Source organism: Oncorhynchus clarkii, chromosome 4, assembly GCF_045791955.1.
Source record: "Oncorhynchus clarkii lewisi isolate Uvic-CL-2024 chromosome 4, UVic_Ocla_1.0, whole genome shotgun sequence".
Lineage (NCBI taxonomy): Eukaryota > Metazoa > Chordata > Actinopteri > Salmoniformes > Salmonidae > Oncorhynchus > Oncorhynchus clarkii.
In genome coordinates, this window is record NC_092150.1 from 39,518,946 (window position 1) to 39,582,520 (window position 63,575).

A 63,575-nucleotide genomic window follows, 5' to 3' on the forward strand; every position below is an offset into this window, starting at 1 on the left:
TTCTGAAGGCACTGTATTCTATTAATCAAGTGGTGTGAATACTTTCTGAAGGCCCTGTATTCTATTAATCAAGTGGTGTGAATACTTTCTGAAGGCACTGTATTCTATTAATCAAGTGGTGTGAATACTTTCTGAAGGCACTGTATTATATTAATCAAGTGGTGTGAATACTTTCTGAAGGCACTGTATTCTATTAATCAAGTGGTGTGAATACTTTCTGAAGGCACTGTATTCTACTAATCAAGTGGTGTGAATACTTTCTGAAGGCACTGTATTATATTAATCAAGTGGTGTGAATACTTTCTGAAGGCACTGTATTCTATTAATCAAGTGGTGTGAATACTTTCTGAAGGCACTGTATTCTATTAATCACGTGGTGTGAATACTTTCTGAAGGCACTGTATTCTATTAATCAAGTGATGTGAACTAACACATTTCTGATTCCTGGTACTAAACTGATGGTCCAGTGGTTTTCACAGCGCAGGGCAGAATGTTTGAGGTGGGGGAGAGAACAGAACAGAAGCTGGATTTCGAAAGCTCAAACCGTCGCACATCCATTCCTTTCTGCCTTTTTCCTCTCACACAGAACACAGTGAGTAAACACACACAGCCATGCCAAGAACAGCATGCCAGTCAACTCAGATAACAGCAGCCAAGTGTGGATCCACAGCCAAACCGAACAGTACACCAGCCAGGTACAGTAGAGCTGCGACACCATGAGGGTGAGGGAGTGGGACAGAAATGGGAAGAAAACAGGAGAACAAGCTAGTAAGTGGGAGAAAGAGAAAGAAAAGAGAGAGACAGCAAGAGAGTGATCCTGGGATGAGTTTGGGAGACAAAAAATTGGAATAGGGAGAAAGAAAGAGGGAGAGAAGGGAAAAAAAGAAAAAGAAGGAGAGTGATCCTTGGGGTGAATTTAGTTTAAGAGCTAGGAGTGGCAGCAGCGGGTGCCTGCCAAGTGCCAAGGCATCCCCATCCAAAGCCCTGATGTCATGGGTGGCAGGGAGAAGGCAAGGAGGTTACCCTTCCTCAGACAGACTGTTTCTCAGATATACGAGCCAGCCAGCCAACATTAGCCCCATCACCAGTCACCACAACCTCTGCTACTCTAGCTCTGCTCTGCTCTGCTCTGGGGAAGCATATATGAGTGATCTGTTCCTAGATGGACATGATGCTGTGGGAAATTATGAATGCATAAAAGCCCTTCTTCATGGAGAGAAACCTGATGCTGCCTGTCACATCTTTGGGAGAATGTTTTTTTTTAACTTAAGGACAGAGCAAGGAAAAATGGAGGAATGCCTCTGTTGACTGATAAATTGCATGTATATTTTCATTTAAAAATAAATATTAATCTTTGGCTAAGAATCCTGTTCAGTATTTTTTTTAATCAGCTCTGAGAGAGTGTGGCAACGTACAACGGCCTAATTTTAGGCGACAAGAGATTTTACCAGTCTGCATGCAACGCGTTCCATAACTTCTTTGGGATAGGGGGCAGCATTTTCACTTTTGGATGAATAGCGTTCCCAGAGTGAACTGCCTCCTACTCAGTCCCAGATGCTAATATATTATTAGTATTGCATAGAAAACACTCTGACGTTTCTCAAACTGTTTGAATGATGTCTGTGAGTATAACATAACTCATATAGCAGGCAAAAACCTGAGAAAAAATCCAACCAGGAAGTGGGAAATCTGAGGTTTGTAGTTTTTCAACTCAGCCCCCATTGAAGATACATGGTGATATTAGTTATGTTTCACTTCCCAAGGCTTCCACTAGATGTCAACAGTATTTAGAAACTGTTTTGAGGATTCTACTCTAAAGGAATTGTTCGGTGGAAGATTAATGAAGTTTAAGTAAAAAACATCGTAAAGATTTATTCCATACTTAGTTTGGCATGTTTCTACAGGCTGTGACGCGCTTTTGGATTTGTTTACCAAACGCGCTAACAAAAGATTTGGACATAACTGATGGACATTATCGAACAAACCAAACATTTATGGTGGAACTGGGATTCCTGGGAAGGAATCAAAGAAGATCATCAAAGGTAAGTGAATATTATTTTATTTTTTTCTGAGTAATGTTGACTACCCAATATGGCGGGTATCTTTTTGGCTGCTTTGTTGCCTAAAGGCTGTACTCAGATTATTGCACGGTTTGCTTTTTTGAAATCTGACACAGTGGTTGCATTAAGGAGAAGATTATCTAAAGTTCCATGTACAATAGTCGTATCTTTATCAATGTTTATTATGAGTATTTCTGAAATTTGATGTTGCTCTCTGCACAATCACTGCATGTTTTAGAACTACTGAACGTAACGCGCCAATGTAAACTCAGATTTTTTTATATAAATATGAACTTTATCAAACAAAACATACATGTATTGTGTAACATGAAATCCTATGAGTGTCATCTGATGAAGATCATCAAAGGTTAGTGATTCATTTTATCTCTATTTGTGCTTTTTGTGACTCCTCTCTTTGGCAGATTTTTTTTCTTCTGTGGCTTGGTGGTGACCTAACATAATCGTTTGTGGTTCTTTCGCTGTAAATCCTTTTTGAAATCAGACACCTTGGCTGGATTAATGAGGATTTTATCTTTAAAATGGTAAAATACTTGTATGCTTGAGGAATTTTAATTATGAGATTTTTGTTGTTTTGAATTTGGCGCCCTACACTTTCATTGGCAGTTGCGGGGGGGTTCCCCAGTCCTAGACAGGTTAACCAGGTTAACCTGTCTGGGAACTCGGATATTCTAGCATATTCTAGCTTTTCTAGCATATTCTAGCTTTTACGGCTGAGTAGCAGGCAGCTTAATTTGGGCACGTTTTTCATCCAAGCTACCCAATACTGCCCCCTACCACAAATAAGTTAAGGGCTCAGACACACCAATAGTGTTTGCTGGGCAAGATTACTTAGCAGCTCTGAACGTAATTTGTGAACCGGGTGTGCACCGATTTTACATGTCGAACTGCTTGAAAAATGTTGGCAGTCAGATGTTGACAGCGGGTGATCCCTAAAACACAGCACACTGAATGATCGGCAGACGAACGCTAGATTTCCCGAATGATAGACCCACATTCGGTGCAGTGTTTGAGAGCCTTAAGTCCTTAATGCAATGCAAACAGGCTTAAGAAATGTACACTGACATATTTACAGTGGAATTTAAAAAAAATGTCATTTTATACCTTTCAGTGAAATGTACATATATTTTTACTACATTGGCATTATGCCTACATTATTGCATAGCCTAAACAACCCACGGGGTGCATTGATGCATGTCTAATAATGGCACCTTTTAAGTATCTTCTTAAATAATCAATGTCGTTCTTCTATCAAATAACTGATCATTTAGGCACATTTTTGACACTGAGTCAAGGGAACGAGGCCCTTAGCTACAATAGGAGTTTTAAAGAACAAGTCAGATCTACAGCAAAGAGCCAACCTCCCTTTTTCATATCTGTTAAACTCTTGAGCCCATGGATATGCAGAGGAGGTTTCTCTCTCCGCCATGCCCTCACCTCCACTGTGCAATGTAGAGTCAGTAATTACAGGAAGGGGTTTTCCATGCTTGGCTTCAGTTTGTAATGAAGAAACTTTATGAAACCCTCTCTCTAGCACAGAGAGGGCAGAGACAAAACGAGGATATGACATGAGAGTGGACAATGTTTAGCCTCGAATCATATTCCCAAGACTAAAAAACATTTTTTTTTTTTAACAAAGCTTTCTGGGGAGATGGTGTTTCTCAGAAGGATTTTAGATGACAAAGGAACGTGAATACGTATGCTTAAATAGCATGAGGTTGCAAGGGGAGAGTGACATACGCTGTAACGGAAAACTGTCATTTATACAGTCAGTTTAGGCATTGTCATCAGTGAAACACTTGGAAACCTTTTACTGCAGCATACTGTAAAAGATGGTGCATTGTGGGAGATTGCTGTAATTCCACCCCACACAATTCAGTACCGTACTATATCTTTAGAGCGGCAAAAAACAAGGACCTCTAGTGGGTGCATGGTATTGTTCTATCTGTCTCATTAACATATTTTAAGGCATGCCTGGTAAGAGGTTATATTTGTTATACCCGTGAGTAAGAATGCTGTACCAATTTAACTCTTATGTGGTCATAATGCCTTATCAATATATTATGTCTATGAGACAGATTGAAGTGGCAACAAATCTTAAACTTTAACTGGATGATAGTTCTGCTGTGTCCTTTTGGTCTAGTTACCCTGTAGACGCTGCCAGTTTTAAAGCCTCTAGAATTGCAAGTAATAAAAAATACCAACTATAGTGGTCAAAAGGTCTTTGGTGCTCCAAAAAGTAGTGATGGGAAACTAACCTTCCTTAAGATTTGAGGTTTTCCAGGCAATTCTGTTGAAAATAGGTTCATTAAACGAGGCTTTGCTCAACACAGCGTACACTAGTGGCACCTGCTGGTCAAAACAATTGAGAGCAGTGAGATTATTATAGACGACGTCCCACACGCTGTAGTGCGTGCACATAATAGCTTTTTTGTCTTCTACCAAAACCAATACCAAACCAAATCAGGTGGTTGTTCGACCAAACAAAGCTTCGGACACCATTAATCACGTGGTTCTAATAAAGGGATACAGGCATCAGCATATTGCTTCAAAGTAAACTGCTTAGCGATTTTGACACATGCCTCGGCGCGCCGGTATCAAACGTAACCTCCCTACCAAAAAAACTGTAATGTATTCTGTAGGGTGGAATTACAGTACCATTCGAAATGAAGCAATTCTTTCCCCGCCCACAACATTTTCCCACAATGCACTATAATTTACAGTATGAAACATTTCAGAGTATTTTATTGTAATACAAAATATTATATAATTTAAAGTTTTCTGTAACAGTGTAGCTCTGCTACTACTGCCAGTTGCTTCACTACAATCACTACAAGCCCAAACATACAACAATCATAACTTGAGGAAAGAGACTGAGGGTAAACAAATTAAATAAAAAAATGGATGTCTTATAGTGGTCGTATTAAATTTGTTCATCTAATCCACATCCATCAGTTTTATGTAACATTACACAATAATTCTATTACCATCAATTAAACAACAAGACAAGACATCTTCCAAACATTGTGTATGTTGAGCAATACTGCCATATAAACTTGGCAAACATCTGAGGTTATTAACAAAGGGGAAATAGGTAATTGCTATTGCATGACATACTTTACACACTGTTGTTTGAAAGTAACAAGGGGCGTGGAGTGTATGATTTATGACTTAGTGCTGATTAATAGGTGTGTGACTTTCTTTTCTTTCCAGATGCTTCAAACTGGACCCAAATTGTCCCAAAAACACACACAATGCACGCACACACACACACACACAATGCACGCACACACACACACACAATGCACACACACACACACACACACACACACACACACACACACAATGCACACACACACACACACACACAATGCACGCACACACACACACACACACACAATGCACACACACACACACACACACAACACACACACACACACACACACACACACACACACACACACACACACACACACACACACACACACACACAGTTAATCTTTCACATTCCTGGAAGTCTGAGAAGGCTTTTAAAGATGCACTAGTGGATGGCTGAGTTACTGTACCATGCATTAGGAGAAGAGATGAGAAAGGGGTATAAGAGCTCAGCTATCAGAGCTGAGGAGGGCGAGGACTTTTCAGAGTCTCCCTGAAAGAGACAGAGTCCACGGGGTGAGTTTTCTCAAAGGTAAAGTGCCTTTAATGTCAACATTCTGTCTCGTTCAAAATCTGCCGTCGAGGTAGTTCCACCCAAATGATTTATAGCCCACTGACTGTTATGAAAGAGTAAGAGAATGAGACTGTATCACGGCCGATTCCGAATAGCTGTTTCTTTCCACTCCTCTTTTCCAGTCTGCTGGTTGAGATGTGAAATGGTTACGAGGGGGTGAGTTTTCCTCCTCCTCTGTTCCTGTTCCATTATAAAACCCCATGTGAAGGGGTTATAACTCAGACAGTGAAGTATCTTGGATTAACATTCTGGGCTCCTGACTCTAGTCTGAGAGAGAGAGTGGCATTCCAGAATATGGCTTTAGAAAGCTCTGCCTCCTCCAACCATTGTAAATAATATCCAAAACCAATAGGGAGGACTGGTGTAATCCAAACAAACCCAGACACATCTTCTAGCTGGAGATTAATCACACATAGACAAACTGGGTAACAAATGAAAATCCTATTTGATTCACAAGAGGGCAAACCAAAATTGGAAATTAATATCCAATGTCCTCCGTTCCAAACTATCCAATACTTAACATAAGGCCACAGACACCAATCTGGGCATCTTCATCCTATAGACAGCAGTTATGAAGGTTATATAGAGCAGTTAAAAAGTTTATATAGAATCATGGGATGTTTATGCCCTTTCACAGGTTAAGTGTGGGGAGGAGAATGATTGTTTGGCTTAAGTCCTATTCGCCCCGGGACTAGTAGTACTACAGAACATTGGTTATGTAATTGTTACCCCAGCATGTCCGTCTTTCCGGTGGACAATTCGAACGGGATTAGTTTGGTCAAACTGCCCCTGTAATTATTTTTTTCCCTCATTCACAATTGACCGTTATGAAGGAAGCCTGGAAGCTCTTCTAGGCTTCCTTAGACCCACCTCAATTTGCATAACGTCCCAACAGATCCATAGATGACGCAATCTTAATTGCACTCCACACTGCCCTCATCCACCTAGATAAGAGGAATACCTATGTGAGAATGCTGTTCATTGACTACAGCTCAGCGTTCAACACCATTGTCCCCTCCAAGCTCGTACCCAGAACACCTCCATCTGCAACTGGATCCTGGACTTCCTGATAGGCCGACCCCAGATGGTGAGGGTAGGCGACATCACCTCCGCCCCGCTGATCCTAAACACAGAGGCCCCACAGGGGTGTGTGCTTAGTCCCCTACTGTACTCCCTGTTCACCCACGACTGCGTGGCCATGCACGACTCCAACACCATCATTAAGTTTGCTGACGACACGACGGTGGTAGACCTGATCACCGGCGACGATGAGTCAGTCTACAGGGAGGAGGTCAGTGACCTGGCAGTGTGGTGCCAGGACAACAACCTCAACGTCAGTAAGACCAAGGAGCTGATCGGGGACTACAGGAAACGGGAGGGTGAGCACACCCCCTTCCACAGGGCCGCAGTGGAGCAGGTCGAGAGCTTCAAGTTCCTCTGTGTCCAAATCCCTAAAGACTTAAAATGGTCCAAACACATGCGTCCAGTCGTGAAGAAGGCGTGACAGCACCTCTTCCCCTTCGGAAGTTTGAAAAGGTTTTACAGCTGTACCATTGAGAGCATTTTTACTGGCTGCATCACTGCCTGCTTTGGCAATATCACCGCCCTCGATTGCATGGAGCTACAGAGGGTGGTGTGGACAGCCCAGTACATCACTGGGGCCGAGCTCCCTGCAATCCAGAACATCTATAACAGGCGGCGAGGTAGGAAGGCGCGGAAAATCGTTAAAGACTCCAACCACCCAAGTAATAGACTTTTCTCTCTACTTCCGCACGGCAAGTGGTACCAGTGCATCAAGTCTGGAAACAACAGGCTCTTGAACAGCTTCTATCCCCAATCAATAAGACTGATAAATAGCTAACAAAATAGCTACACAGACTATTTCAGTTAACCTTGTATCTTTATTGACCTTTAAGTTTTGCACTGTCTATGCACACTCACTCCATCACCTGCTCACTCACATATAACATGCATGTACACTTATGCTGACTCTACACACACGCACACCCAGTCACATACAAGCTGCTGCTACTCTGTTTATTATATATCCTGTTACCTAGTCGCCTTACCCCTATACATATCCACCTCCATCACTCCACTGTGATGAACTGACCCTGTATGCTTACTTTCTTATTGTGTTCTTCATATTTCTTCTTATTTCTCGTGGATTTTTTTCCTTTCTAGTATTACATTGTTATTAATGAATTATTGCATTGTTGGGTTTTGAGTTAGGCAAGAAAGCATTTCACCATACTTTTGCATGTGACATTAAAACTTGAAATGCGTTAATACTGCCCTGCCGAAAATAAAAAGATGAAATGAGGTGGACTTTTTGTCTTAAAATAAACAATTGGAGTGCCGCCATTTCCCAATGTTCTTGAACTCGGCATTTCATTTGAAGTCATTACTCTCAGCATCAGTCAGTACTGTATCACTGAGTTTGCTTTAAAACCAATTTGATGTCCCCTATTTAGGGGACTAGTGGCGGTTCTAGAACAGTTCCAACAGTCTTTTTTTGTACGGCGCAACATCCATTTCTGTATACTCAGCTAAATAGCAGAGTCTCCCCTTTCAGCTGAACCTGCCTAAGAGGAGCTGAGATGGAGAATGTGAAATCTGACACCTCATTTGCATAGGGAGTGACATGTCAACTTTTCTAGCCTATCCAGACAAAGGCTAGATTTATTCTGATTGTGAAGCTCAGAGCCCTGCATGGGATATGGCATATCAAAAGGGAGGGCCTAGGGAATGCAGCACTGTAACAAATTGCTGTAAATTTACAGCAAACCTTTCCAAGTTAGCTACTGTAATTCTATATTAGAGAACTGTAAATAGCAATGCATTATGGGGGTTCAATGGCATTCTGCTACACTGTTGTAAAATTATACAGTAAAGTATTGTATAACCTGTTTTGCTGTATTTTTTTATTGTTTTTATCTGTCTCATTAACACATTTGGATGCATGCCTTGTAAGAAGCTATATTTGTTTCACCCATTAGTGAGAATGATGTACCCCACAGAATACAGTACCATACAATTTAAAAATATATTCTTCCTGTAAATCTACAGTAACTTACTGGCTACTGTGTTACCAGAAATTTACTGTAAGTCAATACCACCCCATAGAATACAGTACCATAATGTAGTGATGGGGGAATGAAGCTTCCTGAACCATTGAGCATTTCCAGATGATCGTGTTGAAAATAGATTCATTACATCGAGGCTTTGATCAACAAAGGGTATACTAGCGGCACCTGCTGGTCAAAATAATTTAGAACAGCCATATTATTATAGATGACGTCTCACACGCCGTAGTGTGTGCACAGTGTGGCCTTTATCTCTTCTACTAAAACTAATGCCAAACCAAATCAGGCGGTTGTTCGACAAAACAAATCTCATCATTGGACATCATTGATCACGTGCTTCTGATAAAGAGAACCAAGCATTGGCACACTGCTTCGAAATAAACTGCTTTAAGATGTATTTAGGATATCTGGTATCAAACGTAACATCACTACCATACTGTATTTTTGGAATCTAAAAACCTTTTCCTGTAAATTTACAGTAAATTACTGGCTACTGTGCTGCCAGTAATTTACTGTAAATCAGTACCACCCCCACAGAATACATTACCATACTGTAATTTTGGAACGCCAAAAACCTTTTGTGGCTGCATGGTATTGCTGTGGTCATTAACACATTTTGAGGCGTGGCTTGTGCGAGGCTATACTTGTTGCACCCATCAGTGAGAGTGCTGTACCAATTTAAGTGATATGTGGTAGTAGTTCCCTAACTATTATGTGTATATTGGGAACAGATCAGAAGGGTATCAAGTATCAAACCTTTAATGGTTGAGTGTTTGCCATGTCCTTTTGATTTATTTTGCCCTGTACTCACTGCCGGTTTAGAAGCCTTTGTTAAACCCTCTACAGGTGCAAGTGATATAAAATGCTAAATATTAATTGGTATGACATAATTACATATTCACTGCAAGCAATTGCTGTAATTTTACTACAATTTAACAATAAAGTGCTGTTTTGCTGTATATTTACTGCAGCATTCTGTAAATAAAAAATTATAGGCATTTTGTGGGAGGGGAAGAATTGATGGCTCATTTCGAGATGTGCCTTGTAATTGGCAAAATTTGTTGCACCCGTTCATGAGAATGCTGTACCCATTGAACTGATATGTGGTTGTAGTGCACTAAATGTTTTTATTATTTAGGGGACAGAACGTGATACCAGGTCTTAAACTGTTGATGATTGACTATTAAACTGTGTCCTTTTGATGTGTTTTGCCCTATAATCACAGCTGTTTGGGAGCCTTTGTTAATTCCTCTGCAAGTGATACGAAACACCAAATATTCATAAATACTGTATGAGGTAATATACAAATACTTAACAGCCAAACTGCTTGCACTAATTTCATGTATTTACAGTAAAACACTGTAAGATATCATAATTACAGTAGCATTTACTTTCTTACAGTATTGCACTGTGTCATTGCTCTGCTTTTTACAGTAACTTACAGGAAGCACGTTACCATCAATATTACTGTAAAGTACTTTGCACTAATGGATGAGGAAATAAAGCTTCCTGAAGCATTGAAGTTTTCCAGCCAATTGTGTAAAAAAAATAGGTTCACTACTTGAGGCTTTGATTCACATAGTGTACTCTCCCGCACCTGCCAGTCACAAACATTTAGAGCAACATCCTCATTATAGATGACGTCCCACACCAAAGCAATCAGGTGCTTGTTCAACAACACTTCTGATAAAGTCATACAGGCATCAGCATACTGCTTAGCGATTTTGACACATGCCTCGGAGATCCAGTATCAAACATAACATCACTATTTTGCACTAGCCAGACATGGGCAAAGAAATATCAAAAAGGTCTCTTGCAACAAATGAAGGATATTTTTGAAGACCAATGCATCCTTAATAACTACAACAACATTCCCAGTAATGGTTACGGCAACGTTTTACTTGCTATCTCAGTGATATGTGTGTTTCTTTTTTAACAACCTTAGATGAATGCACCGACTGTAAGTCGCTCTGGACAAGAGCGTCTGCTAAATGACCAAAATATGGATGTTGAAAATGTGCATTTGCAAAGCACCACTGCCAGGTATTATTCTAATGAGCTCCACCCTCAAACTATTTGTATTTGGATCAAATGTGGCCTTGTTTGGGGGCGGAGGTCAATCGAATAATATCCCGCAGTGTGCTTTGGAAGTGATCATTTTCACATTTACATTTTGGTCATTTAGCAGACGCTCACATCCAGAGCTACTTACAGTCAGTGTATTAAATTAAGGTAAACAAGAATAGGCCAGTCATAACAAGTAAAAAGATTATGCTACCAGAATGTTGTAGTTAAGCGGGCTACTTGCTAGTATATATTTGTATTAGAAAATACAAAATACATGTATTATAATTAAACTGTTACAAAATAGGCTACTTTAATTGTAGTTCGGGCCAGTGAAATACAAATGACAAAATAGGTATTGATAATATTGAAATACCTATATAAAATACATGTAACAGACGTCCTGCCTGTCATTGGCACTAGCTCCCTGCACTGTAAATCTAACAGTTTACTAACCACAGTGCTTCCAATAATGCAATGTCAATTCTAGAAATAGTGTATGTTCCTGTAGTCAGGAGTTCCAGTTAATATGCAGTTCAATTTGTGTTCGAATTAAAAGGTCCTGTAAATCTACCATCATTTACTGTCTTCTGTGCTGCCAGTAATTTACTGTAAATGTACAGTTACATACTGGCTACTGTGCTGCCAGTAAGTTACTGTAAAAATGACAGGCCATTTTTTACAGTGCAGCAAAAGTGGTCCCATCTCGCTGCAATATTATAAAATGTATGTATAGCTCTCAACATGAAAAAATACAAAATAATTGAGTAAAACTTTAACAAAACCACTTTCTCTGGGTCACAGAGAGACAACATCACATTATGCTTAAAACTGTAGTTGGAAAAAGGGTGCAGACATTTGAACGGCATCTCTGCATCACTCCGAGGATGCAGGACAGAACATTCTCTGTCATCAGTTATGTGAAATGGTGCCAATTTTGTAGTCACCATCTTTATTTTACAGAATAAAGAAAGGTGAAATCTTATAGTAATTTGTTTATAATTTGATTGTTAATATATTTAGAAAGCCCTATTGCCTATTTTTTGATTTTTTAAATATTTTCATAATATTTGTACATGTACTTGAGCTTGTGCCTCAAAAATGAGTACACCTCAGCAATTTATAACACTTTTTACCAGAAAGGTGAGTTCCAGACCTTTCTAGAACTATGCATAATTACTAATAGTACTAGTAGTTACTAGTAGGCACTCTCGTGATAAATAATTACTTTTGGGATTACATAGATTACATTTTAGATGACATTTAATTACAAATGGAGGGACACACACAATGGACCTCCAGCTGGGAGTGAGATGGTTATCCCCTCCATCATCACCTGAGAAGAGAAGTCCCTTTGTCTTTCAATACTGGAGATTATAAATCAATGTTTAAACTGGCTTTGTTTCAAATATAAAAGACTTGGCGGTGACCAATACTTGAACGCCTATTATGTAGCGCCTTCCACAGATAATTTAGCTATTGTTGTATACAGTAAGATATGTTATTATTAATATAGCCTAATAAATTATAACACGTTTGTTTAAACAAGTAGCCTATTTTAAAGCCAAAAAAAACGAATTTAAAGTCCATATAACAATTTGAAAATCACACCCCAAAAATACACGAAAAAATTACAATTAAAAAGAGGAAATTAAAATTGTTGCAGACACGTCAATCGAATAGATTGATATAGGCTAGCGACCAATAGACTAGATTTATATCACCGTATTAATGGCTTAAAATATTAACATTAATGCCATAAAACGTTTCGTGTTTTTCTGATGATGCGACATTACATTGTAGCACCGTAATAAAAAGTCACATTCTTACTGGTCGCAGTCATCTCTAGAACGGCCTGGAGTAGCATGATGGCCCGGAGAATGTTGAGTTGACATCTCGGAAGACGGTCGGTCACTGTTGCCCGAGCAGGATACATTCCCCCGATTCTATTCTAATCCCTTTACATCCACTACAACCGTAAACGCACGTGTAAACGTTGATTTACAAATTAAAAGGCACAAAATGTATATGACAACTGTCCACGCAGTCGTCCTTTATCCCGTGTCTGTGTGTAACGTAAAGCACGAAGTTCTTTCTCTCTCTTTCACTCGCTCCTTCTCTCTCTCCTCCGGAGTCCCACTACTTTCCTTCGAGCTCTCAGCGCACGCTTCCAAAACTTCTATGCCGAGTGCGGCTTGCCTTGCACGAGCCATCTGGCTCTGATTAGGGTTGGATGTGTCGCCACCGTGTGTTGAAAATACACATTTCTTTGTGCAAGACCTGCAAGACCGACAAGTCTTCAGATCGCGCATACTGTATTTTTCACATACCGTTTATGACTTATTCATTGAGCATACAGTTTATTACAACTTATTAATTCACATATGACTATATTTATTAAAACAATAAGGCCCGATGAGGTGTGGTATATGGCCAATACACCACGTCTAAGGTCTGTCCTTACGCAGGACCCTTCGCCTTGGTATATTGGCCAAATATCACAAACCCCCGAGGTGCTTATTTCTATTATAAACGGGTTACCAACGTAATTAGAGCAGTAAAAATAAATGTGAGGCTGTACTTCAGGTATTGCAAAAGTGTGTGTAAATCAATTAATCATACCACAAAATCGTATCAACAGTTCCAAATCGCCTACAAAAGACTACACTACTGCAACGTGATACCTTACCTCAAACATATTTTTAACACAAGACAGACACAAGTATGTTGATTTGGGTGAAATAAATTACTCCAGTACACTCAACAACAACAAAAAAATGCTGGGTGAAAAACAACCCAACTTGGGTAGATATTGGACATGTTGAGTTATTTTGACCCAGCCAGTTGGGTCACAAACACAAACAACCCATTGTTTTATTTAAGTTGGATTGTTGATGCTGAGTTATTGCACTACGATTCACCAGGTCAGATCAGAAGACTGGAGGTGACCCAACTGATAGTTGTTTTTGGTCACATGTGAGAGTACATGTCAATTCACTTAATCTGTTCTGTTGTATTGTTAACCATGTTAAGGTGGAGCACTGACACTTTTGTAGGTTTAATAAGGGCTTAAACGCCCAAGCCAGGGTTTCCCAAGCTCAGTCCTCGTGACCCCAAGGGGTGCATGTTTTAGGTTTTGCCCTTGCACAGCTGATTCATCTAATCATCAAGTGTTGATAATTTGAATCAGCTGTGTGGTATTAGGGCAAAAACCAGAACGTGTGTTCTGTCCACTATTTAGCCAGCGCTGGGTTGTTTTTAACCCAGCATATTTTGTTGTTGTGTATACACAATGTTGGAGCACAACTAAGAGGTTGAAATTTGTAACGCATGGAATGAGACATCACACACGAAATCCACCCAGGGCCAAATATTGTAGAGCTTACAGGCTAGACTAGAGGTTATTCATTTTTTTTTCTAAACAGGGGGAGGTAGATTAAGGGAAAGACAGGGGAAAAGAGGAATGAAGGGAGAGGAACAAGAATAATTTAAGTTATTTTACAACACACACCTACCCTGTACAATCCAGGCCTCCAACTCACTGAAAGTAATGTGGTTATAATCTATTCCAAACCTTTATCAAATCCCATCACCATCTCCCAACTATACACCCGGTTAAATTTGACCATACACACTTCACGCTTCAGACACACACTTTATCAGTGTCAAAGTTGCGTTTCTAGATACTGAGGGGGAGAGAAAAGTGAATGGTAGCAATTTAGCATCTCCGGGTCCCACATCCTGCCTGCTCCTGCTCGATAGGCCATCTGGCGGCAGAGTAGCGAGGCGGGAGCGGGTTGAGCACTCCAACGTTTGAAGTGACAGGGCTGGGATGACTCACGAGCCCACCGTTTCACGTCCCATTTCCCCACTACTTGTCAGCCCTGGCTTGCTGGCTGGGACCCATGTCAGCCTATAGAACCTGATCAAAACCTTCCCACTCCCCCAGACAGTGTTCTTTGGTAAGGTAGTTTGGTTCTGATATAACATAAGACAGATAGGGATTGTCAGTGGATCTTCTGGAGTGGTTTCAGCATTCCTATATAAACCCCAGTCCCTTGGCATGCCTCTAACAAAAGAAAGGATGGTTGTTTGATGAAAAGGGCGAGATGTTAGGATAATATGGTGAAATTCATAGTTACCATAATGACACACCATTGAAATGACACTCTCACACACACACACACACACACACACACACACACACACACACACACACACACACACACACACACACACACACACACACACACACACACACACACACACACACACACACACACACACACACACACACACACACACACACATTATGACCACTATTAACTGAAACTTAAGGTTACTTGGGTAACCCCGGTTCTCTGATATTATGAATGAAATATCTCACTGTGGGATTCATCATAGTCTTTAAGTAGCTCGAAGAATAAAATCAGACATCTGTTGAAGACAGACAGGTCGATTGGCGAATGAGGGAGCCCCTCCCTTCATACTAAAGAGCCATTCGCCCGCCCTCTGGATCATTCTCGAGCATGCCGGAACTTCCTCACTCTCTTACAGTAGGGCAGTGCTGTAAGAAGTAAACATTTTGTGCCCCCTAACTCTCCGCTGCGTCTGTAAATAGTATAATGTGTCTATAAAATTGTTATAAGTACACCTCTGCATAACATTGCATCCTTAACATTAAAGAAAACAAAAAAATAAAAAATAAATATAGATCAACTTACAACAAAGAATAACTTTATTAACATTGTTATTTAGTCTAACAGAAATGACTTAAAGTGCATCAATTTGCCTGAAATTTAAAAACAAACCTCAAGCCTTATTTAAACTGTAAACATTTTTTGACCATTTGATACTGAAAAATAAATAAAATATAATCAATAAATAATAATAAATTCAAATTGATCAGCAACATTAACTCAGGAGCACAATATATGAAACAAACCTATAAAACAAAAATGAATAAAACAATTTGTGCTGAATTTTTAAAATTAGAATGAGGAAGTCCGGATTAATGGCTACAATGAGCACGTTTTGCAGAGCACAGCTTTTCGAAGCGGGGTTTGAAGCATGATACTGCAACTCTTAGCTCCTGCTCAATGTTTAGCTGGGACCTGTACTTGGTCTACAGTGCAGCAACAACAGAGAAGCCAGTCTCACAAAGATAAGATGTTGCAAAAGGAAGAAGAATGCCCATGGCCCTCTGCCCTAAGAGTGGATACTGCTTCTCTACACTCAGCCAGAATTCACTCAGTGTCTGTGATCTGAACCTCAGTCTCAATGTGCAGTCAGACGTCATATCAATGAACTGGTCCTCCTCTGCAGAGCTGAAACCAGTTGCAGCTGGTGCATTGAAAGGATCTCTCACCCAGTCATATTGGGAACTGTTTTCAGGGAAGTACTTTTTAAAGAATCCCATCAGTGATGAAATATGTTCCTTAATATATGGAATCACTGAGGTGGCATCATAGTCAGTAGTGTCAACAAATTCATGCAGGTTCTCGAATGAATCAGTATTTCCTTCATCAAGTCGCCTGCCCTACATTGCAAGCTTTCGAGTGAAAGAGCTGATCTTGTCTGTGACCTGAGGGAGGTGTTTATCTTTCCCTTGAAGCTGTAGATTTAGTTCATTTAGCTTTCCAAATATGTCACTCAGGTAGGCCAGTTTTGCCAGGAAGTTCTCATCACTACATTTTTCTGCGAGGTCATACTTGTGCTCCTGCTCCGAAAACATTCTTATTTGCTCTCTGAGCTCAAAAACTCGGGACAAGACTTTTCCTCGTGACAGCCACCTTGCTTCACTGTGAATCATCACAGCTTGATGTTCAGCTCCCATCTCCTCACAGATAGCAGAGAAGACTTGTTTTTAGTGGTCTGGTCTTTATAAAATTGACTACACCTACAATGTCAGTCATAACCTCACTTAATTCAGAGGAAAGGTGCCTTGATGCCAGTGCTTCTCCGTGTATAACACAGTGTGTCCACTCAGCATTAGGTGAGGCCTTCTTGATGAGTGCCCAAAGTCCTTTTCTCATCCCTGCCATGGTCTGTGCACCATCACTGCAAACACCAATGTAGTGTTCCCACTTTAGCCCATTCTCAGTCAGGAAGCAGTCCATGATTTTGAATAGCTCTTCAGCTGTGGCTCTGTCTCTGACATATTTACAAAAAAGTAGATCCTCACACAGGGAGTTTGTCATGTTTAAACGTACATAATCGATAAACAAACATTCTTTGTTGCTGTCAGTTGCTTCATCGAACTGTAAGGCAAAGCGTTTGTCTTTGAGTTTATCTACCAGCTGTTCTTTAAGATCGTTAGTAATGTAATTTATACGTCTGGCGACAGTGTCATTGGACAGAGGGATAGTTTTTATTTTTGCAGCACTTGCGTCATCCAGCATGACAGAGACCAGGTCTAATGCTGCAGGCAGTATCAGCTCCTCTGCTATGGAGTGGGGTTTTTTGCACTGAGCAATTTGGTACGCCACCTTATATGATGCTAACAGTGCTGGTTTACTGAAGTAGCATTCACAAAGCGGGACGATTGTTGGCAATATTCGGCACGTTTTCGCTGAAGAAACTCAAGCGGCTTATCAGCGTGATTGGGGTGTAATGTCTTTAAGTGACGCCTTCATTTATTTGGCTTCATGCTGTCCGCTGCCAACATGACACAGTAAACATACCGGTCTTTCCTCGTCTCCCACCGTAGTCACAGTGAAGACAAGCGCTACATACGCTTCGTCATATTTCCTCGTCTTAGCTTTCGGGAGACTTACGTTTGTCTCATTATCTCCGTCTCTCTCCGCCTTTCTTTTCATCCCTGTTAAATATTTTTCCATGGTGTCTCTTAAGGGTTTGTTATCTGCACTTCATATCTCCTGCTCTGTGCTGTGTGCTCTTGTTCGGTGCAAAAAAAAACTACGCTGGCGGAGAAAATAAAGCATGTTCCCCAGGGGTCACACGCGCCCCGCCTGGCATCGCTCCGAGCCCCCCCAGGAGGGTGTGCCACACTATTTGAGGAGGACTGCAGTAGGGGAATGTGGGGATATATCAGAGAACCGGTCTTACTCAAGTTATCTTTCAATTATTTGTTTTGATAATATCTCACAGTGGAATATGCCCAACTGCCGAATTGCACATGCTCTCCGAAGCCAGGCAGTCTCACATATCAACCCTCAGAGGCCCTGACACTGAGTACAGTATGCACCAATGAAGGTGCAGTGACGTCATAAATCTCATAAAAGTATGAGGGGATGCCCAATACCACTTCTCAGAAAATGCACCACTAGTTTCCATACAGTGAGTGTAGGAAGACCCCTAGCACTCTGGATAGTCTCAATGACTCCAAGAGGCAGGCCCATTGCATCGAGATTTAACCTCTCACAGGCCATAGGGCCATGGCGTCCAGGAGAGGCTGGAAAATATCTCAGTTCGCTTGGGTCAGCAGGTCCCTGTATAATGGGAGTTGTCAAGGCTGATCGCTATCCAGAGCTTGCCCTGCCATCATGGGGCTACCAAGATGAGGGATAAGCCTTCTTCCCTCACTCTGGCTAGAGTGTGGAGAGTATGAGGCTGAGGTGAGGGAAAGCATAATGGAACCCGCTTGGCCAAGTGTGTGCCAGCACGGGTTTCCTGCTAGCGCAAAGAACAACGGGCAGTGCGTGGACAGATGCTTGACTGTATCTCAGATTTGTTTCACCAGTTGGGGATGAAGTCTCCCTCTGGACAAGTCTGCTCCCATGTTCAGTAGGCCCGGGACATGAGTCACACGTAGGGACAGTAGGTCTGCTCCACAGAATAATCCTGATGAATAGTCAGTGGTTGATTGTCCGTAATATCTTATTGTCCTTTCTGATCAAAACATGACAATTCCGAAGAGTTTCAGTAAAAAAAATATAAAAAATACACTGTGAACAATTCAAGTTAATTTACAGTATGTGAGCAATGTGAAGATGTGGGGTCCACACTACTCCTAGGGGAGTGCCAATAACAAAGACAGAAGGCCTCTTCCAGTGGCGGGGAGCTAAGGGACATGCGAGGTGACGCCGTGTACACAGACGTTGGGCAAACACCTAGCACTGGACGTCTTTCATCCTCAGTAGGCCAAGAGGTACTCCTACGATGGTGGACTTCATCAACCTCAGCACTCGGAGGCACGTGTTGAACGTGACCGAGGGCCCACTGTGGAACAGGGAGTGCCACTGTCGGGATGTGGTCGTGATGTGGTCGTCCAAGAGTGTTGCCTGGTAAAAAATAATCCAACATTACGCCTAAGTATTCTATTCTCTGTGTTGGCATCAAACAGCTATTTTTTAGAGGTGGGTTACAAGGGAAGTTGTGTCTCATACCGCTTTCTCCCGGGATTGGGAGCAAGTCGGTTGCCCCTTCTTCCCTGTAGGGGAATCAAATGGGCGGGACCTCGATGCGGCTGCACTGTCGGCCCCTGTTTGTGGGGTCGATGCCCGCTATGTTGCTGGAGTCTTGGCTCGTGGAGGGTTAGGCCGGGTAGCCACGATTTCCAGGTCTACGGGGCAGGCAGAATTCTTTTAAAGTTCACACTTCTGCCAAATGGCGGCGACAGCCGGCCCAAATAGTTCCTTCGGCTCAACAAGAGGGTCAAGGAAATCTTTCTCAATGTCTAACAGGCTGGACAAGTTGAGGCACAATGCTCTCTCCCCTACCACTGCAAGGCTCATGGCATGGCCACAGCCTTGAATGGCACACCTGGATGCTTGAAGGTGACGACACAGATCTCCTCCCAAGGGTCTGGGTTAGGCTTGCCCGATAGCTAGGAGATTATGCATCTAGCATCAAATCGGCCTGGTAAGCCAGCAGTAGGGACATAACGTTCAACACCGAACGTTTAGCAGACACGTAGACCCTTTGGTAGATAGACGCAGAGAAGCGCTCCGTCTTATCAAGGCAAAAAGTACCTGTACTGACAAGACACTGGGGTTGGGGTGGTTGTCCTTGACATTCATGCTGGCAAAAAGTCTAGTTTGTACCTTGCCAGTCAAGGTTTTGTCCCAAATGCATTTGGCTTCCGTCACGCAAGCTGGGATAGCTAGGAGAATTAATTGCCTGAGACGGTGAAAGAGAGGTGTTTCCTCCCATCGTACAGTCCCTCTCTGCGATTTCACCTCCCACAGGTTCAGGCCACTCAATATTGAGTGGTCGCTGCCCGTTTGCATACATAAATGAGTGAATATCTGTCATCCTTCATCGATGCCCTGCTAAGGACGGAAGAGCGCCTAGAGGTAACAGCTTGCGCCTCCTAGTCCTCTTCCTCCTCTACTGCTTGGAGGAGGTCGGTCTTGCCCTTGCCATCAACTTCGTCGGTGATGAGGTCCCCTTCCCCCTCCTCCAAGCCCTGGAAAAGTGGGTGAAGGTCCTCGGGATAGCCATACATGATGTCGGTCCATGAGGGATGGGTTTGTGAGCTAGTCTCCCTGCTTGAATGCAGTGTGGGAGACAAACCATGTTTGACTGCTCTGCGCAATCTTTGGTGTAGAGTGTTAGCAGCAAAATTACCACAATGGATGCATGACCGGGTGTCGTCGAACGCTGCTTCCACATGTTCAAGACCGAGGCAGATGACACACAAGGGGGTGCATGTCCTTGCCTGATATGGTTGCCCCTTGGGCTGAGCTAGCAGGCTCCATGACTAAAAAAACAGCTAATCCGAGAACAAAGTGAAACGTATTCAGGGGTCGCCACTTAGCTTAGTAGCCTAGCTAGTTAGCACAGTGCTAGCCGGAGAAGCAAATCCTTTAACAATGTGAAGTTAGCTATCATTCGCCTTGTGGGCTAGTAGCCTAGCTAGTTAGAACAAAGTTAGCCAAAGCGTGGCTCTTGACCCATAAGCAGTGAAGCTAGGACGGTCGGTCTAGACAACGTGACACTGTAGTGGATTGAGCTAAACGAGAGAGCGAGCTAGTAATTTTACCCTTCCAGGTAGAAAAAGCTAGTTGGTAGGATAGCTAGCCTTGGGTGAGCTAGCCAAGTTAGCTAAGCCTTGCAGCAGCTATCCGTCTGATGCTAGCTACCACAGGAGACAAAATGAAGAAAAAGAGGCAAAGCTAATTCTTACCTTAAGCTAAAACTATCCTCGCGGTAAAGTCACACAACACAAAGCTAAAAAACCTGCACTCAGTAGTGTAACCTCAACTGCACACCTTCGTGCAACGTAAAGTATCTGGTGAATATCAATATCATATGTGACATATCAAAACAAATAATTGAAAGAGAACAACAAACACTGAACAAACACTAAACAAAAATATAAATGCAACATGTAAAGTGTTGGTCACATGTTTCATGAGATTAAATAAAATATCCCAGAAATGTTCCATATGCACAATAAGCTTATTTTTCTCAAATTTTGTCCACACATTTGTTTACATCCATGTTAGTGAGCATGTATTATTTGCCAAGATATGCCACACCTGTCAGGTGGATGGTTTATCAAGAAGCTGATTAAATAGCATGATCATTATACAGGTGCACCTTGTGCTGGGAACAATAAAAGGCCACTCCAAAATGTGCAGTTTTGAGGGAGCGTGTAATTGGCATGCTGACTGCAGGAATGTCCATCAGGGCTGTTGGCACAGAATTTAATGTTAATTTCTCTACCATAAATCAACATTGTTTAAGATAATTTGGCAGTACTTTCAACCGGCCTCATAACCGCAGACCACGTGTGTGGCATTGTCTGGGGGATCAGTTTGCTGATGTCAACTTTGTGAACAGAGTGCCCCATGGTGGCGGTGGGGTTATGGTATGGGCACGAATAAGCTTCGGCAAATGAACGCAACTGCATTTTAGCGATGGCAATTTGAATGCACAGAGAAACTGTGACGAGATCCTGAGGCCCATTGTCGTGCCATTCATCCGCCGCCATCACCTCATGTTTCAGCATGATAATGCACGGCCTCATGTCACATGGATATGTACACAATTCCTGGAAGCTAAAAATGTCCCAGTTATTCCATGGCCTGCATACTCAGACATGTCACTAATTGAGCATGTTTGGGATGCTCTGGATTGACGAGTACGACAGCGTGTGCTAGTTCCCGCCAACATCCAGCAACTTCGACACAGCCTTTGAAGAGGAGTGGGACAGTATTCCATAGGCCACAATCAACAGCCTGATCAACTTTACATGAAGGATATGTGTCACACTGAATGAGGCAAATGGTGGTCACAACAGATAGATTGTAAACTGTCATGGTCAAATCTAGTCTCCTCAACTTGGTCAACAGCCACACCGTTCATTGAAATCTAACAGTACAGCTACCACAATCTTCTTATTATCAATTTATTTCAACCAATCATCAGTCATTTGTGCCAATGGAGTACATGTTGAGTGCCCTTCTCTATAAGCATGCTGAAAGTCTGTTGTTAATTTGTTTACAAAGAAGTAGCATTGTATTTGGTCAAAAACCATTTTTTTCCAATTGTTTGCTAAGAGTTGGCAGCAAGCTGATAGTTCTGCTGTTAGAACTAGTAAAGGCTGCTTTACCACTCTTGGGTAGCGGAATGACTTTGGCTTCCCTCCAGGACTGAGGACGAAGACGTTCCTCTAGGCTCAGATTAAAGATATGACAGATAGGAGTGGCTATAGAGTCAACTACCATCCCCAGTAGCTTTCTATCTAAGTTGTCAATGTCAGCAGGTTTGTCATTATTTATCGATAAGAATACTTTGTCCACCTCTCTCTCACACTTTAACTTTACAAAATTCAAACGTGCAATGCTTTTCTTTAATTATTAGCTTTTTTGTACATCAGTGCTATGGCTCACTGTTCGTTGTTGGCGTTTCCTGCCTAAGTTTGCCCACTTTGCCAATGAAGTAATAGTTAAAATAATAATTGGCAACATCAAATGGTTTTGTGATGAATAAGCCATCTGATTCGATGAAAGAGGGGAGTCGAATTTGTCTTTCTGCCAATAACATCATTTAAATTACTCCCAAGTTATATCATTGATCTTGGCTGCATGATACCGTTTGTTCTGCTTTTTGTTGAGTTCTGTTACATTATTTCTCAATTTGCAGTAAGTCAGCCAGGCAGAAATGCAAGCCAGATTTATTAGCGACTCTTTTTAGCCCATCTCTTTCTACCATACAGTTGTTCAATTCCTCATCAATCCATTGAGCCTTAACAGTTCTGACAGTCAGTTTCTTAACAAGTGCACGTTTATCAATAATTGGAAGAATTTGTATGAATTCATCAAGTGCAACATTTGGATGCTCCTTATTAATCACATCAGACCAATAAATATTTTCCACATAAGAGTCACAATAAGATCTTTTGTATTTTAGGGCCAGCTTTTTTTAATTTGGGCTTTTCTGGAAACACAATAGCCACTATATTGTGATCACTGCATCCAATGGGTACAGATATAGCTTTAGAACAAAGTTCTATTAGTAAAAACGTGATCAATACGTTTGGATGATCTTGTTCCTGTAGTGTTTGTAAACACCCTCCTGGTAGGTTGATTAATAACCTGAACCAGATTAAATCAAATCAAAGTTTGTCACGTGCGCCAAATACAACAGGTGTAGTAGACTTTACAGTGAAAGGCTTACTTACAGGCTCTAACCAATAGTGCAAAATAAGGTATTAGGTGAACAATAGGTAAGTAAAGAAATAAAACAACAGTAAAAAGACAGGCTATATACAGTAACGAGGCTATAAAAGTAGCGAGGCTACATACAGACACCGCTTAGTCAGCCCGATTGAGGTAGTATGTACTTGTAGATATGGTTAAAGTGACTATGCATATATGATGAACAGAGAGTAGCAGTAGCGTAAAAGAGGGGTTGGCGGGTGGTGGGTGGCAGGACACAATGCAGATAGCCAGGTTAGCCAATGTGCGGGAGCACTCTTTGGTCGGCCCAATTGAGGTAGTATGTACATGAATGTATGGTTAAAGTGACTATGCATATATCAACAGAGAGTAGCAGCAGCGTAAAAAATAGGGGTTGGGGAGGGCACACAATGCAAATAGTACGGGTAGCCATTTGATTACCTGTTCAGGAGTCTTATGGCTTGGGGGTAAAACTGTTGAGAAGCCTTTTTGTCCTAGACTCCGGTACCGCTTGCCATGCGGTACTAGAGAGAACAGTCTATGACTGGGGTCTTTGACAATTTTTAGGGCCTTCCTCTGACACCGCCTGGTGTAGAGGTCCTGAATGGCAGGCAGCTTAGCCCCAGTGATGTACTGGGCCGTACGCACTACCCACTGCAGTGCCTTGAGGTCAGAGGCCGAGAAATTGCCGTACCAGGCAGTGATGCAGCTGTAGAACCTTTTGAGGATCTCAGGACCAATGCCAAATCTTTTTAGTTTCCTGAGGGGGAATAGGCTTTGTCGTGCCCTCTTCACGACTGTCTTGGTGTGTTTGGACCATTCTAGTTTGTTATTGATGTGGACACAAAGGAACTTGAAGCTCTCAACCTGCTCCTCTACAGCCCTGTCGATGAGAATGGGGGCTTACAGGCACTGGTTACAGTGAGAAGCTTCCTCTTAAGAGGACAGCTTGATGAGAAGGTCTCCAGGTCCCCAAGAAAGTACACCTCGCTGTTTACATCACATACACTATCAATCATTTCATACATAGTATTAAAATAGTGACTGTTAGTACTTGGTGGCCTATAGCAACACCCTGAATGAAAAGGCTTTAGATGTCCCAGGTGAACCTGCAACCACAACACTAGTGGTTAGAGCATTGGGCCAGTAACCGAAAGGTCGCTGGTTCGAATACTTGAGCTGTCAAAAATCTGTCCATGTACCCTTGAGGAAGACACTTAACCCTAATTTGTTTCAGGGGCACCGTACTACCAATTGTGCTATTGTGTGTTTTCTTTCTCTCACGTTATTTGTAACACCGTCTCTTATCACTGAAAAGAGCTTCTAGAAATCAGGAAAGACTATTTTTTCTTTAACGAGTCGAATGAGAGGTATTTACTCCAGACACTCGACGAGGACCTCAGCCCCGTCATTCGCAGGAGAAGAGACGGAGATATCGAGGACGAAGGTCGGGGTGCCTTGTAAGGATCAGTTGACGAGTGGGTAATTTGCATTTACCATCGGTCCTATTAGCCAAAGTACAATCATTGGATAATAAAATAGACGAATGACAAGCACGTATATCCTACCAACGGGACATTAAAAACTGTAATATCTCGTTTCACTGAGTCGTAGCTGAACGGCGGCATGAATAATATACAGCTGGCATGTTATACACAGTAAAGGTAGGATAGAACAGTAGCCTCTGGTAAGACAAGGGGTGGCGGTCTATGTATATTTGTAAACAACAGCTGGTGCACAATGTCTAAGGAAGTCTCGAGGTTTTGCTCGCCAGGTGTAGAGTATCTCATGATAAGCTGTAGACCACATTATTTACCAAGAGAGTTTTCATCTATATTCTTCGTAGCTGTCTATTTACCACCACAAACCGATCGTGGCACTAAGCCCAATGAGCAGTACACGGCCATAAGCAAACAGGAAAACTCTCATTCAGAGGCAGCACTCCTAGTGGCCGGGGACTTTAATGCAGGGAAACTGACATCTGTTTTACCTCCTTTTTACCAGCATGTTAAATGTGCAACCAGAGGGAAGAAAACCTCAAGACCACCTTTATTCCACACATAGAGACGTATACAAAGTTCTCCCTCACCCTCCATTTGGCAAATCTGACCATACTTCTATCCTCCTGATTCTTGCTTACAAGCAAAAACTAAAGCAGGAAGCACCAGTGACTCGGTCAATGAAAAAGTGGTCAGATGAAGCAGATGCTAAACTACAGGACTGTTTTGCTATCACAGACTGGAATATGTTACGGGATTCTTCTGATGGCATTGAGGAATACACCACATCAGTCACTGGTTTCATCAATAAGTGTTTCGATGACCCGACTGTGACAGTACATACATACCCCAACCAGAAGTCATGGATTACAGGCAACATACGCACTCAGCTAAAGGGTAGAGCTGCCGCTTTCAAGGAGCGGGACTCTAACCCGGAAGCTCATTAGAAATCCTGCTATGCTCTCCGACAGTGACACGAGCCTACCAGACAAGCTAAATTACTTCTATGCTCAAATCAAAATCAAATTTTATTTGTCACATACACATGGTTGGCAGATGTTAATGCGAGTGTAGCGAAATGCTTGTGCTTCTAGTTCCGACAATGCAGTAATAACCAACGAGTAATCTAAACTAACAATTTCACAACAACTACCTTATACACACAAGTGTAAAGGGATGAAGAATATGTACATAAAAATATATGAATGAGTGATAGTACAGAGCGGCATAGGCAAGATGCAGTAGATGGTATTGAGTACATTATATACATATGAGATGAGTAATTTATTTTGAATACATTTGCTAAAATGTCTAAAAAAAGGTTATGTCGATATAGGACTCGTTTTACTGTGGATATAGATACTTTTGTACCTGTTTCCTCCAGCATCTTCACAAGGTCCTTTGCTGTTGTTCTGGGATTGATTTGCACTTTTCGCACCAAAGTACGTTCACCTCTAGGAGACAGAAGAGTTTGAAGGTAAGCCTTGAAATACATCCACTGGTACACCTCCAATTGACTCAAAGGATGTCAATTAGCCTATCAGAAGCTTCTAAAGCCATGACATCATTTTCTGGAATTTTCCAAGCTGTTTAAAGGCACAGTAAACGTAGTGTATGTAAACTTCTGACTCACTGGAATTGCGATACAGTGAATTATAAGTGAAATAATCTGTCTGTAAACAATAGTTGGAAAAATGACTTGTGTCATGCACAAAGTAGATGTCCTAACCGATTTGTTAACAAGAAATTTGTGGAGTGGTTGAAAAACAAGTTTTAATGACTCCAACCTAAGTGAATGTAAACTTCCGACTTCAACTGTACATACCCCAACCAGAAGCTATGGATTACAGGCAACATCCGCACTGAGCTAAAGGCTAGAACTGCCGCTTTCAAGGAGCAAGACTCTAACCCGGAATTTTATAAGAAATCCTGCTATGCCCCCGATGAACCATCAAACAGGCAAAGTGTCAATACAGGACTAAGATCGAATCGTACTACACTGGCTCCGATGCTTGTCGGATGTGGCAGGGCTTGCAAACCATTACAGACTACAAAGGGAAGCACAGCCGAAAGCTGTCCAGTGACACAAGCCTACCAGACCTACTTCTATGCTAACTTCGAGGCAAATAACACTGAAACATGAATGAGAGCACCAACTGTTCCAGACGATTGTGTTATCACGCTCTCCGCAGCCGATGTGAGTAAGACATTTAAACAGGTCAACATTCACAAGGCCGCAGGGCCAGATGGATTACCAGGACATGTACTGCGAACATGCACTGACCAACTGGCAGGTGTCTTCACTGACATTTTCAACCTGGGCGGCAGGTAGCCTTTTGGTTAGAGCGTTGGGCCAGTATCCGAAATGTTGCTAGATCGAATCCCGAGAATAATCTGTTGCTCTGCCCCTGAACAAGGCAGTTAACCCACTGTTGCTAGGCCCTCATTGTAAATAAGAATTTGTTCTTAACTGACTTGCCTAGTTAAATAAAGGTAAATAAAAAATAAAAAACTCTCCTTGTCCGAGTCTGTATTACCAACATGTTTTTAGCATACCACCATAGTCCCTGTGCCCAAGAACACTAAGGTAACCTGCCTAAATGACTACCGACCCGTAGCACTCATGTCTGTATCCATGAAGTGCTTTGAAAGGCTGCATGGCTCACATCAATATCATTATCCCAGAAACCCTAGGCCGACTCCAATTTACATACCGCCCTAACAGATCCACAGATGATGCAATCTCTATTGCACTCCACACTGCCCTTTCCCACCTGGACAAAATAAACACCTATGTGAGAATGCTGTTCATTGACTACAGCTCAGCGTTCAACACCATAGTGCCATCAAATCTCATCAATAAGCTAAGACAAAACCTATTTGGCATGGGTCCTCAGATCCTCAAAAGGTTCTACAGTTGCACCATTGAGAGCATCCTGATTGGTTGCATCATTGCCTATCACTGCCTGGTATGGCAACTGCTCGGCCTCCGACCGCAAGACACTAGAGAGGGTAGTGCGTACAGCCCAGTACATCAATGGCGCCAAGCTTCCTGCCATCCAGGACCTCTATACCAGGCGGTGTCAGGGGAAGGCCCTAAAAATGGTCAAAGACTCCAGCCACCCTAGTCATAGACTGTTCTCTCTGCTACCGCACGGCAAACGGTACCAGAGTGCCAAATCTAGGTCTAAGAGGCTTCTAAACAACTTCTACCCCCAAGCCATAAGACTCCTGAACATCTAATCAAATGGCTACCCAGAATATTTTCATTGCCCCCCTCTTTTACACTGCTGCTACTCTCTGTTATTATCTATGGATGATAACTTTAATAACTATACCTACATGTACATATTACCTCAATTACCTTGACTAACCGGTGCCCCCGCACATTGACTCTGTACCGATACCCCCTGTATATAGTCTCGCTATTGTTATTTTACTGCTGCTCTTTAACTAATTGTTACTTTTATTTCTTATTCTTATTCATTTTTAAACTGCATTGTTGATTAGGTGCTTGGAAGTAAGAATTTCGGCGCATGTGACTAATAAAATTTGATTTGAAGAGTCGCTAGAGCACGATGGGACAAGGACAACCCGGCCGGACAAACCCTCCTCCTAACCCGGACGACGTTGGGCCAATTGTACGTCGCCTCATGGGTCTTCCAGTCACGGCTGACTGCGACACAGCCTGGGATTAAACCTTGATCTGTAGTGATACCTCAAGCACTGCCGTGCCTGAGACTGCTGCACCACTCGGGAGGCCACAGTACAATAACTTTACAGTACAAATGGGCTTGAAATGATGTGAACAGATTTGAGTCAGATGTTATAAGATGTGAGATTATGTTTTTAGTTTAATTTTCTAATTACACATTATTATATCATAAAAGGACTATGATAAAAACAGGCTATATAAATACATTTGATTTGATTTGGTCTGCTGAGCGCAAACTTGCACAGTTGTGAAAATTCTGTCCAACTTCTAGCGAGCATTTACTGTGAACACTGAGGCTGTACCCGCTTTAAGTTACAGTTTTAACAGTGGCCAAGTAGGCTACTGTAGCTATTTGATCATAATGGAGGCCTACCAGAATGGCCTACCATCCAAAACAATGGAGTAAATGCACCCCATAACATTTTAACATGGAAATAGCTGTTCTATCATTCAGCCAACAGTAGCAGCCAATGTGCTGTGTTCAATGTAGGCCTAATTTCCATGAGAATTTAGAAAAAAAACATGCAGGGCTTAACATTAACCTGTTTATCCACTTTCCTTCAGACAAAGAGGTGACTGAAAATGTTGTTGTGTTGTTTGATGCAAGAAACTGCATTATTATTATAAAATGCATTATTATTCCCATACAATTATTACAGAGAATCAGACAAATTATGCTACCCTCGCAAAGGATATGAACAAAATGTACACACGTGGCTACATACAGCCATTGCTTTTTAAAAAATTGAACCTTTATTTAAACTAGGCAAATCAGTTAAGAACAAATTCTTATTTACAATGACGGCCTACCCCGGCCAAACCCAGACGACGCTGGGCCAATTGTGCACCGCACTATGGGACTCCCAAACGCGGCCGGATGTGATACAGCCTGGAATCGAACCAGGGACTGTAGTGACGCCTCTTGCACTGAGATGCAGTGCCTAGGCCACTGCGCCACTCGGGAGCTCACTTGATCTCAAAGCAAGTGCAAATCTCACAGTATGTACTTTGGTGTATCTTTATTTTATGGCTGCTACATTACTGCAGACACGGTAATCTGAGCCATCCGATTGGCCAGCAGTGCACTTGATTTGCTCTCCTGGCTAGCCGGGAAGGCAGAGTTGTACCTTCAGACACTTGAAATGGTTCAAAATGGCAACAGTTTCCTACCTGGCATGCAGGGCAGCTGTATCGGGTGTACCTACCACCAACAGCAAGAGACAACAACAACAACAAAATAGGAACACAATGCTTTGTTGGATTTTTCACAGAAATGCCCTGGAGATCGATCAGTTGGAAACCACTGCTCTAGAATGTTGATTGAAGTTCAATCTTGTGCTTCTCTCTGTGGGCTAATATTTATTATGCAAGGCAGGGGACTGCCGGGGAGCTACTGTGCATTGGTAGCAAAGCAAATCTGGGATCCCACTCTTTCTTTTTAACAAAGCCCAAAACTGCTTTCAAAACTGTTTTCCTGCAATTGCATTAAGAATTTTTGTGCATTGAGTGCTTGTCAGAATTCATGTTTTTGTTTTAGTGACATGACATGGCAAAAATAGTAGCCCTGGAAAGTTACATCCTGAGTGATGAAGTATAGGCTTTGAATGACTGTGCCATCAGCTACAGAAGGTCTGGGCTACACACCACTGTTTGAGTTGAGCGCCGCTGCTGTGGTGCTCATTACAGACTATTTCATTCCCTTCACCGGAACAGCCGAGTGTCATCAACACTCATTAACGTCAGATCAGTGCACGCAGAGAAAATAAAAACATTTGGGAATATATTTCATAGAACAGACATGCTTCTGTCACCTCCAAACACCTCCAGCTGGAAAATCAGGTGACCGTAAGCAGAGGAATCTGTCTCTCTCTCTGGACATGTGGGAATGGAAAATAAAAGGACTTTGCGGAGCACAGATTTGATTCCACCAATGCCTGTCCTGTCATGTACGTCTATATCAATGTCATTCACGTTGCAACAACTCAAATACAATAACCCCCGGCCCCTTATTTGTGGAGCATCTCTGTACCATCGAGGGGGTTAACCCTAAACTGAGCCACCACCCCATCAAAGGTACAGACTGTGACAGCGGGATGTGTAACAAACCTAAATGGTTCCTCTTTAGGGTCCATGGGGGGAATGAATAATAGGGTGGACCGTTTGTTCCTGAACCTACATTGTTGGGGCCAGGGCTGTGATTCCGACATGGTGAGACGCATAATGTGTTTCCCTGTTCGGCCGGTAATGGTTCCCAGGTTGGATTTTGATTGGCTGTCATTACGTCAGGTAATCACAATAAGGCTTGCATTAAGACGCTTTCGGTCTGGAGCTATTAGATGGCTAAATGACTTTCTCTGTGGTTGGTGGGGCATCTGTGTTTTTACAGTTGCCCCTAGAATACTCTGTAGGGGGAACTTGTCCCTTACGACAAAGAACAAGACCATCAGCTGACAAAGGCATAATTCTAAAAGGCCTTAAATATGGCCTGAAGCGGAGAAAACATACACTGCCGTTCAAAAGTTTGGGGTCACTTAGAAATGTCCTTGTTTTTGAAAGAAAAGCTAGTTTCTTGACCATTAAAATAACATTAAATTGATCAGAAATAAAGCGTAGACATTGTTAATGTTGTAAATGACTATTGTAGCTGGAAATGGCAGATTTTTAAAAAGGAATATCTACATAGGCATACAGAGCCCATTATCAGCAACCATCACTCCTGTGTTCCAATGGCACATTGTGTTAGCTAATCCAAGTTATAATTTTAAAAGGCTAATTGATCATTAGAAAACCCTTTTGCAATTATGTTAGCACAGGTGAAAACTGTTGTTCTGATTAAAGAAGCAATAAAACTGTCCTTCTTTAGACTAGTTGAGTATCTGGAGCATCAGCATTTGTGGGTTCGATTACAGGCTCAAAATGTCCAGAAACAAAGAACTTTCTCCTGAAACTCGTCAGTCTATTCTTGTTCTGAAAAATGATGGCTATTCCATGTGAGAAATTGCCAAGAAACTGTCCAGTGTCTGTGTTATTTTTCCCATCTTAATCTTTTATTTTATTGGGCAGTCTGAGATATGGCTTTTTCTTTGTAACTATGCATAGAAGGCCAGCATCCCAGAGTCGCCGATTCACTGTTGACTTTGAGACTGGTGTTTTGTGGCGCAGTGTTGTATTTTGAGACAGGCTTGAATGACCTAAGTAGCCAATAGGCAGAGGGTAGAATAATTTGTCTGATTCTCTGGTATGGGAATAATAATAATGCATTTTATTTTAGTTTCTTGCATCGAACGACACAACATTTTCAGTCACCTCCTTGTCTGAAGGACAAGTGGATGAACAGGTTATTGTCAAGCTCTGCATGTTTTTTTCTTCTTCAAAAGTCTCATGGAATGTAGGCCTAAATTGAACACCACACATTGGCTGCTACTGTAGACTGAATGATAGAACAGCTATTTCCAAGTTACATTTTATGGGTGCGTTTTCTCCATAGTTTTTTTTATGGTAGGGGGCCACTCTGGCAGGCTTACATTATGCTCAAATAGCCACAGTAGCCTTCTTAGCCACTGTTAAAATTGTATTTCATTTTTAAAATCGTAGTCCTTTTATGATATATAATGTAATTAGAAAATGAAACTAAAAACATAATCTCACATTTTATAATCTTATAACATCTGACTCAAATCTGTTCACATCATTTCAAGCTCATTTCCACTGTGAAACTGTTGAAACATTTAAATGGCTGTCTGATGACATTAACAGGTACTTCCCTAAAAAGCCAGTGTGTTTAAAACATTGTTGATATACAGTGGGGCAAAAAAGTATTTAGTCAGCCACCAATTGTGCAAGTTCTCCCACTTAAAAAGATGAGAGAGGCCTGTAATTTTCATCATAGGTACACTTTAACGATGACAGACAAAATGGAGAGAAAAAATCCAGAAAATCACATTGTAGGATTTTTAATGAATTTATTTGCAAATTGTGGTGGAAAATAAGTATTTGGTCACCTACAAACAAGCAAGATTTCTGGCTCTCACAGACCTGTAACTTCTTCTTTATGAGGCTCCTCTGTCCTCCACACGTTACCTGTATTAACGGCACCTGTTTGAACTTGTTATCAGTATAAAAGACACCTGTCCACAACCTCAAACAGTCACACTCCAAACTCCACTATGGCCAAGACCAAAGAGCTGTCAAAGGACACCAAAAACAAAATTGTAGACCTGCACCAGGCTGGGAAGACTGAATCTGCAATAGGTAAGCAGCTTGGTTTGAAGAAATCAACTGTGGGAGCAATTATTAGGAAATGGAAGACATACAAGACCACTGATAATCTCCCTCGATCTGGGGCTCCACGCAAGATCTCACCCCGTGGGGTCAAAATGATCACAAGAACGGTGAGCAAAAATCCCAGAACCACACGGGGGGACCTAGTGAATGACCTGCAGAGAGCTGGGACCAAAGTAACAAAGCCTACCACCAGTAACACACTATGCCGCCAGGGACTCAAATCCTGCAGTGCTAGACATGTCCCCCTGCTTAAGCCAGTACATGTCAAGGCCCGTCTGAAGTTTGCTAGAGAGCATTTGGATGATCCAGAAGAAGATTGGGAGAATGTCATATGGTCAGATGAAACCAAAATAGAACTTTTTGGTAAAAACTAAACTCGTCGTGTTTGGAGGACAAAGAATGCTGAGTTGCATCCAAAGAACACCATACCTACTGTGAAGCATGGGGGTGGAAACATCATGCTTTGGGGCTGTTTTTCTGCAAAGGGACCAGGACGACTGATCCGTGTAAAGGAAAGAATGAATGGGGCCATGTATGGTGAGATTTTGAGTGAAAACCTCCTTCCATCAGCAAGGGCATTGAAGATGAAACTTGGCTGGGTCTTTCAGCATGACAATGATCCCAAACACACTGCCCGGGCAACGAAGGAGTGGCTTCGTAAGAAGCATTTCAAGGTCCTGGAGTGGCCTAGCTAGTCTCCAGATCTCAACCCCTTAGAAAATCTTTGGAGGCAGTTGAAAGTCCGTGTTGCCCAGCAACAGCCCCAAACATCATTGCTCTAGAGGAGATCTGCATGGAGGAATGGGACAAAATACCAGCAACCGTGTGTGAAAACCTTGTGAAGACTTACAGAAAACATTTGACCTCTGTTATATACCCTTTGTTGGCAATGACAAAGTATTGAGATAAACTTTTGTTATTGACCAAATACTTATTTTCCACCATAATTTGCAAATAAATTCATTAAAAATCCTACAATGTGATTTTCTGGATTTTTTTGTAATCATTAAGGACTGGGGAGTTATTCTGGATAAAAAAGAAACAGAATGGAGATAAGCACAGGCAAAATCCTAGAGGAAAATCTGGTTCAGCCTGCTTTCCATCTGACACTGGGCGATGAATTCACCTTTCAGCATGACAATAACCTAAAACACAAGGCCAAATCGACATTGGAGTTTCTTACCAAGAAGACTCAAATCTACTTGAAAATCTATGGCAAGACCTGAAAATGGTTGTCTAACAATAATCAACAACCAATTTGACAGAGCTTCAAGAATTTTGAAAAGAATAATGGGCAAATGTTGCACAATCCAGGTGTGGAAAGCTCTTAGAGAATTACCCAGAAAGACTCACAGCTGTAATCACTGCCAAAGGTGCTTCTACAAAGTATTGACTCAGGGGTGTGAATACTTATAGTATGTAAATATGTTTTTTCAGTAATTCATTTTAAATAAATGTGCGAACATTTCAACAAAAAAAAAATCACTTTGTCATTATGGGATATTGAGTGTAGATGGGTCAGAAAGAACATAAATGCAATCAATTTTGAATTCAGCCTGTAACACAACAAAATGTGGAATAAGTCAAGGGTATGAATACATTCTGAAGGCACTGCATAGCCTAATAAGCAACTATTATTTTTTTCCTTCTTTTTTTAATAATTTTTTTTATTGGGTCACAAGAGCAATACAATCCTCAAGACACATTACACTTTCCCATGCACTTAAGGAAATAGTGAATGTCATGGATATAGTAGATATAACTTTAAATCAGCTTACAGTATATCCACTTACAGTTTTTCCGTAGCTGGATAATTCAGCGACGGTCAATTAGTAGTATTGCCCTTTCTTGGGAACTCAGTCAGGGTGTCAACTTACAGTTGTGAGTTAGAATAGTAGAAAACACTAGGTGCAACTTCAAAATGTGGTTGTACATCAGCAGCATTGTTTTACAACCGGAGTTTCAAGCAACAGAGCTCTTAAAAGGGCGAAAACATACAGTACTTTGTTATAGAAACTACACACATCTAAATTTGAGTGAAAAATTATTATTTATAATAAAATAATAAAAATTGAAACAGGTTTCCCTCAAGAGTTTCCCTGTATTTAGCACCATCCATCATTCCGGCAAATCTGACCAGTTTCCCAGTCCCTGCCGATGAAAAACAACCCCACATGATGCTGCCACCACCATGCTTCACTATGGGGATGGTGTTCTCGGGGTGATGAGAGGTGTTGGGTTTGCGCCAGACATAGTGAGTACCTCCTTCCATACGTTTGGGGAGTCTCCAAAATGCCTTTTGGTGAACACCAAACGTGTTTGCTTATTTTTTTACTGTAAGCAATGGCTTTTTTCTGGCCACTCTTCCGTAAAGCCCAGCTCTGCGGAGAGTACGGCTTAAAGTGGTCCTATGGACAGATACTCTAATCTCCGCTGTGGAACTTTGCAGCTCCTTCAGGGCTATCTTTGGTCTCTTTGTTGCCTCTCTGATTAATGCCCTCCTTGCCTGGTCCATGTGTTTTGGTGGGCGGCCCTCTCTTGGCAGGTTTGTTGTGATGCCACATTCTTTCCATGTTTTAATAATGGATTTAATGGTGCTCCGGGGGTTTTCAAAGTTTCTGATATTTTTTATAACCCAACCCTGATCTGTACTTCTCCCCAACTTTGTCCCTGCCCTGTTTGGAGAGCTCCTTGGTCTTCATGGTGCCGCTTGCTTGGTGGTGGCCTTTGCTAGTGGTGTTGCAGACTCTGGGGCCTTTCAGAACAGGTGTATATATACTGAGATCATGTGACAGATCATGTGACACTTAAAGTCCACCTGTATAGAATCTAACTAATTATGTGACTTCTAAAGGTAATTTGTTGTGCCAGATTTTATTTAGGGGCTTCTTAGCAAAGGGGGTGAATACATATGCACACACCAATTTTCAGTTTTTAATTTGTAAGACATTTTTTAAACAAGTAATTTTTTTCATTTCACTTCACCAATTTGGACTATTTTGTGTATGTCCATTACATGAAATCCAAATAAAACATCAATTTAAATTACAGGTTGTAATGCAACAAAATAGGAAAAATCAACAAGGGGGATGAATACTTTTGCAAGGCACTGTATATTGCTGATAACACATCTGATAATATAGACCATGCATGGTCCAATATGTGAAAATAATGTCAACCATTTTTACCAATATGTTATTGGGCCCATTTCTGGAGGGTAGGTTGTCTGTTAAAAAAGTCCCCAGAATTGAGCTCCTCAGTCCTTCTACATAACAATTCTGTATAAAATGATTATCATTCCCTAAAAGCATGATGGTCATGACTTTCTTACATGAAAGAGGAGGTTAACTTGGCCCCAGTCAATCGACCTGAGATCAACGTAAGTTTCAGTCTTGGGATTTTTGTTTCCTTTTATCCCCTGGACTCTAGAAGTCTGTTATACTCAGCTCTCTGCCATTTGGCTAGAAGATCATCTTAGGGTCTCTCACACGCACACACATATTACTCAAGATAATGGTGAGTACATTTCCCGGCAGAGAACAGGAAGAGTAGATTCATTGGGTCTAATAACCCTCCAGGCTGGCTTCAGGACAAGGACTGTGTCCCAAATGGCACCCTATGGGCCCATAGGGCTCTGGTCAAAAGTAGTACACTACATAAGGAATGGGATGCCATTTGGGACACAACCCAGGAATGTCTTTGGAGACATTACCTTTTGGAAACTCTCCCATTTCTCCTATATTGACTCTGGACAGAACCAGTCCTGATCCATCCTAAACTTCTTGGCTTGTTTGTTGATAGAGAATAACTCACAATTTTAATATCCAGAACATTGTCTCCTCTTAGAGGCCGTCACCATTAACATTATCACCCCACCCACTGATCTCCCCAGGCCCCGTTTAGGGCTGGCTAGTGGCTAGTTCTGTCTACCTCAGAGCTCTCTCTCACAGACTGTCTGCTAAGGGGGATTATGGTCTGGGTCTACCAGAGCTAATTCTCATCAGTTCAAATAGACAGACAACCCTGGCCTGGTATTTGTGGTGGGAAGTGGGCATGAATATATATATATATATATAAATAAATAAAAGAGTGAGAGGAGAGGTTTTTATTTTATTAGGATCCTCATTAGCGACAGCTAGTCTTACCGGGGTCCAACACATAACGAAAAATACAGACAAAAGATTTTACAAACATTAACATGTAGTGTGTTTGTTCATCTATCAATTACACATACATGTCAGTACACACACAAAAAGGTCACATGGGAGAGACGTTGTGCCGTGAGGTGCTGCTTTACTTGTATTTTTAAACCAGGTTTGCTGTTCACTTGCGCTGTGGCTCTGAATAACATGTACATTTCATAGAATTTGTTCTGGACCTGGGGACTGTGAAAAGACCCCTGGTGGCATGTCTGGTGGGGTAAGTGTGTGTGCCAGTTCCGTGTGTAAGTTGACTATGCAAACAATCCAGAATTTCCAACACATGAATATAAAAAAAAGAAGCAATGCAGTCAGTCTTTCCTCAACGTTTAGCCAAGAGTCTGGCATGCATAGCATTGATATTAGCCGCTCTGTCCTGGGCCAGCAGCAGCTTAACTAGGGCATTCTTTGCAGCACTTAACCATATGGCTGGACAATAATCAAGATAGGATCAAAATAGTTTGTGGAGTGGGGTGTAAAAAAGAAAAAGCAGAGCAGCTCTTTATCACGGACAGACCTCTCTCGCTTTACAACAATTGAATCAATATAATTTGGACCATGACAGTGAGAAAAGAGAGAAAATAGAGAGGGGGAGTCTTGTTGACTATGCAGGTCCCAAGGCTGGTTGGCTGTGATCTCACCACCATAACCACACCCCAGCACTAATCTCCCAGATGATTGGCTAAAAATCAGGCTTTCTGGGAGTGATCGATATCTCTCACCGAATCCGAGCGTGGTGGTAGTAGGGTGTGTGTTTGTTTTGTTGTCCGTAGCGGCACGCACATACTGCTCATACTGCCTTTGCATGTTCAATAAGAAATGCAAATAACCATTAAATATATTTTTCAACATTCAGAAAGTATTCACGCCCCTTGACTTTTTTCACAATTTGTTGAGTTAGAGTGGGATTTAAACTTATTTTTTTTTAAATTGTCAACGATCCACACAATTCTCTAAGGTCAAAGTCTAAGAAAAATTAACATTAGTAAAGAATTTATGAAAAATAAAACAATTCCCATTTGACATTAAGCTATTGTGTGTTGGTCAGTGACAAAGAAACATTTGAAATTCGGCTGTAACAACAAAATGTGTAAAAAGTCAAGGGTTGTGAATGCTTTCTAAATGCACTGTATATTTAAGCCATAATGCACGAGGGGGGTGTGGTATATGGCCAATATACCACGGTGCCTTATTGCTATTATAAACTGGTTATCAACGTAATTAGAGCAGTAAAAATGCATGTTTTGTCATACTCAAGGTATACGGTCTGATATACCACAGCTGTCAGCCAATCAGCATTCAGGGCTCTAACCACCCAGTTTGTAATGAAAAATATATTGAGGTCTCCAAAATAAATACACACGAGTGCAACAATAGTTTTTTGTAATGACTTTTTATTCACGGTGAATGAAAGTGTTGGCTTTGAAGGCTTTGTTTGGACATTAGGGTAGAGGTGAGATTGTTCTTCTGGAAGTCAGAGGGTAGGCACAAGTTGGACGGTTGAAAGGACTGAGGTACCTTGAAGGGTGTGGCAGAGCATGTCAGTCTATGTGATCACAGTGGGGCCCGTGCGGCCGGTCTTCTCGTGGAGCCCAGAGATCTTCAGTGCAATCTCCACCAGAGGTTTCAGCATGACCTGAGGAAGACAGTCAACCTTAGATTACAGCCCCTTACCATAACCCCTTCCCCGTTACAGTCTTAACAAAGAACTCCACCTGGCCCTCGAGTAGGCCAAGCATCTGCAATATTGCGTTCACTTGTGAGCAAGGTGAAGGAGCCGAAATTAATCCGTTTCAGAGGGCCTCTTTATCCAAAACGATTATCAGGAAGTTTCTTCCCCTTCTGCCAGTCTGCCTTTCTTACGCTATCATTCTCCCTCCTGCCTAAAACACTTGATGAAGTGTCAAATCTCTACTTTTTTTATTTTCCCCATAGTCCCCCCCCCCCACTTCTTCCTGGCCCTGATATCAACCATGACTAAACTCTTAGCCAAACATTCCCTCTCAAGTCAACTAGGAATTCTGGAAGGCACGGTTGTTGGACCTGACGACCCAACGTGTCAAGGCAAATGGTTAAGTCGGACATCAGAGATGAACTCAGGTGTGCCTCAAGGATCAATTTGAGTTTATTGTCTATAATCAACAGCATTGGGAGACAGATTGAGACAGCTGATGTACATTTTTACACAGATGACACTGTTCTCTTGTCAAGTGGCAGCAGTTTGACTGGCTTTTGAAAAAGCTCAAAAACAGCTTTTTAAACATCATTCAACAGAATCTGTACGATTTGAAGCTAGTTCTGAATTCCTCTAAAAACAAAATGCATGGTATTTTCCAATGCTAAACACTTTGAAAACCATGGTCATGACTACCTTGGCAGGGCAGTCCATAAGAGCAAGTTAAAGCCTACAAATATCTGGGAGTTTGGGTGGACGAGAAGTTGAGCTTCCACCACCCTTGTAGAAAACCTTGTCGGGAAACTCAAGCTGCGTATAGAATTTTATTAGCGGCACAAAGCTCGTTTTAGTTCCCTTTGCCACCGGAGTTGATTCGTTGTACTTTGCTCTCCGTGTTGGACTATGGTGATACTATTTATGTGCAATCCTCAAGCTCTTCACTAAAGGTTCTCGACTCTATATCAGGCAGCCCTTCATTTAGTCACTAACCAGACGCCCAACTCCTCATTGTGATCTCCACAGTGCTGTCGGCTGGACATAGCAACACGCAGACTCAAGCACCGGTACATTATTATTTAAAAAGGCCATTTTTATCCATCCTCTCTTCTAGCTCGAAATAAAAAGAGATAAAAGCTCAGATGCCAATCTTGTTTTATACTGACAGTGCCGAACATTAGAACATAGCATGGGGGGGGGTATTATCGGACTCGTGTTGTGCACATGTTCTTTACTGACATGCTGCTTTTTCCTATCATGATGCAACTTCATCTGGTTTGATGCATCTTTGGTCCGCCTGTTTGTCTGAAACTGATGTGTTCATGCTGCTGTCTTGATCCAGTTTACTCATGAAAAATATTTATTTAAATCGCAACACTACTAATCTGGTTAAATAAAATTCTAAACAAGCTGTCTGCTAGGTCCAGATTCCAGGCCTCCCCCTCTGGGCTGAGGGGAAGCCTTTTGAGGGCTATTCCCTCTGACAACGTAACTAACCTTAGATGTGTAAATACTTCATCTCCCATAGAGCCGTCATGACAAGTGTAAGGGCTCCCCCACCGTGCCCTGTCACATTCCATCATCCAAATCAGAAGACCCCAGCTGCTCCTCGGCCCTCAGGTCTCACCTGTGCGTCGCCGTAGATCTTGGCGGGGTCTTTCTCATAGCTGTCTATGTAGAGCCTGACGGTTGCCCCGGCGCTGCCTGTCCCACTGAGACGGAAGATGATCCTGGAGCCGTCGGAGAAGACGATCCTCAGACCCTGAGAGAAAGAGAGAGAGTTAAACCTGACTATATGATGACTATGGTGATATGACTTATGGAAGTCAATTTACTGGAAATACGGAGCAAAAACTAATAACAACAATGGCATTTTTCAAGGTACAATATGCAAGTGCCTCTGGTGATACTTCAAGTCCCTACATAGGCAGGATCAATCATCAAATGTGATGGTCATCTTTCGATTAACAGAATTGTTATAAAATACTATCACTCATTATCATCAAACTATACTGACTAAATAGATCACCCACATTGCATGTTGCAATGGCTCTGCCTAGACGCCCCCCCTGGGTCCTGTCTCTTACCTGGTTCTTGGAGACGCTGCCGTCCACGGGGTCGGTGTAGGCAAAGTTGTCAGAGACTGCCACCTGATAACTTTTATCTCCTGACGAGAACTTCTGGCCCACAAAGGACTTGTCAAACATCGTAGCCTCCAGCTCCTTGATCATGGTGTTGGCTTTGTCCGAGTCCACCTCTTCATAGTCATACCTGGTGTAGTTTGGATGGGTTGGGGAATGGTCTTAATAGGAAGACTAAATAAGAGCTCTCAACTGTCAATGTGTGCATACTCCACGAGATGAGTGGCGTTAAAATAGTCAAATGGACCACCTTAACGAATGTGTACATTTATGGAGGTTATCATCGAAGAACTTGATATAAAAGAAAGCCTAACAAATAGTTCTATAAGTACTTCAATACTCTATGAGAAACAGCCTACAGAATGTGGCCCCGATCCAGATAGACTGTAGTTCTCTAGCTCACCACTGGAGGGTAACAGAGTAGCAGAGTCCCAGACTTACCTGGTGAAGAAGTTCCTGCCAAATTTGTTCCAGTGGTCTTTCATGATCTCCTCCACACTCTGCTTCCTGTGGGCTAGGATGGACATCCAGGCCAGCACCGCCCACAAGCCGTCCTTCTCACGGATGTGATCAGAGCCTGGGGGGTAAACAACGAAGAGAGGAGGGGGAAGAAGGGTGGTGGTTAAGACATGTGCTAGGGGGCCTCCCGGGTGGCGCAGTGGTTAAGGGCGCTGTGCCATCAGAGTCCCTGGGTTCGCGCCCAGGCTCTGTCGTAACCGGCTGCGACCGGGAAGTCCGTGGGGCGACGCACAATTGGCCTAGCGTCGTCCGGGTTAGGGAGGGCTTGGTCGGTAGGGATGTCCTACCGGGCCGGGCGCAGTGCGCGCTAACCAAGGTTGCCGGGTGCACGGTGTAGCCTCCGACACATTGGTGCGGCTGGCTTCCGGGTTGGATGCGCGCTATGGTTGGGTTGTGTATCGGAGGACGCATGACATTCAACCTTCGTCTCTCCCGAGCCCGTACGGGAGTTGTAGAAATGAGACAAGATAGTAGCTACTACAACAATTGGATACCACGAAATTGTGGAGAAAAAGGGGTAAAAATGCATTGCCCAACTGACTGGAACGAAGTAATACCACCAATCTGATTTATCTAAATGTTTGCGCTGACGGGCCATAGTAAACTGGCTGTTTACTTGAAAATGTGGATCCCTCACTCACCAGTGCCGAAGCTCTCCTCTCCGCACAGAGACAGCTTGCCAGCGTCCATCAGGTTGCCGAAGAACTTCCAGCCCGTAGGAGTCTCATACAGATTCATCTTCAGGGCTTTAGCCACACTGAGGGACAGAGAGAGAGCAAAAGAGCTCATTTTCATATCCTAACTCCTGCACTTAATCACTGATGAGGAAACTAGGAGCGGCAGGTAGCCTCGTGGTTAGAGCATTGGGCCGGTAACCGAAAGGTTGCTGGATCGAATCCTGAGCTGACAAGGTAAAAATCTGTCGATCTGCCCCTGAATAAGGCAGTTGACCTACCGGGGAACAGTGGGTTGTCATTGTAAATAAGAATTTGTTCTTAACTGACTAGCATAGTTAAATATTTTATTTTTTAAATGCTGATTAATGTGCACTGTCCCAGGGACAAACTACATCCATGACACCTACAGCTACTGATGTCACAGGAAGGCCAAAAATATCATCAAGGACAACAACCACCCAAGCCATTGCCTGTTTACCCCGCTTCCATCCAGAAGGTGAGGTCAGCACAGGTGCATCAAAGCTGGGACCAAGAGACTGAAAAAGCTTCTATCTCAAAACCATCAGACTGCTAAACAGCAATCACTAACTCAGAGAGGCTGCTGCCAACATTGAGACCCAATCACTGGCCACTTTAATAAATTCATCACTAGTCACTTTATACAATGCCACTCTAAATAATGCCACTTTAATAATGGTTACATATCTTACATTACTCATATATGTATATACACTATTTTATACCATCTATTGCACTTTGCCTATGCCGCTCGGCCAATGCCATATGTACATATTCTCATTCACCCCTTTAGATTTGTGTGTATTAGGTAGTTGTTGGGAAATTGTTAGATAACTTGTTAGATATCACCGCACTGTCGGAACTAGAAGTACAAGCATTTCGCTACACCCGCATTAACATCTGCTAACCATGTGTATGTGACCAATAACATTTGATACATGAATAAATAAATATTTAATGCACAACCAAGAAGAAGCTATGAACGGACAGTGTATGGACGTTAGGCTCACTTGTCCAGAGCTCCGCTTGTGGGCATGCTGCGGGCCAGACCTTTGACCCCAGTCTTCTGGAAGTAGGGGATGCAGGTGATGTTGGCTGCGATGACGGCCACAGAGTCCGACGGGTTGACGAAGAAGCCATGCTTTCCCAGGACCATGTTACGATCCTGTGGAGCAGAAAGGAGAGGGTAGGGAAGGAAAGGAGAGGGTAGGGAAGGAAAGGAGAGGGTAGGGAAGGAAAGGAGAGGGTAGGGAAGGAAAGGAGAGGGTAGGGAAGGAAAGGAGAGGGTAGGGAAGGAAAGGAGAGGGTAGGGAAGGAAAGGAGAGGGTAGGGAAGGAAAGGAGAGGGTAGGGAAGGAAAGGAGAGGGTAGAGAAGGGAAGGAGAGGGTAGGGAAGGAAAGGAGAGGGTAGGGAAGGAAAGGAGAGGGTAGGGAAGGAAAGGAGAGGGTAGGGAAGGAAGGAGAGGGTAGGGAAGGAAAGGAGAGGGTAGGGAAGGAAAGGAGAGGGTAGGGAAGGAAAGGAGAGGGTAGGGAAGGGAAGGAGAGGGTAGGGAAGGAAAGGAGAGGGTAGGGAAGGAAAGGAGAGGGTAGGGAAGGAAAGGAGAGGGTAGGGAAGGAAAGGAGAGGGTAGGGAAGGAATAGGAAGGAGAGGATCAGCATCTGAACAGACTGCAGCAGAGACGAGGTAAAGCAGAGGTTTGGATGGATTGTGGGCCGACTCAAGGACTGGTTCTACTGACACTAGGGGACACCAGTCATGCAAGGAATAGCTTCAATTCCAGGCTTCCTACTGTCTACTTACTCCGTCCCCGTCGAAGGCGGCTCCGAGGTCGTACTCTCCTCCCTTCATGGCGTTGACCAGGTCAGAAGCGTAGGTCAGATTGGGGTCAGGGTGGTGACCACCAAAGTCCTCCTTGGGGACACAGTTGAAAGCACCATCAGCGGCAGCGCCCAACTCCTCACAAACGATCTTCTTCACATAGGGTCCAACCACTGGAGGGGGGCGAGAGGGTAAAGGTTATTATGTATAGGGGTGTGTGTGTGTGCTGGGAATCTAACTGGAAAAAAAAAACAGCATTTAAGAGATTAAACTCATTTGGACAACATGTCACAGTCCTAAAGACACAAAACGGTGTTTGTCCTGGGCATACAAACAGAACTGAGAGCACCAATCTAGATCATCTACCTTGCTTAGACATAGTTTAAAAAATAAATACTTATTGTGTGTAAACTTCCGACTTCAACTGTATGTATGTATGTATGTATGTATATATACACACAAATACATACATACTTACAGTTGAAGTCAGAAGTTTACATAGGTTGGAGTCATTAAAACTCATTTTTCAACCACTCTACAAATTTCTTGTTAACAAACTATAGTTTTGGCAAGTCGGTTAGGACATCTACTTTGTGCATGACACAAGTAATTTTTCCAACAATTGTTTACAGACAGATTATTTCACTTATAATTCACTGTACCACAATTCCAGTGGGTCAGAAGTTTACATACACTAAGTTGACTGTGCCTTTAAACAGCTTGGAAAACGGCTTGACAAGCTTCTGATAGGCTTATTGACATAATTTGAGTCAATTGGAGGTGTACCTGTGGATGTATTTCAAGGCCTACCTTCAAACTCAGTGCCTCTTTGCTTGACATCAAGGAAAAATCAAAAGAAATCAGCCAAGACCTCAGAAAAAAAAATGTAGACCTCCACAAGTCTGGTTCATCCTTGGGAGCTATATCCAAATGCCTGAAGGTACCACGTTCATCTGTACAAACAATAGTACGCAAGTATAAACACCATGGGACCACGCTGCCGTCATACCGATCAGGAAGGAGACGCGTTCTGTCTCCAAGAGATGAACGTACTTTGGTGCAAAAAGTGCAAATCAATCCCAGAACAACAGCAAAGGACCTTGTGAAGATGCTGGAGGAAACAGGTACAAAAGTATCTATATCCACAGTAAAACAAGTACTATATCGACATAATCTGAAAGGCCACTCAGCACAGAAGAAGCCACTGCTCCAAAACCAGACTATGGTTTGCAACTGCACATGGGGACAAAGATCCTACTTTTTGGAGAAAAGTCCTCTGGTCTGGTGAAACAAAAATAACTTTTTGGCATAATGACGATCATTATGTTTGGAGGAAAAATGGGGACGCTTGCAAGCCGAAGAACACCATCCCAACCGTGAAGCACAAGGGTGGCAGTATCATGTTGTGGGGGTGCTTTGCTGCAGGAGGGATTGGTGCACTTCACAAAATAGATGGCGTCATGAGGAAGGAAAATTATGTTTATATATTGAAGCAACATCTCAAGACATCAGTCAGGAAGTTAAAGTTGTGGCAAAATGGCTTAAGGACAACAACGTCAAGGTATTGGAGTGGCCATCACAAAGCCCTGACCTCAATCCTATAGAAAAGTTGTGGGCAGAACTGAAAAGGCGTGTGCGAGCAAGGAGGCCTACAAACCTGACTCAGTTAAACCAGCTCTGTCAGGAGGAATGGGCCAAAATTCACCCAACTTATTGTGGGAAGCTTGTGGAAGGCTACACAAAACGTTTGACCCAAGTTAAGCAATTTAAAAAGGCAATGCTACCAAATACTAATTGAGTGTATGTAAACTTCTGACCTACTGGGAATGTGATGAAATAAATAAAAGCTGAAATAAATAATTCTCTCTACTATTATTCTGACATTTCACATTCTTAAAATAAAGTGGTGATCCTAACTGACCTAAAACAGGGAATTTTTACTAGGATTAAATGTCAGGAATTGTGAATAACTGAGTTTAAATGTATTTGGCTGAGGTGTATGTAAACTTCTGACATCAACTGTATATATGTATACATATATGCATGTAAATAAACAAAAGCCAATTCTATACAAAACATGGGAGATGGTGGAGGTGTCATACAGCAGCCAGCACCAGAGAGGTAGGCTACAGTATGTGATCCATACCGCCATGCATGGCGTCCAGACGGACTTTAATGTGATTGGCTCCAGACACCAGCTCCTTCAAGGCATGGAAGTCGAAGATTCCCCTCAACATCTCAGCGTAGGCCTCCACAGAGTCCACAATCTCCACTGTAGAGGATAAACAGCAGAGTTAGGATTGATAAGATTTAATGTAGCATTTTAGACTCAGGATAAAACAGACAAATAATAAAACTATATTGCATATGCACATACTTTAGATCGCAGTGCTTTACTGATTGCAATACCGCCTGAACTTCAGTGCCTTGCTCAAGGATTTGTACCAGTGAGCTTCTCACAGATTTGGTCTCCAAGCTAACCCATCCCAGTCAGTTGAGATCTGACACCCAGCTAATCCCGTCCAATCCTACAATACCTGTCAAGGGCTTGAACGTGTCCACATTGAAAGTCTGCTTGCCGATCTTGGAGATGTCCACTTTGAGGTCAGGGCATATGTGGTACTCTGTTAGGCTCTTGCTGATCTGAAAGATTTTGTCTGTGATTCCCTCTGGAGCAGGACCTGGGGGGCAGAGACACACAGTAAGGTGAGGAGGATAAGGAAGAGGTTATGAGAAATGTTATGCAATACAGTAAAACAGCCATACCTCACCACTATGTATACTATACTTTGTCTTAAAAGTATCGATTGAAGTATATCAGCGTTGCTCTGCGCACCCTATCCTGAAATGTGCTACACCTTACTAGCTCTGACTTTGCCGACAGCTACTATGAAGGAAAAACAAATGACTTACTGTGATATGTGGTTGTCCCACCCAGCCATCTTAAGATGATTGCATTAACTGTAAGTCGCTCTGGATAAGAGTGTCTGCTAAATGGCTAAATTGTAAATGTAAATCTTCATCAAAGGTCAGTGAAGTTTAAACGTTACCCTCCAGCACAGTCTCATCCCCTGTTCCTATCTCTCACCGGTCTCTCTCCTCTATGGGTTTTTCCTTTTCTCCCTCCTGTGTGTCTTTTTCCAGTCTCTCTCCTCCCTTCCCATCCCCTTCCTACCCCTCTCCTTCCTATCCCATCTCCCATCTCACCTCCGGAGGCTATGTTGTACTTGATGCCAAAGTCTCCGTTGGGGCCACCGGGGTTGTGGCTGGCAGTGAGGATGATTCCTCCCACAGCTTTGAGCTTGCGGATCACACAGGACACAGCAGGGGTGGACATGATGCCATCCTGACCGATGATCAGGTGGCCGATCTACATGGAGACAGGAGAGAAAGCGAGGGACGGGGAGAACAATGGGCTAATCAGCTTTCTCCGATGTCATTTTTTACTATATGTTATACTGTGTAGAATATTCCCTGCCGTTCTGCGCGTGCCACATTTGCATATTCTCTGGCCAGAACCTGTTGAGTGGAGCAGAGCATTTCCCCCCTGGACTTTTGTTGTTTCTTTACTGATAATAACTTTGTACGTGTGCATACCTGTAAGTACCTTATAATTTGTATCAACATCTTCTTGTTGTAATTATGCTGTCGTTTCTACCCAAGCACACAGTTATTTTCCATTGCTAGCTAATTGATTTGCACGTAGCGGCATCATGCCCAATAATTGGCACATGTATAGAGAATGTGTAGCCCGTCTTTTTTCATTATAACCGCAGACACAAGAGGTACTCATTTCATAGCCTTTATGGTATCATTTTCTGTTCATGTGTTTAAGTCCATTTCTCCATTAGTTCTGTATGCTACTATGGCGTCTGAGAATCGCTAGCTTCTTTTACTCCTTTGAAGTGGTCATCATGGCCCTTTGGCCTGTTCATTGTATAGCTCTGCCCTGCCCCCTTGTGGCTCTTTTTAATTAAGTTTTTCCTATGTTAATCAACGGTGCAATATCACTGTCATATTGTCAAAATGCCTTACTATTATAATAGTTGCTTATTATTTTACCACTGTGATATTGTCTTGATGCTTATATCCTGATATTGTTCCAATATTGCATACTAATGACCATTTCTTTACTCTGTACTTTCAGAAAACCACACACACACACACACACACACACACATTTTGAAACCCCTGTGAATATATTTCCATTAAAACATCTTAAAACATCATAACTGGACATCTTTCTCACCGAAGACTGAGGCCAGCTTTTGTATGACTAGCAACATTTAGTGAATTCACTGTAGACTCCTTTGCATCCTGTACATCCTATGTATTTTGTTTATTACATTCACCTATTCAGTCTACACACATTGTGAGGATGAAAATACGAGAGGAGTATACTGATTCAACATGCCAGTGGTGAGGTCAGGCTGCTATGTGGGAGCTAAACAAGCAACGCGGGATAGTATGGAAAGTAAACAATGTTTGGGGGTTGGTAGGATATTGTGTTTACAATATTGCAAAAACTATTGGGCAGCATATAGCCTTGAGGTTGGAGCATTTGGCCAGTAACCAAAAGGTCACTGGTTTGAATCCTGGAGCTGACAAGGTAAGAAAAAGAAAAAAGGCACTTATCCCCAATTGGGCCTGGGGAGTGTCTCAGGGGGAGTTGGGATATGCAAGAAACACATTTCCCATACACACGTGTGTGTGTAACAGGACAAATATAAACCCTCCCAAAATTATTATTTTTCATCATCAGTCTATTGTCGGTTTGTGAAGACATCAGGGTAACATCCCCTTTAACTTACGTAATAGGCCTACATTAAAAGTGAAGATGACATGGGTAGCAAATATAAACGCAGCAATACATTATTCACCGTGAATAAGACGCATTCAGAGTAGTTTATGTGATGATCATGATGTTCCTTTTGTCATCATAATGGGACAGATCATACTGGCGCTATATGGTGTGATCATGCCATTGGTCTGTCTGTACGTCGTGTTTAGCCAGGAGGTCATTGTGTGTCTAGTTAAACAAGATGTGCCTGTGTACCCAAAATGCCCAGCTCGCTGTAATGCAAACCGCAGGGCTACGTGACAGCACACCACCACGCCTTCCACTAAAAAGTCGCAGAGGGAACGAACAGAACGAACGGCTGTGCGTGCCACGGACATCCAAAAACAGTCTCTCCTAATAAAATAACCACTCGGTGTTGCACTTTTTCCCGATCATTACAAACTTGCAGAGAACCGTTGTCTTTGTTGGTATACTAAACATTCATGGCAAGGCAGAGTGCTCACTGACTGGATATGCTACATAAGGGGAACCGGATGGTGTAGTGTTTTTTTTGCGTCACCTAGGGAAAGGGCAAGGGTATCCTACCATTTAACATGCCATCTCCGTGCACTTCATCCAAAGATCAGCGGGGTCATTTAGCACCAGAGACCGTCTAAGAACTCCACTGACCCCTATCACGTTCCGATGCATGGGGCTTGCACGTCATTGAACGTCAAAGTCCATGAGGATTCAATACTTCCTTTAAAATGATCCTATGCATGTGATTTGATATGAGAGACAATTGTCATCTAGGCCTATATAGTCCCAATTAATATAGCTTAAGCAAATGTAGGCTCAGGCCGATAGTTATTTTAGTCTACATGACAGCAATTGAAATGAATGTAACCGCCAACTTCAACACAATCACAGAAGCGTTACAATGTATTAACGATTGGAGCTGCCACTGTCAACACCGGGAGCTGTCAAAGATGCTAGGCTAGCTGCTGATGCTATGCACGTTTGAGGGTGAGGCCTAGGCTTAAGAGTCATGTTTTAGGGACTACCTGCTGGACTACGACAGAAGTATTACTGACCCCATTAGCAGCGGCGATCTGGATGATCAACTGAATGGCATCTTTCATGAAAAACCTTCCATCTCCTCCCACTACGAGCAGTCCAGGCTGACGCTCCGCTGGGTCGATGCAAGAAATAATGCTTTGAATGAAGTTCTCTGCATAGTGCTCATTCGTTTGAAAGACTGTCACCCTTTTCCTCAGGCCACTCGTACCAGGCTTCTGGTCGGGATATGCCTTGGTTTTGACTACTGTGATTTTCGTCATTTTCCCAAATAAAGTTACAACCCGTGTGATCCGCTTATTCAATGTAGGCGAATGCACCCCACAGCCTGCCACAAGTCCCCCTTGTTCGGATCCCGCCCACTTTTACATTTAAAACGACAGTACTCCAATTTGAATTTAGGCCTGTCAGTACATAAAGGAAACCATATTTCGCTTTGTAAGGATGCAAGATGTTGGATGCCACAGTGTATAGTGCCTTCAGAAAGTATTCATACCCAGTGACTTATTCCACACTTGATTGTTTTACAACAAACTCATTCCACAGAGGGACGAGGGTCTGCAGTTTTTTTCTCTCATTTCAATTAAGACCTAGGCAACCAGGTGAAGGGAGTTCGTTACTAATTAGTGACCTTAATTCATGAATTTAGAAACTCGGCTCTCCATGGAATTAGTTTGAATGTGTGTTACAGCCTTAATTCAAAATGGATGAAATAAAAAATGTTCACTCCTACAATAAAACATACAATACCCCATAATGCAAAATTAAAACATGTTTTTAGATTTTTTTTTGCAGATGTATTGAAAAAGAAATAGAGAAATATCTCATTTAGATACATATTCACACCCCTTAGTCAATACATGTAAGAATCACCTTTGGCAGTGATTACAGCTGAGTCTTTCTGGGTAAGTTTCTAAGAGCTTTGCACACATGGATTGTACAATATTTGCACATTATTCTTTTAAAAATTCTTCAACTAGTGTTGTTAATCCATCCTTAGTTCTTCTATTACAGCTATTAAACTCACTGTTTTAAAGTCACCATTGGCGTCACCAGTCCTCTCTGGCAACCTGAGTTAGGAAGGAGGCCTGTATTTGTAGCGACTGGGTGTATTGATACACCATCCAAAGTGTAATAACTTCACCATGCTCAAAGGCATATTCAATCCCTGCTTTTTTAAATTAAAATGTCTTTGCCGAGCATTGTAAACCCTCCCTGGTTTTTGTGGTTGAATCTGTGTTGTAAATGCACTGTTCAACTGAGGGACCTTACAAATAATTGTACGTGTGGGCTACAGAGATGCGGTAGTCATTCAAAAATCAGGTTAACACACTATTATTGCACACATAGTTAGTCCATGTATCACGACTCAGGAAACAACCCAGATGGAAACAAGAGACAAAGGGCTGTGAGACAGAGGTTTAATCCTAGACACATGGAAAGTGGGATGTATACGGAGGGTGTGGGGCGACAGAAGACAAACAGCAGTGGGAGATGTGGAAAGGGCCGATAAAGCAGGCGGAAAGTTTACGGGACTCCACCCGGAGGGGCAGATCCCGAGTGGAGAGCCATACCCTCTGCACGAGACGATAGCGGGGAGCTGGGGTCCGACTGGCCGTTAGATTGAGGATGAAATCCGGAGGACAGGCTGGCTGCCTAATAGTCCACGAAAATGTTCCAACAATGCACAGACTTGGCATGGTCTTCTGTCAAGGTATGGAATCATTCCATACGGTTATGTAGTAACTCCTCGTGTCTTCCAATGGTGGCTCCTTGTGAGGAGACAGTGTTGCACAGCTGGTCTGCTCGGTCAGTCATGGCCAGTCCGTACTATCACGACTCAGTATATGACCTAGATGCAGAGACAGGAGGCAGATAGAATAATTATCCTAATATTTATTATAACAAAGGAGCAGGCAGAGGTTCGTAATCCAAGGCAGAGTCAATCAGGGACAGAACGGCAGGCGGGCTCAGGGTCAGGACAGGCAGAAAGGTCAGAACCGGGAAGACTAGAAAACAAAACTTGAGAACAGGAGAAAAGGTAAAAATGCTAGTAAGACCTGACAAAACAAAACGAACTGGCAACAGACAAACAAAAAATACAGGTGTAAATACACAGAATAATGGGGGAAAAATAGGAGACACTTGGTGGGGGGTGAAGACAAGCACAAGACAGGTGAAACAGATCAGGGTTGGACATCATGCAACTTATGTGACTTGTTAAGGATATTTTTCCTCATGAACTTATATCGGCTTCATAACAAAGGGGTTGAATACTTATTGACTCAAGACATTTAAGCTCTTAAATTGTAATTAATTTGTTTAAAAAAAATGTAAACATCATTTGACTTTGACATTAAGGGGTATTGTGTGAAGGCCAGTGACAACAAAAATCAACATTTAATCAACTTAAAATTCAGGCTGTGACACAAGAAATTTGGAAAATGTCCAGGGGTGTGAATACTTTCTGAAGGCACTGTAATTGTGACCCAAGCCTGGCATCATGTCAACATCAGGACCCAGCTAGCTCTGTAAATGAATAAAGAGCCAGGTGGGATACTCTCAGTCTCCCTTGTAGGACCCTTCAGCTGAATCTACAGAACATAGGTTGAAGTGTTCATTGAAGTGAAGTGTTCATTGTTCAATGTACACCTTGGCTACACCTTGCACTATATTTATTTACCTTTACAACTGACTGTGTTCTCTCAGAATGTATTGTTTATTCTGTGTGTCACTAATTCGTTACATGGAATAACACTCAAACATTCCCATCCATTTCAGATTCAGGTCTACAGATTTCACCTAATGCATATAACATGTACCCACAAAAAAACATCTACTCACTTTGAAAACATCTGACAAACTTTGATTTTGTGGTGAACCATCCCTTTAACCTGCAAATGAGGCAATGAGTAAAGAAGTCAAAGCGCTTCAGTTAGTCCAACAAGAGACCATGCACAAGAACCATACAGCAACCATACAGCAGGTTCAGAAAGACAACCAGAAAGCTACTAAGATTATTGAGGGAATGTTTACAACAACTTCAAGCCCAAAAAGCTGAGCCACATGGGTATGCTGCCATTGTGACAGAGACCAGGCAGGGTCACAGTCTAGTTTGTCTATTGCATCATCCTCTGTTTGAATACCGCCCCCAACCCAAAGCAGTGCAGAGTTTATCAACAGGGTCTGCCCGTCATCGTGAGGCTGCGCTCTTATTTGATAAATAGAATGATAACATGCAAGAGGGCAGCGCCGAGGTCATCAAAATGGAATCAATCATTGAAACATGGCTAAACGGACATGGATGTAGAAGGAATTAGACATTCCATCGTAGTATTAGGAAAAGCTAAATGTAACTGATCAAAGAGTTGCTGCTAAACTTGGTGGTTCTTTATTTCACAGTCCACTATTAAACTGGTATTAACTCCCTTAAGAGTAGTTTACTCAACTAGTTACTTTGAAAAAGTAGTTCACAACCTCAACTACTTTGTGATAAATTATCATATCTAGATCTGAAATGATCTGCAAGTCAGATGTTAACAGAATGTGTAATTTAGCATATTAAACAACAAAAAACTGTTTCAAGTAAGAATTAGGTAGGTCTGATTGTGAAAAACAGAAAGGGAATTCTTGCCTACTTCACACATAGTCTTTTCTTTTAGCAAAAAGAGTAGTGTGTAGTTCCACTAGTTAGCTACACCTCTACATGGCAAAAAATAAATGAACTACTGAAAAAACACTACCAATATTTTCATTTAGTTCAACTGCCACCAAGCTACTGCAACATGTACAGTGCCTTGCGAAAGCATTCGGACCCCTTGAACTTTGCGACCTTTTGCCACATTTCAGGCTTCAAACATAAAGATATAAAACTGTATTTTTTTGTGAAGAATCAACAACAAGTGGGACACAATCATGAAGTGGAACGACATTTATTGGATATTTCAAACTTTTTTAACAAATCAAAAACTGAAAAATTGGGCGTGCAAAATTATTCAGCCCCCTTACTTTGTAGCGCCACCTTTTGCTGCGATTACAGCTGTAAGTCGCTTGGGGTATGTCTCTATCAGTTTTGCACATCGAGAGACTGAAATGTTTTCCCATTCCTCCTTGCAAAACAGCTCGAGCTCAGTGAGGTTGGATGGAGAGCATTTGTGAACAGCAGTTTTCAGTTCTTTCCACAGATTCTCGATTGGATTCAGGTCTGGACTTTGACTTGGCCATTCTAACACCTGGATATGTTTATTTTTGAACCATTCCATTGTAGATTTTGCTTTATGTTTTGGATCATTGTCTTGTTGGAAGACAAATCTCCGTCCCAGTCTCAGGTCTTTTGCAGACTCCATCAGGTTTTCTTCCAGAATGGTCCTGTATTTGGCTCCATCCATCTTCCCATCAATTTTAACCATCTTCCCTGTCCCTGCTGAAGAAAAGCAGGCCCAAACCATGATGCTTCCACCACCATGTTTGACAGTGGGTATGGTGTGTTCAGGGTGATGAGCTGTGTTGCTTTTACGCCAAACATAACGTTTTGCATTGTTGCCAAAAAGTTCAATTTTGGTTTCATCTGACCAGAGCACCTTCTTCCACATGTTTGGTGTGTCTCCCAGGTGGCTTGTGGCAAACTTTAAATTACACTTTTTATGGATATCTTTAAGAAATGGCTTTCTTCTTGCCACTCTTCCATAAAGGCCAGATTTGTGCAATATACGACTGATTGTTGTCCTATGGACAGAGTCTCCCACCTCAGCTGTAGATCTCTGCAGTTCATCCAGAGTGATCATGGGCCTCTTGGCTGCATCTCTGATCAGTCTTCTCCTTGTATGAGCTGAAAGTTTAGAGGGACGGCCAGGTCTTGGTAGATTTGCAGTGGTCTGATACTCCTTCCATTTCAATATTATCGCTTGCACAGTGCTCCTTGGGATGTTTAAAGCTTGGGAAATCTTTTTGTATCCAAATCCGGCTTTAAACTTCTTCACAACAGTATCTCGGACCTGCCTGGTGTGTTCCTTGTTCTTCATGATGCTCTCTGCGCTTTTAACAGACCTCTGAGACTATCACAGTGCAGGTGCATTTATACGGAGACTTGATTACACACAGGTGGATTGTATTTATCATCATTAGTCATTTAGGTCAACATTGGATCATTCAGAGATCCTCACTGAACTTCTGGAGAGAGTTTGCTGCACTGAAAGTAAAGGGGCTGAATAATTTTGCACGCCCAATTTTTCAGTTTTTGATTTGTTAAAAAAGTTTGAAATATCCAATAAATGTCGTTCCACTTCAGGATTGTGTCCCACTTGTTGTTGATTCTTCACAAAAAAATACAGTTTTATATCTTTATGTTTGAAGCCTGAAATGTGGCAAAAGGTCGCAAAGTTCAAGGGGGCCGAATACTTTTGCAAGGCACTGTAGTTAAATTACTAACAATATGTAGTTCATAGTACTGGTGCTATCACTGCTCCAACACTGGTGCTATCACTGCTCCAACACTGGTGCTATCACTGCTCCAACACTGGTGCTATCACTGCTCCAACACTGGTGCTATCACTGCTCCAACACTGGTGCTATCACTGCTCCAACACTGGTGCTATCACTGCTCCAACACTCCAACAAGTAAAGCGTTACCAAACTTGTTGTAGTGCGAAAGGAAGAGTGGAATGGGGTTCCGCAGACTAAATACAGCTCACATGTCATGTGACATTTACCAGCGGGTTCTACAGTTACAGTATTAAAAGTCAAAGGGCAAAATAATGGCCTGGAGGATATTAATAGGGGGGTCAAGACTGTTCTCAGCGCTAAAGGCCAAGGGCGAATAAAGTGCAGGCCTTAGTGGAGAGCACAGGAATGTAGCTGACTGCCAGGCTGCAGTTGCAGGGCTCTCACTGGGCTCTCACTCATACCATTTTTTGACACAATAGTTCAAACCTGAACCATACTGTGCATGCCTTTTCAGCATGATGACAGCATCTATGGTCGATGCATAACCAGGTCAGAGCAGTACAGCTCGGCTCAGTAGTGTCAAAAATGTAGGCCTGAAGGAAACGCACAGGAGTGTGTCTGACTGCCAGGCAGCTCTCACAGGGCTTTCACAGCCACCCTCATACCCTTTTCACCCAAGCCGACCTGAACCATTCTGTGCTATTTTCTTTTCACATTGTCCTTTCAAACATGGTTCCAGCAACTATGGTAGATGCGAAACCACTGCACCTCAGTAGTGTGAAACAGATAACAGAATAAGGGTCTAGAGCAGTGTGGTGAATTGGTGTATCACAGTGTCTATTGGTTAATCTATTGTTTTAAATTAGAGATTTATTTTTTGAGTTTTGACAGACATATGTAATGATGCAATATTGTTAAGAGATATAGCACTATAGCAAATATGAGGCCTGAGCACACTAGTTAACACATTTTATACCATGGTATTGTTGCATACTCATTTCTGATTGGCTTGTAGGGAACTCCGGAGTGCACATTATGTAAGCATTAACACATCAACTGTGTTCAAATAGTCATACTAACAGCACTAATCATTCTATTTTTGATGTCAGGCTCAGTTCTAGTCCTGCGCTTTGGGTTCTTGTAGAATACAGGGGCTCCAGGGCGTAGTCTGTCTATGTACTGTAGCTCTTAAATGATGCCACAGGACAATTAGGATCTCCAGGTGTGGCATACATAAAACACCTCAGCTGCTTCTTGTCTGCCTCTGTTTTGGAGCTAGGATTTTTTGTTGTCTCATTGAAGAACAGGGACACATACTCCGAACCGTTCTAATCCTCCCTGACCACAAAGGAGTTGGGTTTCAGGTTCCTCAGGCCCTCTCTACCCTGCCTCGCCATAGTGAGCTGGATGTCTAGCCACACTTAGCACACCAGACCTGTTGTTATCATCGGAGAGAGGACAGGTGATGCCTTCAGCTTCTGCATGTCAGCTGGGGAAATGGCAGGATGATGTTGTGACCTGTCCTGATTGCGTCTGTAAGTTTAGAGCACGGATGTGAAAACATTGTTTGACGATTTATATCTCTTGTTTGTTATGATACTGATGGTGTGTTCGTCCCACTGCAGGTGAGTTAAGATGCCTGTTTAGGCCGGCTCCCAGCCCCATGTAGCTGCTGATGGGGTACTTGTCATCTGTAGACGTCCTCACCTCAGCGTAGAACCGGTGCAGGGTTTGTTCATCTTCTTCTTCATCAGTCTCCCAATTTAAGTCACCCCTGCGTGCACAGCCCAATCGGCGAACACTGCCAAGGACCAACTAGTAACCTTTTCGCTCTCAATCTGGTCCAGTTGAGATGCTGATAGCTGGACATGCCTGTTCTTTATCTTTGGTCTTTCCTCAACAACTGTTGCATGTGGGGGATGATGCCCCCATATGGATCAACATTTATCACAAAATCCTAAATGTTTCTGTCTCTTTGATGTGTTGCTATTGAATGACAGTTAGTTATGCTAATTACCGTCATCTGATTTAAATATGTGTTCAATTCACGAGAATAAGTTAATAGGTAGTTAGTTAAGTCTTTCTGATATGCTTTTTTTTAAATCCAGGACATACATTTCTTTGCCACATTTTTTTTAAAGTCACAGCCATTTAACTATGTAACTATGGTGAAATCCCTCAGTGGTTTCCTTCTTCTCTGGCAACTGTATTTTTAAAATATATATACAGTGCCTTGCGAAAGTATTCGGCCCCCTTGAACTTTGCGACCTTTTGCCACATTTCAGGCTTCAAACATAAAGATATAAAACTGTATTTTTTTGTGAAGAATCAACAACAAGTGGGACACAATCATGAAGTGGAACGACATTTATTGGATATTTCAAACTTTTTTAACAAATCAAAAACTGAAAAATTGGGCGTGCAAAATTATTCAGCCCCCTTAAGTTAATACTTTGTAGCGCCACCTTTTGCTGCGATTACAGCTGTAAGTCGCTTGGGGTATGTCTCTATCAGTTTTGCACATCGAGAGACTGAAATTTTTTCCCATTCCTCCTTGCAAAACAGCTCGAGCTCAGTGAGGTTGGATGGAGAGCATTTGTGAACAGCAGTTTTCAGTTCTTTCCACAGATTCTCGATTGGATTCAGGTCTGGACTTTGACTTGGCCATTCTAACACCTGGATATGTTTATTTTTGAACCATTCCATTGTAGATTTTGCTTTATGTTTTGGATCATTGTCTTGTTGGAAGACAAATCTCCGTCCCAGTCTCAGGTCTTTTGCAGACTCCATCAGGTTTTCTTCCAGAATGGTCCTGTATTTGGCTCCATCCATCTTCCCATCAATTTTAACCATCTTCCCTGTCCCTGCTGAAGAAAAGCAGGCCCAAACCATGATGCTTCCACCACCATGTTTGACAGTGGGTATGGTGTGTTCAGGGTGATGAGCTGTGTTGCTTTTACGCCAAACATAACGTTTTGCATTGTTGCCAAAAAGTTCAATTTTGGTTTCATCTGACCAGAGCACCTTCTTCCACATGTTTGATGTGTCTCCCTGGTGGCTTGTGGCAAACTTTAAATTACACTTTTTATGGATATCTTTAAGAAATGGCTTTCTTCTTGCCACTCTTCCATAACGGCCAGATTTGTGCAATATACGACTGATTGTTGTCCTATGGACAGAGTCTCCCACCTCAGCTGTAGATCTCTGCAGTTCATCCAGAGTGATCATGGGCCTCTTGGCTGCATCTCTGATCAGTCTTCTCCTTGTATGAGCTGAAAGTTTAGAGGGACGGCCAGGTCTTGGTAGATTTGCAGTGGTCTGATACTCCTTCCATTTCAATATTATTGCTTGCACAGTGCTCCTTGGGATGTTTAAAGCTTGGGAAATCTTTTTGTATCCAAATCCGGCTTTAAACTTCTTCACAACAGTATCTCGGACCTGCCTGGTGTGTTCCTTGTTCTTCATGATGCTCTCTGCGCTTTTAACGGACCTCTGAGACTATCACAGTGCAGGTGCATTTATACGGAGACTTGATTACACACAGGTGGATTGTATTTATCATCATTAGTCATTTAGGTCAACATTGGATCATTCAGAGATCCTCACTGAACTTCTGGAGAGAGTTTGCTGCACTGAAAGTAAAGGGGCTGAATAATTTTGCACGCCCAATTTTTCAGTTTTTGATTTGTTAAAAAAGTTTGAAATATCCAATAAATGTTGTTCCACTTCATGATTGTGTCCCACTTGTTGTTGATCTTTATGTTTGAAGCCTGAAATGTGGCAAAAGGTCGCAAAGTTCAAGGGGGCCGAATACTTTCGCAAGGCACTGTATACAGTTGAAGTCGGAAGTTACATACACTTAGGTGTGTATTTCTTGTTAACAAACTATAGTTTTAGCAAGTCGGTTAGGACATCTACTTTGTGAATGACACAAGTAATTCTTCCAACAATTGTTTACAGACATATTATTTCACTTATAATTCACTGTATCACAATTCCAGTGGGTCAGAAGTTTACATACAATAAGTTGACTGTGCCTTTAAACAGCTTGGAAAATTCCAGAAAAGGAGGTCATGATTTTACAAGCTTCTGATAGGCTAATTGATATAATTTCAGTCAACTGGAGGTGTACCTGTGGATGTATTTCAAGGCCTACCTTCAAACTCAGTGCCTCATTGCTTGAAATCATGGGAAAATCAAAATAATTCAGCCAAGACCTCAGAAAACAAATTGTAGACCTCCACAAGTCTGGTTCATCCTTGGGAGCAATTTCCAAATGCCTGAAGGTACCACGTTCATCTGTACAAACAATAGTACGCAAAGTATAAACACCATGGGACCACACAGCCGTCATACCGCACAGGAAGGCGACGCGTTCTGTCTCCTAGAGATTAACGTACTTTGATGCAAAAAGTGCAAATCAATCCCAGAACAACAGCAAAGGACCATGTGAAGATGCTGGAGGAAACAGGTACAAAAGTATCTATATCCACAGTAAAAACGAGTCCTATATCGATATAACCTGAGAGGCTGCTCAACAAGGAAGAAGCCACTGCTCCAAAACAACCATAAAAAAGCCAGACTATGGTTTGCAACTGCACATGGGGACAAAGATCATACTTTTTGGAGAAATGTCCTCTGGTCTGATGAAACAAAAATAGAACTGTTTGGCCATAATGACCATCATGATGTTTGGAGGAAAAAGGGGGAGACTTGCAAGCCAAAGAACACCATCCCAACCGTGAAGCACAGGGGTGGCAGCATCATGTTGTGGGGGTGCTTTGCTGCAGGAGGGATTGGTGCACTTCACAAAATACATGGCACAATGAGGAAGGAAAATTACGTGGATATATTGAAGCAACATCTCAAGACATCAGTCAGGAAGAGAAAGCTTGGTCACAAATGGGTCTTCCAAATGGACAATGACCTCAAGCATACTTCCAAAGTTGTGGCAAAATGGCTTAAGGACAACAAAGTCAGGGTATTGGAGTGGCTATCACAAAGCCCTGACCTCAATCCTATAGAACATTTGTGGGCAGAACTGAAAAAGTGTGTGCGAGCAAGGAGGCCTACAAACCTGACTCAGTTACACCAGCTCTGTCAGGAGGAATGGGCCAAAATTCACCAAACTTATTATTGGAAGCTCGTGGAAGGCTACCTGAAACGCTTGACCCAAGTTAAACAATTTTAGGGCAATACTACCAAATACTAATTGAGTGTATGTAAACTTCTGACCCACTGGGAATGTGATGAAAGAAATAAAAGCTGAAATAAATAATTCTCTCTACTATTATTCTGACATTTCACATTCTTAAAATAAAGTGGTAATCCTAATTGACCTAAAACAGGGAATATTTACTAGGATTAAATGTCAGGAATTGTGAAAACTGAGTTTAAATGTATTTGGCTGAGGTGTATGTAAACTTCTGACTTCAACTGTATCATACAAAGTGAATAACAACACTTGCCCCATGGAGAAACTTGAATGCTTCTTGAAGCAATGCGTTACTTTTGTTCCCTCTTGAGAGAGAGGAAGTCTGGTTGATTTACTCTCATTCTGTCTCATCAACAGATCTTCACAATGGGAGAAGTAGAGCATGAAACGAGTCAGGTCAAAACTAGCTCAATTGAGGTCAAATCTGACTATTTAACACAACTTTGTTTTAAACGTTTTTTAACATTTTGATGAACCAAAGAAAGAATAGGAGAAAGCTCAACATCATTCCAATGTGACAGTGTGTTGTATGAGTATAGTATCTCACCATCTTGGTCCATCAAGGACCTCCACAGCAAACACGCTCATACCTTTGCTGCAGTTCCTACTCTGTTCATAGTTCATGTACACTGTCACCTTTTGGTTGGTCTAAAACAGTAGGAAGAAGAGAAACAATACATCAAATGCTACATACAGTTACAATACTATGTTATAGTAACTTGTGTGTACAGTACGAAATACTATGGCCCAGTTATTAGGGAAATTGTACTGGTGGTAACCGATATGGGTGGACAACTCAAAATAGTTAATTTCACCACGCTGCTAGGTTGCTACATTTCCTTTACGAGCTTCATGGTGCCAAGCTTGCTAATCTTGCAGTATTCCTTTACTAAACCCTGCCCCAGGACATTCACTGTTAGCTACTTCACTATTTTGATCAGTTGAAAAAGTATAACTCACACGCCTACAGTAGTGTTACCAGGTGCATGGAGAAAATCTGTGTACTAAATAGGAAAGAAACTGCAGAACACTTGTGATCTTGATACACCACAATGTACTATTATGCCCACTATCATGTGACCAGGGCATTCTCACAGGGGGATCCTGTTGCCATGTTTATGGAGGCGATAGCTGCATATCAATGACAGCATCATGTGATAGACACTCACTAGTTCTAAACTTGCAGTAATGTGTTACTTTGGAGGTCTATCATATACACACACACACACAAAATATATGAAAACAGAGTTGGTTAAACATGGATCAGATACATGAAGAAACATCCATGTTTGTTTCTCAACAGCAGCTAGTGTGTATCAAAAATACTTAGAAGGTATTGCACTCATTAGAGTGCAGGGGTATTCAACTCTTGCCCTACAAGGTCCGGAGCCTGCTGGTTTTCTGTTCTACCTGATAATTAATTGCACCCACCTGGTGTCCCAGGTCTAAATCAGTCCTTGATTAGAGGGGAACAATGAAACAAAGCAATGAAACTGGCTTCGAGGTCCAGAGTTAAGTTTGAGGGCTCTCGTGTTTCCCATACTCGTTCCTGGTGCCCCACTTGGGTGCACGTTTAGTTTTTTGCCCTAGCACTACACAGCTGATTCAAATAACCAACTCATCATCAAGCCTTTATTATTTGAATCAGCTGTGTAGTACTTGGGCAAAAAACAAAATGTGCACCAAAGGAGGGCCCCAGGACCGAGTTTGGGAAACCCTGCTCTAGTGGAAGATCATCTTGTTGGTTGAATAAACCTCTAAATAGTGTTGATTCTAGTCCTTCACCTAGTTGGAATTGACAGTTGAGATCCTGTGTTATCCTCTGTAGGTGTAGACCAGGACGTTCTCCTGATCCCTGAGAGTTTTGACCTATGACCTGGCCAAGATGGGCCTCTGCAGGGCCGTGGTCAGCATCCTGTTGCTTGACTCCAGACTGACCGGCTCCAAAGTACACTACTATCAGAAATGGACAGAAATGGACATGTCTAGAGGTGGGAGGAGAAGGATTTGTGAATGTATACTGTACATGTAAGGCAATTAGCAATTTGTGATGATTCAATTTCAGTTTGTATTAGTCTGATATAACATGTGCTATGGTACTGCTGTGGGATACTACTCTGTGTGTACTTTTGCCTAGAGTGTAGTGTGTGCTACTAGCAGTGGCTCCTACACACAAAGGAGCAGTGTGTGTGTGTGTGTGTGTGTGTGTTTGTGTATGTGTGTGTGTGTGTTTGTGGGTGGTTGCAGTTGTATTCCAAGGCCTCCAGTGTTACCCTGAGGTCTGTGTGTTCTCCCTCCCTCTCACTGGCCTCCATCATGTTGAGCTCCATGAAGATCTGACGACAGCTGGTTCTTCCTGGTGTCAAAGTTCTCTGGAAGGGAGTCACACTGAGGAATCACTTGAACCACTTGAAGAATCAATCTAACCATATCTCATAAACCAGGTGTTCTGAATTAGGTAAATTCAGACTTTTTGATAAAGCACATTAAATTCATTCAGTATATCTCACCTTTGCAGTGTTTGAGAGCAAATCAAATGAGCCAGGACCAAGGCCAGAGGGTGGGGGGGGGGGGGGGGGGGAGACCGCGTCAAGGCCGAGACCGGGAGGGGGGCGAGGGATCTGAGTCAACACGAGACCAGAAAAAATGCAAATCCAATTTCAGACCAGGATTGCAATATTGTCCAATCGCCACCATAATAACACATTTAGAATGGTGAAAAAACACATTCTGAGGGCAAATAGAGAGCCGCTCTACAAAGTATCACCACAGAGTTTCTAAACCCAGTGGAGCAACATTGAGAGACTTCTGGGAACTCTTGCAAAACAGACCAAGCAGACCAGGCCGGGTTTTGAGAAGTCACTGAGAGAAGTAAAAAATAATTCCTTGGTTGTTCATTTTCTCAATCTAAAGGCACAACCTAGATTGGAGGCAATGTCTTACATAGTTGAAAAGTGACAAACTGACACGT

At 42.3% G+C, this 63,575-nt stretch overlaps 2 protein-coding genes across 2 annotated transcripts in view; both read right to left on the minus strand.

Moving 5' to 3' along the window:
* The window catches only part of LOC139407691 (inactive tyrosine-protein kinase transmembrane receptor ROR1-like), a 188,848-nt gene extending 175,748 nt beyond the window's left edge, over positions 1-13,100 (minus strand). The window contains exon 1 of the mRNA XM_071151539.1: positions 12,789-13,100. Within this exon, the coding sequence (XP_071007640.1) occupies positions 12,789-12,894 (106 nt within the window). The 5' untranslated portion in view covers positions 12,895-13,100. The remainder of the gene's footprint in view (positions 1-12,788) is intronic.
* A 24,036-nt stretch (positions 13,101-37,136) lies between these two features.
* LOC139406803 (phosphoglucomutase-1-like) lies at positions 37,137-50,320 on the minus strand. Its single transcript, XM_071149852.1, has 11 exons — positions 49,965-50,320; positions 47,298-47,460; positions 46,628-46,771; positions 46,237-46,362; positions 44,073-44,263; positions 43,283-43,437; positions 42,219-42,334; positions 41,500-41,635; positions 41,005-41,188; positions 40,545-40,679; positions 37,137-38,881 (listed from the first exon to the last, which is right to left on the minus strand). The coding sequence occupies exons 1-11, from the start codon at positions 50,208-50,210 to the stop codon at positions 38,792-38,794; spliced, it is 1,686 nt and encodes a 561-aa protein (XP_071005953.1). The 5' UTR covers positions 50,211-50,320; the 3' UTR covers positions 37,137-38,791.
* Positions 50,321-63,575: the final 13,255 nt, after the last annotated feature.

Excerpts from the sequence above, each read along its gene's own strand:
- LOC139406803 (XM_071149852.1), bottom strand. The coding sequence starts at position 50,210 with ATGACGAAAATCACAGTAGTCAAAACCAAGGCATATCCCGACCAGAAG. Across the intron at positions 43,438-44,072 it reads CCGCCTTCGACGGGGACGGA|GATCGTAACATGGTCCTGGG; the intron begins GTAAGTAGACAG and ends TCTGCTCCACAG. Across the intron at positions 38,882-40,544 it reads AGATCTACGGCGACGCACAG|GTCATGCTGAAACCTCTGGT; the intron begins GTGAGACCTGAG and ends TGTCTTCCTCAG.